The 72,089-nt window shown below is 39.9% G+C and overlaps 1 long non-coding RNA gene across 1 annotated transcript; it reads left to right on the top strand.

Moving 5' to 3' along the window:
* Positions 1 to 20,584: 20,584 nt before the first annotated feature.
* On the top strand, positions 20,585 to 62,254 carry LOC124595502. Its single transcript, XR_006978216.1, has 3 exons — positions 20,585 to 20,654; positions 41,827 to 42,014; positions 61,829 to 62,254. It is a non-coding gene; the product is annotated as an uncharacterized LOC124595502 (long non-coding RNA).
* Positions 62,255 to 72,089: the final 9,835 nt, after the last annotated feature.

The following is a 72,089-nucleotide window of genomic DNA, read 5'->3' as shown; positions in this document are numbered from 1 at the left end:
ATTTTCTGCACACTCTTGACACTGTGGAACTCGCAACCATTCCGCTTTCAAAGTCTGTTAATTACTGTCGTGCGGACACCTTTTCATATGAATCACCTGAGTACAAATGACAGCCCCGCCAATGCACTGCCGTTTTATATCTTGTGTACGCGATACTACTGCCATCTGTACAAGTACACATCGCTATCCCATGACTAAGAGGCAGGGTGACGCACGGAAAGTTAATGATTTGGCCACCCAGATCGCCCGAAATAAATCTCATTGAATATTTATGAAACATAATCGAGAGATTAGTTCGTGCACAAAATCCTTCACCGGCAACACTTCCGCAAATGAAACAGTTTTTCGTCAGTCACTTGTTTATTTTGCCACTAGGCTTTTCGATGGTTCATCTTCAGGTGGAGAACTGTGACTCTTCAAGCTTTTGCGGCAGATATGTTGTAAATAGTATTCACGGGTTTGCAGCCAGGTGACATTGTACAAATTCCACAGTATTTCCTCGGAGCAACTGTCCGACATCTTCAGGTGATTGAATCTTGCTGGTGGCTAGGCATGTGGAATTTGCACACTATCATCCGGCAGCAAACCTGTGAAGATTTTTTACAGGTAGATAATTGTTTGTTTACATGGCTGGTGATAGTGAAGAGTGCAGACGTCTGTTTACAGTCGCACACCAAGGGCAGTGTAGGTTATTTTGCGCCATATGCTAATGACAAAAGTTGTTTGTTTAGAAAAGGCCCTTTATAGGTTAAAAAAACATGAATTTCTGACAGTAAATTGTACTTAAAGGGACGTAGAGCTCTAAAAGATGTGCATACTGTTGCTTGATGAACAGTACATTTACATTGTCACTTGAAAGATGTTGTACATGTTAAAGACACGTTTCTTTACAGTAGAAACAAAGATAAAAGATTAAAAGCTTTCTACAAAATAAGTTTTTGTTTTTCAAAGATATGGATGGGCTGCACCAGAATATTAACATGTGCACAGGACAGTTGTTATAATTAAGTAGTTATATACAGTTTTTTTTTGTAAATGTGAGTGCACTGCAGAACTGGATTCAAAAATAACGATTAAATGGTTATGTACATAAATATGACTTTCTTTTCTTTTAAAAAATGTCGAATGGCTGCACTTGAATATAGATACGTGCACATTTCAATTGTTATGTTAATTTCTTATAAAAAGATTACAACAGATGGTGCTCAGGCATTGTAGGTTGAACTTATTGGGGGCTGAATGTTCAGTGGTTACATCAGTTGCTGTGCATTGAAACTGTAAATTATGAGAATGCTTTAAGTTCTTTGTCAAAGCTTTTGAAAAAGTTGGTTGAGACTGTTTGTCGTTGTGTAGAATTCTCTCAAGTTTCTTTCTGTGTATATAGATTTCTAGGTCTTCATATAGAGACATTCTGTGTCCTTGGTTCAGAGTATCTAGAATTTCATTATTGCTTTCTAAATTGTCATATGGATATCCTGGGAGAATATTGCATATTTGTGTGGTGTGTTGTATCGGACGACGTTGATGTGTTCTTTGCATCTGGTGTGGAAGTTACTGCCCGTTTGACTTACGTACTGAGCGGGACTTTTACTTCATATGATTTTATGTGTTCCAAAGGATGAAAATTTATCTTAACTTCTTTTTAAATCAAGAGGGAGTCTTTCGCAAATTTTATTGTTTGTTTGGAATGCAATTCTTATTTTGTGTCGCTTGAAGACATTGGCAATGTTTGGGGACATGTTACCGAGGAAGGGGATGCATGTTGTTAGTGTATTCTCTTGGTTCTTGGTGATTATTTTGCTCATTTTTTATTTTTTAACTAAACTGTCTATCTTTCCGCAGTTATCAACTGCTATAGAGGCAGCATGGCTCGATATTTCTACAGGGGACTCTAAACGACTTGTTAAGTCAATATCACCATTAGTTGTTGCACTACGTATGGCAAAAGGAAGTCCGGCACGATACTGAAAGGTATGCCACGGCTTTTGTCACCTCAATGCATTCGCATCACGTTTTGCAGTCGGTAGGGGTATACCGCTGAATGTAAGCGCAAAATTATGTACGCGCGAAGTTATATCACCATAATTCAGGCGGTTCAGCGTCTTATACCTGGTGGTTATAATTAAACTGTTTAACACGTTATAAAACGGAAACCACTGTGCGAGTAACAAACTTGGTAGCATTAATGACAAGGACATCAACTGAAGCAATTTTAATGTGCTGCTACTGTACATCATACCATTACAGACCGGTGTCATTACGGCTACAAGAAGGGCTCCACGGAGCCCATCAGTGTCCAGAAAAGTCTGAAAGTGCCGGATTGCATTCTGCACAGCAGAACGAAGCGTGTCCCTAGGTACGCTGGTTACCTCTCTTGTACGCTGCTCTTCAGATCTGCGCATGTGTGCATGTTTTCCTTGTAAACCCTGTCCTTCAGGTACTCCCACAACCAGAAATCACAGGGAGTGAGATCAGGTGATCGTGCCGGCCAAGCATTTGGAAACGATCGGCTGATAAATCGATCGTTTCCAAATGTGTTTCGGAGAAGCAGGTGAACTACACGACCTTTGTGCGATGGGGTCCCATCTTGTGTGAAAACTGTTGAGTTCAATGCGTCTCTCTCCTGTAGGGTGGGTATGATATGCTGGCGAAGCATATCGCAGTAACGCTGACCAGTCACACTGCATGTCTTTGGTCCTTGAGCGCCAAACTGTCCATGAAAGAATGGGTCAATGATGAACGTAGCCATGAAGCCTAATCATTCGGTGACACGTTCAGCATGCAGACAAACTTCATGCACAAAGACTGCAGGTGAGGATCCCCACACTCGGCAATTCTGTGTGTTCACCTCGCCCGTCTCTCTCGAGGACGGTCCAGGCCCAGCCCAGCCCTTAACTTCAGTCCTTGTGAGCAATTGGAGAGCGAAGTCAACATGTTGTTGTGCGTCCTGTGGTGCAAGCTGCTGTACGATACGGATCTTACACGGATACCATTTGAGAATGGATCGAAGCACCTTCCGTACAGTGGACCGCGGGATGTTCAACTGTCGTGACGCAGCACGCGCACTGCCTGACGATCGGGAATTGCGCGCAGCGCTTCTAGGCCCTACAGTCTGAAACCGCGCAACCGCTACGGTCGCAGGTTCGAATCCTGCCTCGGGCATGGATGTGTGTGATGTCCTTAGGTTAGTTAGGTTTAAGTAGTTCTAAGTTCTAGGGGACTGATGACCTGAGAAGTTAAGTCCCATAGTGCTCAGAGCCATTTGAACCATTTTTGAACCAACTGCTCGCGTTGGTCGAGATCCAATGACTGATAGCAGAATATGGAATCTGTGGGTTCAGGAGGGCAATACGGAACGCCGTGCTGGATCCCAACGGCTTCGTATCACTAGCAGTCGAGATGACAGCCATCTTATCCGCATGGCTGTAATGGATCGTTCAGCCACGTTTCGATCCCTGAGTCAACAGATGGGGACGTTTGCAAGACAACAACCATCTGCACGAACAGTTCGACGACGTTTGCAGCAGCATGGACTATCAGCTCGGAGACCATGGCTGCAGTTACCCTTGATGCTGCATCACAGACAGGAGCGCCTGCGATGGTGTACTCAACGACGAACCTGGGTGCACGAATCGCAAAACGCCATTTTTTCTGATGAATCCAGGTTCTGTTTACAGGATCATGATGGTCGCATCCGTGTTTGGCGACATCGTGGTGAACGCACATTGGAAGCGTGTATTCGTCATCGCCATACAGGCGTATCACCCGGCGTGATGCTATGGGATGACATTGGTTACACGTCTCGGTCACCTCTTGTTCGCATTGACGGCACTTTGAACAGTGGACGTTACATTTCAGATGTGTTACAACCCGTGGCTCTACCCTTCATTCGATCCCTGCGAAACCCTAAATTTCAGCAGGATAATGCACGCCCGCATGTTGCAGGTCTTGTACACGCCTTTCTGGATACAGAAAATGTTTGACTGCTGCCCCGGCCAGCACAGTCTCCAGATCTCTCACCAACTGAAAACGTCTGGTCAATGGTGGCCGAGCAACTGACTCGTCACCATACGCCAGTCCTACTCTTGATGAACTGTGGTATCGTGTTGAAGCTGCATGGGCAGCTGTACCTGTACACGCCATCCATGCTCTGTTTGACTCAATGCCCAGGCGTATCAAGGCCGTTGTTACGACCAGAGGTGGTTGTTCTGGGTACTGATTTCTCAGGATCTATGCACCCAAATTGTATGAAAATGTAACCACATGTCAGTTCTAGTATAATATATTTGTCCAATGAATACCCGTTTATCATCTGCATTTCTTCTTGGTATAGTGATTTTAATGGCCAGTAGTGTAGTTTCCGTGTTATAACGTGTTAAACAGGGAAAGTTTGTGCATAACGAGACAGTACATGGGAGTTCCGTTCTTTAAGGAATCTGGTTGCGCTGGTAGTGTGGTGGGGGTGGTGGTCACTGGGCGAATGGACACCGGACTGCCTCCTGCCGCCGCGTTGGACGTCCACTTCTTCTGCGTTGTTCTGGTGTGATTTACGCTGCTTGCCAGCAATCTGCGATACAAATTCGCTACAAACGGCGGCAGACAATGCAGCTGCCGGCGCGCGGGTGGTCCGCTGATCACGTCGGCTGCAGGCGATGCGTCGACCTCTGTCCTCCGCAGTTCCGTCCCTCCACGTCGGCATCAGCGGACAGCTTTGCTCCCCAGCCTGGGAGTCCACAGAAGTTTAACGGCGTAGGGCTGGCAGCAAGAGAGCTCACAAAATTGTCATTTCTCACAGAATCCTGTTGGTGAGTTTGGTTATTTGTCATGCCACAGGAACTAAATTTTGTAGGGGACAGACAAAGAGACAGACAGAGAAATGAGGTCTTTTTTTATTTGTTAGGTCTATTCTGTTGAGTTGGTACACAAGTTTGTAGCGTTCTTACATAAGTTTAATAAACACAACAGACACACATAGCAGGGACTTTAGTCATCAATATTTACAACAGTCTGCCAACGCTGGGGTAACTTTTCGATTCCGCGACTGTAGAAATCACGTGGTTTTGAAGCGAAGAACTCGTCGAGCCGCGTTCGGAGCGCATTTCATCAACAAAGAGAAAGTTGTTCGATAGAGAGTGGATTAGGTGAGAATGTGCCGGCGCAAGATCAATTGACTGAGGTGGGTACCGAATGATTCCCGACCCAACTCCTGTACAGTATTTCTTGTCAGTCTAGCAGAATCCTGGCGGGCGTTATCATGGAGTAGTGTCGCCGCACACATTCTACCTGGTACTTGTTCTTGGACTGCGTCTACAAGAGGGCTGAGTTGTTGATAATAAATGTCAGCAGTGGCGGTTACACCTCGGGGAAAACAATTAGTAGAGTACCAAACCGTCGCTTTCCACCAGATAGATAACATTATCTTTCGTGGATGCACGCAGGTCTTTTCACGGGGAGTTACTGCTTTTTTTTGGCTCAACCATTCCTTTCTTTTCCTTATGTTAGCGTAAGGACTCCATTTCTCACTCGTCACCAGTAACGATTCAGAGCAACATTTCTGTGATTTTGGCTTAGACAATGCGGTACCCATACACCCGATTTTTGAACCTTCCCCATTGCATGCAAATGTCGCACGATGGTGGAATGATCACAGTTTGTCACATTTCCCAGTTCTCGAGTTCACTGACGTGGATCATTGTGGATTAATGTATTTAAACGATCTTCATCAAACCCCGAATGTTTTCCTGAATTTGGAAAGTCACTAATATCAAAACTATCCTCCTTAAACGAGAAAACCATTTTCTTCCCGTGCTCTGGCCAGTGGTACTAGCCGCACACCCGGCGGAAATTTTTCTGGTTGCTTCCGCTGCTGTCACCCCACTGCCGAACTCAAAGAGGAGAATATGTCGCAAACTTCTCGCTTTCTCCACTTGGCACTCCACTTTCTAGCATCCATATCTCCATTCACAATCTCAAAATGATAATACGAAAAATCAGATAATAAGATGAACTACAAATAAAAACGACAACTGATAAATGCCGGCCGCGGTGGCGGAGCGGTTCTAGGAGCTTCAGTCCGGAACCGCGCGACTGGTACGGTCGCAGGTTCGAATCCTGCCTCGGGCATGGATGTCTGTGGTGTCCTTAGGTTAGTTAGGTTTAAGTCGTTCTAAGTTCTAGGGGACTGATGACCTCAGAAGTTAAGTCCCATAGTGCTCAGAGCCGTTTGAGCCAAATGAACTGATAAATAAACCACAGCAAGCGGAAACAAAACGAAACAAAAAGGCTATGAAACTATGCACTAACCCAATACATCTACATCTTTACTCTGCAAGCGACCTTGCGAAGTGTGGCGAAGGATGCTATTTATAACACTGTTGCTTCCCCTCTTTCCAGCTGCGAGTAGTTCGCAGGAAGAACGACTGCCGATAAGCCTCCGTGTGGGCCCGAACCTCTCTATCTTCAACGTGTTTTCAAGAGATATACATACGAGGAAGCAATACATTTGTTGACTCTTCTGGAAAGGTACGCTCTCGGAATTTTAACAATAAACCATAGCCTACCTCGATGAAATGTCTCTCTTGCAGCGTTGACACTGGAGCTGGTTGATCATCTCTGAGACGCTTTCGTGCTTCCTACACTACTGGCCATTAAAATTGCTACACCAAGAAGAAATGCAGCTGATAAACGGGTATTCATTGGACAAATATATTATACTAGAACTGACATGTGGTTACATTTTCATACAATTTGGGTGCATAGATCCTGAGAAATCAGTACCCAGAAAACCACCTCTGGCCGTAACAACGGCCTTGATACGCCTGGGCATTGAGTCAAACAGAGCTTGGATGGCGTGTACAGGTACAGCTGCCCATGCAGCTTCAACACGATACCACATTTCATCAAGAGTAGTGACTCGCGTATTGTGACGAGCCAGTTGCTCGGCCACCATTGACCAGACGTTTTCAATTGGTGAGAGATCTGGAGAATGTGCTGGCCAGGGCACCAGTCGAACACTTTCTGTATCCAGAAAGGCCCGTTCAGGACCTGCAACATGCGGTCGTGCATTATCCTGCTGAAATATAGGGTTTCGCAGGGATCGAATGAAGGGTAGAGCCACGGGTCGTAACACATCTGAAATGTAACATCCACTGTTCAAAGTGCCGTCAATGCGAACAAGAGGTGACCGAGACGTGTAACCAATGGCACCCCATAGCATCACGCCGGGTGATACGCCTGTATGGCGACGACGAATACACACTTCCAATGTGCGTTCACCGCGATGTCGCCAAACACGGATGCGACCATCACGATCCTGTAAACAGAACCTGGATTCATCAGAAAAAATGACGTTTTGCCATTCGTGCACCCAGGTTCGTCGTTGAGTACACCGTAGCAGGCGCTCCTGTCTGTGATGCAGCGTCAAGGGTAACCGCAGCCATGGTCTCCGAGCTGATAGTCCATGCTGCTGCAAACGTCGTCGAACTGTTCGTGCAGATGGTTGTTGTCTTGCAAACGTCCCGATCTGTTGACTCAGGGATCGAGACCTGGCTGCACGATCCGTTACAGCCATGCGGATAAGATGCCTGTCATCTCGACTACTAGTGATACGAGGCCGTTGGGATCCAGCACGGCGTTCCATATTACCCTCCTGAACCCACCGATTCCATATTCCGCTAACAGTCATTGGATCTCGACCAGCGCGAGCAGCAATGTCGCGATACGATAAACCGCAATCGCGATAGGCTACAATCCGACCTTTATCAAAGTCGGAAACATGATGGTACGCATTTCTGCTCCTTACACGAGGCATCACAAGAACGGTTCACCAGGCAACGCCGGTCAACTCCTGTTTGTGTATGAGAAATCGGTTGGAAACTTTCCTCATGTCAGCAACTTGTAGGTGTCGCGACCGGCGCCAACCTTGTGTGAATGCTCTGAAAAGCTAATCATTTGCATATCACAGAACCTTCTTCCTGTCGATTAAATTTCGCGTCTGTAGCACGTCATCTTCGTGGCGTAGCAATTTTAATGGCCAGTAGTGTAAATGAGCCTGTAGCCAAGCGCGTCGCTTTTCTTCGGATCTTCTCTATCTCCTCTGTCAATCCTATGTGCTACGTATCCAATACTGACGAGCAATATTCATGTATTACTAGAACGTTTGCTTTGTAAGCTACTTCCTTTGTTGATGAACTTCGTTTCCTGAGGAGTATTCTAATAAATCCCAGTCTGACATCTGCAGTACGTGCAATTAATTTATATGATCATTCCACTTCAAATTGTTCCGTATGCATGCTCCTATATTTTTTGTGGAAGTAACTGCTTCCGGTGAGCGTACTGCAATCGTGTAACCATACAATAATGAGTCTTTCGGCCTATGTACTGCCAACACTTACATTTGTTTACGTTGAGGGTCAATTGCCACTCGTTGCACCAAGCGTCAGATCTCAGTGCAGATCTTACTGCATGTACAACATAATCTACTAATAACCTCGTAGATGTTCCGACGTTATGTACTAGGTCTTTTATACGTGTACTGTGAAAAGTAATGGATCTATGACACTCCACTGGAGCATGCCCGAAGTTCATTTTGTGTCCGAAGACCTATCCGGTGAAAATGACATGCAGTGTTCTGTTTACTAGAAACTCTAGGATCCTGTCTCACCGCTGGTCTGATATTCTCTACGCTTGTATTTTGTTAATTAGGCGACGGTCTTTCTCTTCCCCTACAATGTTTACCCTCTACGGCTCCCTCTAGTACCATGAAAGTTACACGCTGATAACTGAACAGATGTGCTGTCACCCCGTCTCTTCTTGTCAGTTTCTTCCACACGTTCCTGTGTTCGTGAAATCTGCGGAGAATCTCCTCATTTCTTACCTTACCAGTCCACCTAATTTTCAACATTCTTCTGTAGCACCACATTTCAAACGCTTCGATTCTCTTAATTTCAGGTTATTCCACATTCCATACATTCGATGCTGTGCTCCATCTCTCATTAATCTCTTCCTCAAATTAATGTCTATGTTTGATGCCAGTAAACTTCTTTTGTACAGGCATGCCCTCTTTGTCTGTGCTAGTCTGCTTCGTCCACCATGTCTTATTTTGTTTTCAAGTAAGCGGAATTCCTTCACTTCGTCTGCTTCGTGGTCCCCGATTTCGAAGTTAAATTAAACGTTAATCTCTTTTCTGCTACTTCTCTTTAATTTCGGTTTTGTCTCAACCCATAGCGTGTGCTCATTAGCCTCTTCATCCATTCAACAAGTCCTGCAATTCTTCCTCACTTTAACTGAGGATCAGAATGACATCAGTGAATCTTATCATTGATATCCATTCAGCCTAAATTGTTATCTGACTCCTGAATCTTTCTTTTATTTCCGTCATTGCTTCTCCGGTCTATAGATTGAACAGTAGGAGCGAAGGACTGCACCCCCATATAATACCCTTTATAATCCGAGCGCATCGTTCTTGGTGTTCCATTCTTATCTTTCAGTCTCGGTTCTTGAACATATTTTGTATTGCCTGTCTTCCCTTATAGTTTTCAACTGTCTTCCTAAGAATTTCAGACATCTTGCACCATTTTAGTCTTAGAACGATTTCTCTAGGTCGACAAAACCCATGAATGTGTCTTCGTGTTCCTTATGTCTTGTTTGCAGAATTGCCTCCTTGGTGTCTTTATCTTTACTGAAGGCAGAATGACTATCATCTAGCAGACTCTCAATCTTATTTTCCATTTTTTGTCTCTTATTATTGTCAGCTATTTGGGTGCTGCAATAGTTGTCGCACTTGTCTGCCCTTTCTATCTTCGGAACTCTTCGATGATATTTTCCGAAAGTCTGAAGGCATGTCTCCGTATTCATATATCATTCAAACCAATCTGTACAGCAGTTTGGTTGGCATTTCCGTCAATGATTTTCTAAAGTCAGAATGAATGTTTCTATGCCTTCAGCCTTATTAATGGTTGGCCACTAAATACTTTGTTTATTCAATCAGTAAATTTTAAGATTGATATTCATCTTCTTTAACATGGGTGGTTAACTTCTGCTAAGACTTCACTCAAGACCTTTCTTTCTAGTCGCACTGTGAACATAGTAATTGAATCTCATACGTAGGGAATTTGTACACGAGACGGAAGAGAGAGGGGAAGCGGACGGTGGCGGGGTGAGGAGGAGGTGTTCTGCCTTCGAGACTCGCTCTGATCCGCGAGACCCGGACGTCTCGCATTTATTATTTTCTTTAGCGTAAATCTAAGGAAAATGAGTTTACGTAATAGAACTTTAATTTTATGATGCGAAAAATGTTAACTTCTCTTGTAGAATGTAGTGAGAAAAGATACAACTAGTAAAACAAGGCACTAGATTATGGCGCCCAAGTTTAGTTCCTTTGTGAGTCATTCTCCTTCCCATATTTCTAAAAGTTCGTTGCTATGCTGTGCAACAAAGGAAGGAAAAAAAAACACCCTCTTTTCTGTGTTATGTCGACTTTTGTTATTACCTTCTTCGTTTTATGAGGTCAAGTTGACTACGAGACATAGGCTTACTGTCACGGTTATCAAATAGCCAATACTGAACCTCACTAAATCATACTATAGAACATAGTATAGGCCCTTATCGTACCTACGTTTGTAAAGCGTATGAGTTGTTTGCAGTGCACGTATTATATGCGCACTCTAAGCACACTCTCGCAAGATGGCTCAAGATACGACTTGAATCAACAGAAATTAAACTACATCGAACGTTAGCAGATAGCTTTCGACCGCAGCTAACATGAACCGGCAGACAAGACTATTTAGCGCATCTACATGAACGAGCCTGGTAGCTGGATGAAAGCATATCCATACACAGTAGTAGCTGGTGCAAAAATTTACCATGTGCTACAATGTGGTGCCCTATAGCCTTTTGACTTATAAGGGTAGAAAACGTAACTAAATTGAATGTATTGTTTCTACACAAGCAAATTGAATTGTATAAATATATTTAAATTTTATAATCAGTCATTTAACATTGCGACGAATAAAATGAAAAGAGGTGATGGTAGCAGTGGGAATGGAACCCAAGTTGACGAATTGACAGTCCACACAGTTAATCAGTTTTTTCTCCAAATATGAGTCAGGTGTGATAACCACTGCACCACTTCGCTTTTATATTTTTGTCTTTTTTTAATGTTACGTTGTAGGAAAGAATGAACACATTCACCTTCAGGCAGGGTGGAGACAAGGTGAGCGGGAGTCAACTCCCAATCTCCACTGTTACCTTAAGTTCGGAAACACATTATAACGTAACTAATCAATACATTAAATTAAGTATTACCACTTCAAGACATCACATTTTTAACAGACGTAACCATACACGCAGAAGGAATAAAGGGACGAACTGTCACGTTATAGCTAAGTCAATTTCCATCTTGTTTCGTCCATTAAATACACTTTTAAATTTAAATTAAAATATGCCCACAACATGTATCTCATTACTATCATTAGCTAAGTTAGCAACAAGTTTAAACCAAATTGCTTATATATATATATATATATAAATTAATTTTATTTGTAAAATTCTCAACAAAAACGTGCTAGTAATAAACTGAATTTGCATGTCAGAACATGTAAAAATCACACAATGTACGACCTGCTATATAATAACAGGAAGCAGGTCTTTAGTCAAGTAATAAATAAGTGAATAAATAAAAGTGGAACGGCGAGGCCTCGCCAACCGTCGCATGGCACTGGCCTGTTTTTCATTTTATTTTTATTTATTTTTTTGTGAAAATAAAACTTGATACACATAAATTACACAATGCCAGAACGCAAAAGAAAATAAATTTTTCCTCTAGCAAGAAGATAATTAGAGAAGGCTACAGAACAAGGGGAAAACAAAACTATCCAGTACCTTGACGTTTAGAGACAAGATGCAAGATATTTGCAAATGCAGCATGATTACGTGGAAGCCTCTGCCACACCCAATGGGCGTTCATTATAAATTGGCGAAAAACGAGGAGTTCGGGATCGTAGTCACACCCGACTACATAGTGGGCGTAGTCTCCATGGGACCATATGATTGAATTAGTCTTCATCCGAGGGAAAACGGAAAATCCTGGTCAGAAAAGAATTCAATAAAGAAAGCTGCTTCAGCTGGTCGAGTAAGGTAAGCCAGTTGTCTGCAAAACCAGTGCCAGTGGTGTCTTCCGCAAGAGACAAATCTGTGTGGTGCTGTACCAGGTTGATGACGTGTGTCGCGAGGCTTCTTTGGTCGGCATCAGATTGTAAATGACCCTATACCACGATGAGACGACTTCCATAGGGCTGGACAGGAAGGCTAAGTGAAAGCACACTGGTTTCCAGGCTATCAATGGCACAGCCTTTTCAACCTGGAACAAGAAAGCAAAGATCTGATGGTAAAGTGTGTCACTGATAAAACGCCGCCTCCCTGAAAACTTGCCATAACATACGTAAGTAGGCTGTTTAGGTTTTTATGTTGGTAACGTCACGTAGCGCTCTGTACGAAAATCACTGGCTGTGCTGTGTGCAGTCTGTTGCTGGTTGGCATTGTTGGAACATTCGCTATTATAGTGTTGGGCAGTTGGATGTGAACGGCGCGTAGCGTTGTGAAGTTGGAGGTGAGCCGCCAGCAGTGGTGGATGTGGGGAGAGAGACGGCAGAATTTTGAGAGCGGACGATCTGGACGTGTGTCCATCAGAAAGATTAAATTTGGAATACTGTATATCATGAACTGATGCATATATGTGTGATGACTTTTGAATATTATTAAGGTAAATACATTGTTTGTTCTCTATCAAACTCTTTCATTTGCTAACTATGCCTATCAGTAGTCAGTGCCTTCAGTAGTTTGAATCTTTTATTTAGCTGGCAGTAGTGGCGCTCGCTGTGTTGCAGTAGTTCGAGTAACGAAGATTTTTGTGAGATAAGTGATTCATGAAAGGTATGGTTATTGTTAGTCAGGTCCATTCTTTTGTAGGGATTATTGAATGTCAGATTGCGTTGCGCTAAGAATATTGTGTGTCAGTTTAGTGTTGATCAGAATAAGTAAAGAGAGAAATGTCTGAATACGTTCAATTCTGCTCAGCTGTTTGAAAATCAAATAACGTAAGAGGTTTTCGAGCACTGTTATATTTAAATTTTTCTAAGGGGACGTTTCACATAAATTTCACGTATGTGCCGCAATTTAGATGTTGATCCGGCCAACATCGTCAAGGGAAGTCAGACTGGCCAGTCGAAGGTATGTAAATAAGCGAAATGTAATGGAATAAATTGCTCGAGTACATGTTAAAATGTTACGCCGTATAAAGAATATCGAAGCCTTCACTCTGATGTTGGGAAGTCCCTCCAAGTGTACTGGGCCTCGCTAATGCTTCATATCGGAGTCGAAAAATACGACGTTTCCATATGCGCGCCATCATCGCCGGGAGCGTGAATATTTGTGCAACATAGTACAAGTCACTGAAAACACAGGAATCCCTAAGATCGGTACTTTGTGAAGAAGGCTACGGGAGCGGCGTTGGTGTTCACGAATTGCCCCATGAATTTGATAAACCACCTCCTGCCAAGCGAGTACAGCCATTTTCGACGGGCAGCGATCCACGGTAATCGCCAACGATTTGTGGCGACCAATCACTGTTGCCCATGGAATGACAATTTGATGAAAACCCCCCAACGGTAATAGGGTACATTTCCGTTCATTAATGCGGGCCCCAGAGTACGTCCTTGAGCAAGGATATGTCGTCGACATGACGTAGCAATACCAAAACATCATTCACATTTGCTCGTACTGAGAAGGTTTCTCCCAATACCTTCCAGCCACGTAATTTATCAGCAATACGGCTAAGAGGAGGTTATAAGAATAAGACAAAGAACGACATGGAGAGGGAGCTCCCCTGCGTAAGCCCCATCGGGTTGTGATCTCAGGAGTAAGTTGTCCAATCACAATGACATATGCTTGAATACCAGTAAAAAGACTGGATAATACCAGACAAGCAGTATGATTGAGACAGGTCCTCTCGAGCACCTGCATCAAAAAACTGTGACTGACTCGGTCAAATGTCTTACTAAAATCAATAAAGAATAAGGCACCAGAAACAGAAGTAGCTGCTACCACGGGGACGACGTCCCAGCATTCGACTACAGAAGTCATGCTCATACGTCCAGGCACTCACCTTTGATGAAAAGAAAAAATTTTCACTGGCAATATCGACAAACGGCTATTAACCGCTCGGGCGAGAGTTTCTTAATAGAAATTAAGGAGTGCTCAAATGGTTCAAATGGCTCTGAGCACTATGGGACTCAACTGCTGAGGTCATTAGTCCCCTAGAACTTAGAACTAGTTAAACCTAACTAACCTAATGACATCACAAACATCCATGCCCGAGGCAGGATTCGAACCTGCGACCGTAGCGGTCTTGCGGTTCCAGACTGCAGCGCCTTTAACCGCACGGCCACTTCAGCCGGCTTAAGGAGTGCGATCGGTTGAAATTTTTCAGTGTTTGGACGTCCGGTTGTATTCGGAACCATAAGAGGTCAAAAATGAACATAAATCCCTTACGAATACTGTAAAATTCCGGCGATTTTTGCGATGGTGGACCAACAAAAATGCGATATATATCGTCTCGAGTAAAGTCACTTAGAAATTCATCACGTAATCCAGGAGAGAAGTAAATCCATCAGCGAAAATCATATCAGTAGTACGGACATCATAAAGATTGGTAAAGTAACTTTATGGGACGCGATACATCCTCTTTTTCGACGCGCCTGCAACCCTAATAGATGATACAAGGTGGTTAATTCATCCTGAAGGAATGAGCAGGATTTTGATCACACCCTGAGTCTTTCCATCTGTTATCCGAAACCTGGTGGCTATAGTACATAATACTTAAGGGAGCTTGTCTAGCCAGCCACGGTGGCCGAGCGGTTCTAGGCGCTTCAGTCTGGAACCACGCGACTGCTACGATCTCAGGTTCGAATCCTGCCTTGGGCATGGATGTGTGTGATGTCCTTAGGTTAGTTAGGTTTAAGTAATACTGAGTTCTAGGGGACTGATAACCTCAGATGTTAAGTCCCACAGTGCTCAGAGCCATTTGAGGAGCCTGTCTGACACCTTCATAAAGTGTCGCAAGGCGGAATAATAAAATTCCTGAGTCTGCCGGGGATCCCTCGCCCTCTCAACGACGTAATGCATTAACGCTCTCCGTGGCAACTGTTTCGCGTGCATAACCATCTTTCTATGAGAGAAGGATAACGATCCCGGGAACGCAAGCTACTGGACCAAACCTCTCGCGCGACAATCTCGAGAGAAGGGTCGTTTAGGAGAGACGTCTCCAACATCTAGAGGAGGCGGCACAGTTCTCCTGGTTGCGGCACACGGTTTAAGGTTACAGCTACGGCACAGTGATCAATGAAACAATTGAGTATCACGTCTATCGCTAACATTTGTCCACATAGGGAACCGGAAAGATAAAAACGATACCGTCTGCTGCTGGAAGTAGCTGTAAAACTCGTATACCTGACGAGAGCCATATAGTGATAGATCCCTGCATCGCGTATTTGCGAAGAACGCTCCAAATTGTTTGTACTGAAATTGAAATTGACGCTCTGGTTCACAGGATGGAAAACACAATTAAAATATTCAGTTAACAGAAGTTTATGCGGAGTCGCACGAAATAAATAAGCTGTATCCCTTTTGTAAAAACCCGCTCGATATGTGGAATGGCCAGATCGTGGAGAGGTATAAATAAAAATTAAAGTAAGGTCACGGAAAGTGGAACCTCTCTCTCAGCCGTTATCAAGAACTTCGAAATCAGTCAGTCCCTCTGCAAAATAACGCTGTACCAGTAAACAGTTCAGGAGCCACATTACAGAAAAAGAAAAAGCGAAAAACAAAAAATGATAACGCTTCTTCCAAAAATATCACGTCTTCACTTGAATCGCAAATAAACTGTCGCAGTGCCGCAAGTCTAATATCGGAACTAATTCTCTTCACATTCACGGTCAGAAAAGTATAGCCTTCCATCCAGTCATTACAAAACATTTCAGATGATCACTTGCAAGTGAACCTTAAGATCGTGTACCACAGGCATGGCAGCGTCAACGGATGGAGCTGAACGTAAAGTGCGGAGTCCCTCTCTTCCACTCTCTTCATGTCTTTTTTTTCCATTTTTCACGACGCCGCACGCTCAGGTTGAAAACGCTGTTCGTTGCGGCTGTGCGGGGAGGCGACCGCCGTATAGGGCAACGGGGTGAGGGGTGGGGGGGGGGCTGCAGATATTCAGTATCAGGCTCAGAGGACCCAATCCACTCTTCCACATGTGGGCGTTATGGCTGCTGAGAATCAGCAGAAAAGAAAATTGGCGGTATGTCTTTTGCCGTCTCCACGTATTCCACTGGCACACTCCTGCTCATCTGGGTATGATCAGCAACGGCCTGTGGCATGCTTTGCCCATTCGGGGCCGCAAAAGAAGGGTGGGAATACGTTACAGACTCACGGATGTCCGGCAAGTCCATCGATATAGCCGGCCAGAGTGGCCGAGTGGTTCTAGGCGCTTCAGTCTGGAACCGCGCGACCGCTACGGTCGCAGGTTCGAATCCTGCCTCGGGCATGGATGTGTGTGATGTCCTTAGGTTAGTTAGGTTTAAGTAGTGATAAGTTCTAGTGGACTGATGACCTCACATGTTAAGTCCCATAGTGCTCAGAGCCAATTGCACTCCTTCGATATAGTACTGAGTTCCGGAACAGGTCTATCCTTATGCGATCCCGAAGTGGCAATCTCGGTCTCGGAAGATACATGGGAGGGACTGTTTGTCGCTTTCGAATATTGAACAGCAACTGATATGTTATCATCCGATCTGAACACAGGGAGGGGAGAGGCCACCTACAACGCAATCTTTTCAGTAGAGAGAGATGGAAAGAGGAATCGTGACTCCTCACCATCTTGCGTCCGTCTACGATTATTTTGGAGTGGAGGTGGCGACGATGCACAAGGTAGAGCGCCAAAGTCGTTATGCGAGGTTAAAGCCGGAAATTCAGTAGGACCATCAAAAGCATTGGCTCGTGTCGCCCCTCAGGAACTGAATTAGGCGCAATGTCTGTCACTTGGGGAACGCGGTCTTTAAAGTTAGCCTTCTACGATGTTCATGACTAGATTTTAAGACCGTGACACGACGCGGGCAGTTTTTGCTGAAGTATCCACTCCCACTACATAGACACACATCAAAAAAGTTTTGCATCGCCTCGGTTCCGAGAGTCCGGAACCTGTACAGAAAATTGGAATAAATATCAACATAAACAGCATTTCCGCACTTTTTATTACTCATGAAAACCACACATTGCATGTTGTACCACCATGCAACGAGACCTTCAGAGGTGGTGGACGAGATTGCTGTACACACCAGTACCTCTAATACTCGGTAGCACGTCCTCTTGCACCGATGCATGCCTGTATTCGTCGTAGCATACTATCCACAAGTTCATCAGTGCACTGTTGGTCCAGATTGTGCCACTCCTCAACGATGATTCGGCGTAGATCCCTCAGAGTGGTTGGTGGGTCACGTCGTCCATAATCAGCCCTTTTCAATCTGTCACAGGCATGTTCGATAGGGTTCATGTCTGGAAAACATGCTGGCCACTCTAATCGAGCGATGTCGTCATCCTGAAGGAAGTAATTCACAAGATGTGCATGATGGGGGCGCGAATTGTCGTCCATGAAGACGAATGCCTAGCCAATATGCTGCCGATATGGTTGCACTATTGATCGGAGAATGGCATTCACGTAGCCGTTACGGTGCCTTCCATGACCACCAGCGGCGTACGTCGGCCCCATATAATGCCACTCCAAAACATCGGGGAACCTCCACCTTGCTGCACTCGCTGGACAGTGTGTCTAAGGCGTTCGGCCTGACCTGGTTGCCTTCAAACACGTCTCCGACGATTGTCTGTTTGAAGGCATATGCAACACTCATCGGTGAAGATATCGTGATGCCAATCCTGAGCAGTCCATTTGGCATGTAGTTGGGCCCATCTGTACAGCGCTGCATGGAGTTGTGGTTGCAAAAAAATCAAATGGCTTTGAACAATGTGGGACTTAACATCTGAGGTCGTCAGTCCAATAGAATTTAGAACTACTTAAACCTAACTAACCTAAGGACATCACACACATCCATGCCCAAGGCAGGATTCGACCCTGTGACCGTAGCGGTTGCGCGGTTCCAAACTGAAGCGCCTATAACCGCTCGGCCACAGCAGCCGGCCTCGTGGTTGCAAAGATGGACCTCAACGTGGACGTCCAAAGTGAAGCTGCGCATCATGCAGCCTATTGAGCACAGTTTGACTCGTAATACAACGTTCTGTGACTGCACGAAATGCATTATTCAACATGGTGGCGTTGCTGTCAGGGTTCATCCGAGCCATAATCTGTAGGTAGCGGTCATCCAATGCAGTAGTAGCCTCTGGGCGGCCTAAGCGAGGCATGTCATCCGGCAGTTCCTGTCTCTCTGTAACTCCTCCGTGTCCGAACAACATCGCTCTGGTTCACTCCGAGACGCCTGGACACTTCCCTTATTGGGAGCACTTCCTGGCACAAAGTAACAATGCGGATGGGATCGAACCGCAGTATTGACTGTCTAGGCATGGTTGAACTACAGACAACACGAGCTGTGTACCCCCTTCCTGGTGGCGTGACTGGAACTGATTGGCTGTCGGACTCCCTCTGTCTAATATGCGCTGCTCATGCATGGTTGTTTATATCTTTGGGCTGGTTTAGTGACATCTCTGTGTGATACAATATCCACAGTCAACGTCTTTCTTCAGGAGTTCTGGGAACCAGGGAGACGCAAAACCTTTCTTGATGCGTGTAAAACATATCCCTTCTTGTCCTCGAGATGAAAAGGGATTTCCGTTTTTATCGCCACGTCCATGAATCGAATACCACCATTAACTTGTGAGTGAGTGGACCAGCGTTCCTACTATAAATTCCATATGGTCCCAGACGGATGCAGGATGGTCATGAGAAAACTGTCATCAACTTCTTGTGGATGGTTAAACACCCTCACATTAGTATATCCCACTTCTGCATTCGTCAGAATAACCACACTATTAGAAGCATCACGATGAGCAAAAGGTTCAAATGGCTCTGAACACTATGGGACTTAACATCTATGGTCATCAGTCCCCTAGAACTTAGAACTACTTAAACCTAACTAACCTAAGGACATCACACAACACCCAGCCATTACGAGGCAGAGAAAATCCCTGACCCCGCTGGGAATCGAACCCGGGAACCTGGGCGTGGGAAGCGAGAACGCTACCGCACGACCACGAGATGCGGGCAATGAGCAAAAGGGAACTGTTTGCTGTCCATGCCGCAAAAGGAGCCTGTCATCTTGAAACGGATCTAACAATTTGACATGAAACACATAAGAATCAGAATCGAAGTAAGCTGTGTGACCCTGTTCGAAAGTTACCTTGATCGTGTGTACAAGCCAATCGCAAAATTTCTAACGAACCAGTCTGCACATGCCGCGTGGACTTGTCAAAACTAAAACTCATTGTACCTGTAAGTGGAATGTTCCTGGGAGCCATGGACAGTATCGTCGCGCAAGACAATGCAGCTTCAAAATTGAGCCAAAAGAGGAGACGCCGAAAGACAATGACACGACGCACACAAGAACTCACACGACTCCGTTGGGAAACAAGGAAGCTTTCGCAGCGCTACGATAGGGGTGGTAACAGACAGAACCTACTCGCCCGACTCGTGAAGTGATAGTAGCGTTCGTTGATTATTGCAGGCTGCAGATCTGATTTGTGAGCTGCTGCTCGAAAATCCCCCATTCTCTATGCTTAGAGAACATAATCGCTGGTGGCGTGTTTTCACGTCCGGCTCTCTGACTGCTGTGGACGAGTTATTTCAGTTTCTCGGCAAATAAAAAAGTTTCGAGTATTTATCAAAAAAACTTTCGAGTATTTATCATAAAGTATGGGAGATGAAGAAGCTTGCACAGGATAGAGTAGCATGGAGAGCTGCGTCAAACCAGTCTCAGGACTGAAGACCACAACAACAACATCATAAAATATACCTCTTTGCATGCTGTCATTTGCAAAATAGCTCGTATCGATAGTTTGAACCGTTTACGAAATATGATGGTTTTTAGACCACATGATTTCCAATGCACAGGGACAGAAATGGGTGCGTCGAGCATGACCACCAACGGATATAAAAACCAATAACTCGCAACCGAAATGAGACATCGTTCTTCTCTCAATTTTAAATAAAGTTTCAATATCTTATCTACATTTCATGCACAAGAATGTTTGGGCTAAAAATCATCAAACGAAAAGTTTATGCAATGTGTTTTTACCAGACCCTTTAAAATTTCATGCAATGCTTTACTTCATTTGACGCAGCACTATATGACGAATAACGAAAAGTAATTCAGACCCTTATCGAACGAAAATATGAAACGGTAAGGTTGCAAAAATCAAATTCTTTCACCTAAAAGTTTTCGTGAAACCGGATGTTAAGTATTTCATATTGCCCTCGCTCTCATCATGGAATGTAGAGAGCAAGTCTAGAAAGTGTCGACGCTAGAAGTTAACCATACGTAGAAAACGACGTAACTCATGGAAGTCCTGAGGCCGAGGTAGTTGCATAATGAGCTCAGGTTAGTGTGCCATAAGCCTACTGCCAGCAGTATTTCATTTTCATTTATTATCATCCGTTGCATCATTTATATGATACAGGAATTGTCATAATACTGTCCAGAATATGCACAGCAGAATATTACGAATTTCTATCAAACACATTAAATTAACATTATATAATATGTTGAAAATTAAAACATTGAATTAGTAGGTAGTTCTTTTATATGATCTTTTAACATGTACCATATGTGATGAATTTATATATATTATTGTAGATTTACAATCAGCATGCGAATTATTACAAATAAGAAATGCTATGACTGGTTAACTGATGGAGGAAGGCTGTACAAAAATGTTTAGGGAAAGACACGAATACAGCTATATTAATCACTTAGGAATGAAACAAATAGGAAGAGCAGGGAATCCAAGGTGAAACTGCTGCAAGGAAAATGTGAAGAAATAGAAAAAGAAGGGCTGACTCAGTTTATAGAAATGTCAAAAAAATCTTTGGTGACATTAAAAGCAAGGGTGGCAACACTAAGAGTGCAATGGAAAATTCACTGTTAAATGCAGAGGAGAGAGTGGATAGCTGGAAAACAGTACATTGAAGGCCTCTATGTGGGGGAGGAATTGCCAAATGACATGGCAGAAAAAGAAATTGGAGTAAATATGGAAGAGATATCAGCTACAGCATTAGAGTCAGAATTTAAAAGAGCTTTGGCAGACTAAAGATGAAATACAGCAGAAGGGATAGATAACAGTTCACCAGGATTTCTAAAAAAACATCATCCACACAATTCAAAAGGCAGCAAGACCTGATAAATGCAAGAATTATCACACAATCAGCTTAACAGCTCATGCATCCAAGTTAATGACAAGAATAATATACAGAATAATGGAAAACTGATGATCAGTTACATGATGATCAGTTTGGCTTTAGAAATGGTAAAGCCCCCAGAGAGGCAATCCCAACTTTGTGCTTCATAATAGAAGCAAAACTGAAGAAAACTTAAGACACGTTCACGGACTCTATTGATCTAGAAAAGCATTTGAAAATGTAAAATAAAACAAGATGTTCAAAATTCTGAAAAAATGGGAGTAATCCATAGGGAGAGATGGATATATATGCAGTATGTACAAGAATAACGAGGGAACAATAACAATGGAAGAGTGAAAATGAAGTTCTCAGATTAAAAATGGTGTAGGAAAGGGGTGCAGTCTTTCACCACTATTGTTCAGTCTGTACAACAAAGAAGCAGTGACGGAAACAGAAGGAAGGTTCAAGAGTGGAATTAAAATTCAGGATGAAAAGATATTGATGATAAGATTCACTGATGACATTGCTATCCTCAATGAAGATAATAATAATTTAATGTGGTTCAATGATCTGGTGCAAGTCTTTCAATTGGACACCATTTCAGCAATTTGCGTGTCCCCAACTTACACCACTTATCCAGTCAGGGAAAGGAGATCTATAGATTAATATGGCAACTGACCCACATGTCATTTCTGGTGGTTCCCCACATTGTTGGCAGGAGAAGGCTAGGTTGAAACAAAGATTGGAAAATCCATAGTCCGATTGAGATTTGATCCCCTGACTTCTCAGTTTCCAGGCAAGCATTTTACTGCCCCTAGTCTACCAAGTCCCACTCTCAATGAAGGTAAAGAATTACAAGATCTGTTGAATGGAATGAACAGTCTATGGGAGCAATGCAAGCAAGTTCCACCATTGCTGCAGAGGGACAGTTGGCTGAGAATCATAAGTCATCAGGGTGCGGACACAGACATGGCTTCTGGAAGGTTTGAAGGCTGACAAACGGGTACAAAATGTATCCTGAGCAAAAATATGATGTAACTTGCAGCAGAGACATATTTCCATTATGAGTGAGGTTCTGAACTATCCGGTCTAGGAAGTTTTCAGAGAAGGCGTAATGCAACATTTCACAAGATGTCTTGTCATGCCCACTACTAATAAAACTGTAATTATCCAAATTGATTGTTAGATGCTTAAAGTTTCCTAAAATGACTGCAGTATCATCAGGGGACTTATGTACATGTGGACTGAGGTTTTCTCTAAAGTTTTTGGTTACATCAGGAAAAGAATCTGGCGATCGATAGAAGAACCCTTTTATAATTATTTGATCACCCTTGACAATGAGTCTTACCCAAACAATCTAAGAGGCAGCTTTAATTTTTATCTCAGTAGGTTTGAGTTTCTTGTTTACTGTGACAAATACACCACCTCAATTACCTGTTCCCCTGTCCTTTTAGTACATGCTTAGATTTTCACAGAGATCTCACTATTGTCAACTTCATGTTTTAACCAGCTTTCTGTGTCTAATATTACATGATCATCAACATAATGAGGAAAAGATAGGTTACTACTCACCATTAAGATGACACACTGATTTGCAGACAGGCACAGTGACAGTTACACATTGGCATTCTGATTTGAGCTGCCAGAGATGGTGGTCATGTTTGCATGAGGGTGCTTGCTTGTGTGAATGAATATGTGGGTGTTTCTTTCTCTGAAGTAGACTTTGGCCGAAAGCTAATGTGTAACTGACTTCTCATTGTGTCTGTCTGCAACCCAATGGACTCTAAGGAGTCGCCAATCAATCTTCACGGTGAGTGGGAATCTATCTTTTCCTTATATTATTGATATCCCACCCTGGAATTTCCATTGTTTAATCATGTGAGCTTCAGTGCTTTTTAGGAACACTTCAAACTCTGGCACATCATTGTAAATGCTTGGCAGTTAACTACTAGGTTTTTGATATTCTTGTCTGTAGGAGGCATTTCTTTGCATCTTACACTGATACTTCTGGGTTACTTACAGCTATCATTATCTGGATATAGTTATTTTCTAATGATATTTGTGATTAATAATAAGAAATATTTTAGGATGAACCCTGAAAATCACAATCACATTACTACAACTAAAACTAATTTCCATATAGACTGTATACCTATCTAAGAATAGTTTTTTTTATATTCTGGTGTCCTTGTCTACAACAGGTTGCCAGTAAACATTAAGTAGGAAACTGGAAATCCTCAGACATTCAGAAACAGAGAAAAATACCTTGTTATCAACTACCTCTCTAATTAAATGGAATACTTTGACATGCAAATGTAAATTTTGATTAATATTAATGTCCATACTCTACAAAACAGATTTTAATTTTTTTTTAATTTATGGATAACTAATAACATACAAATCAAACAATGTAAAATCCAGGATGGAATGTACCAATAACGGAGAAGAAAAGTTGCTACTCACCATATAGAGGAGATACTGAGTCACGATAGGCACAACAAAAAGATTCACACAATTATAGCTTTCGGGCATTAAGGCCTTTGTCAGCAGTAGACACACATATCCACATGCACATACACACACTCATGCAAACACAACTTCCACACATGTCTGCAGTCTCAGAGAACAGAAACCACACTGTGGTTCTCAGTTGTCTGAGACTGCAGACGTGTGTGCAAGTTTTATTTGTGTGTGTGTGTGTGTGTGTGTGTGTGTGTGTGTGTGTGTGTGTGTGTGTGTGTGTATGTGTGTCTACTGCTGGCAAATGCCTTAATGGCCAAAAGCTATAATTGTGTGAATCTTTTTGTTGTGCCTATCGTGACTTAGCATCTCTGCTATATGGTGAGTAGCAACTTTCTCTGGTATTATAATAACGTACAAAGTGACAGAAATGTTTAGTATGACCTTGTACATAAAAACAGCACTTGGTTTTCAAAGTATCTATCTTCTTCCCTAATAGATATAAAGTGCTGCATTCTGGAAGTAATCCTCACAGTTATCAGTGTGAGCAGATTAGAAATAGTCATAATTTTTGACAGATGTTACCTGCAGAGATCTGTAGACCCTACTTGATCCACATTTCTGAAAGTTCGCCTTTATCATGATACTACAAAAATAAAATTAGATAACACAACTGCCTTTATGGTTGTAATGTTAGACATGCATCTGTCTCCTAAACTTAAACAACGGAAAATCCAAGATGGAATGTAACAATATTATGGGAAGGAAAGTTGCTACTCACCATATAGTGGAGATGCTGAGTTGCAGATAGGCACAACAAGAAGATTTTCACACTTAAAGCTTTTGGACAATGGCCTTTGTCAACAATACACACACACACACACACACACACACACACACACACACACACACAACTAGCACACATGACTGCAGTTTCAAGCAACTGAAACCACGCTCTTTTTGTTGTGCTTATCTACGACTCAGCATCTCTGCTATATGGTGAGTAGCAACTTTCCTTCTCATAATATTATCTCCTAAATTTAAGTACTACAAATACAGGAATCATGGAATTTAGTACCAACAAACACAGAGATGTTCATAATTCTCCTTAGGAAACAAAATTGTAAAAAAGAAAAACTGGGCAAAATTCTTTGGAATCACAATCTAGGACCATCTCAAGTGGGGCATGCATGGAGATTCCTAGTCTGTATACAATCCAAAAACATATTTGTCACAAATATGATTAACAAATATTGTAGAGATATGTGTATTCTAAAAACTGTACATCATTCACTGTTCTCATTGAATTTGAACTATTTGGTAGAAGTATGGGGTGCAACAACACTAACAAACCTAAATCCATTAGTAACACTATAGAAACAGTTGTCAGAATTATCTGTGGTGCCAAACGCAGACAATCATGTCATGAACTGTTTCCAAAATTGCATCTGTTAATGATTACAAGTGTATACTTCTTAAAATAATATTTCTTTTGAAAACAGTGAAATAAAACCTAATTTTTGATCTACACCAGCAAAATACAAGTCAAAAATCAAAATATAAACAGCCATAGAAGAGTGTTATATGAAAGAAATGAAGTTCGTGCCATGCTAAAGCAAGCCAGTACCCTTCCTCCTACAGAATTTAAGAATAAATCCACTTTATTTTCTTAATGAGTTCTTTGTCTACTTGAGAAATAAACAGAAATGTTCTGCTTTGTACATATTTAAGGTTTATAGTGTTAGGTAATTCACAAACAATCTAATGATGATAAAAGCTGTAACACTGTTTCTTATATAATAACAAATGTAAAATGTATTAAAAGGTACATTTATAGACATCAGAACTGTACTTCATAAACTGAAACCTTAATTATTCTTACCTGACATATTCAGATGAATAATCTGTGTGATGTGCTGAAACCATATTATTCTAGGGACTGCATTGATTACTTGACATTGAGTAAATTTTATTATTATTATTATTATCAACAATGTCATAAGTTCTGAATTTTGATCAAATGGAAATGGTGTATTTTTGCACTAGTGTGTCAATGTACTGAATTGAAGCATAGAGGTGTGCTGCAGCCAAGCAAGTAAACAGGGTATTCATCCTTTTGAAAAAGCAGTTAGGGTTCTGTTCAGTCTCAGATATAATGATCCATTTAAAAGGGCATTGAAGAGTGAGAAATTACTTACACTGTCATAAATATGTGTTTCTGAGGCTGTACAACTAATTTTAAAATGCAAGCAGTGCAAACGTTTAAACAAATATCAGCATATTTATAATATTTGCAGACACTTTATCACTGGCATGACATAACATAAAAGATGTTGACATCAGCACCCATTGCAAGGGATCAAATTGTTTGAGATATTCATAAATTATATATCTAAAATGTTTTTGAATGAGTATCATACAAACAAGCTTTTTTAATTGGATAGATAAAAAATCTACTCACCAAGCAGCAGCAGAACACACACATAAAAGACTGTTGTAATTGGTAAGCTCTCAGAGCGAGTGACTCCTCCTTCAGGCAGAAGGGTTTAAGGGGAAGGAAGGAAGGTGAAGGAAAAGGACTGGAGAGGTCTAGGAAAAGGGGTAGAGTTTGGGAAAGTAAGCAGCCCCTTACCGTATGGTAAGTCTCCCAAGATCCGTGGCTCTGGGTGACTTTCCCAAAATCTACCCCTTTTCCTAAACCTCTCCAGTCCTTTTCCTTCACCCTTCTTCCTTTCCCTTCAACCCTTCTGCTTGAAGAAGGAGCCTCTGGCTCCAAAAGCTTGCCAATTACAACAGTCTTTTGTGTGTGTGTTCTGCCGCCGCTTGGTGAGTAGATTTTTTATCAGTGCAATTAAATAACAAGCTTTTAGTAATATTAAAGAACTACTGTCACATGAACAGATTATATTAATTTTCTCCATATTATCTAAAGCAGCTGAGGATATATTGTGTTTCACATGCAATTCCATGATGTTATGACATGAATTTTAACATCCAAAACAAATTTTGTATTTGCCAATAGAGAAAAATAAATAAATGAGGGAATCAACAGAACATGGGGTGTGAATGAATGAATGAATGGTAAGGCTGAATGGTTTTGGCAGTTAGCCATTTAAGCATCCTCTTCAGATACAGACTTTGCCTTTTATGGTATGACATAACTAAGTGAGAGGCAATTGATTAGTCACATCCTGTGTGAACACTCTTTTCTTCTTAGTGATGTTTCCAGACTCTGGATTAACCAATTCTGGAGCTTATTTTTGCCTTTATATTACCTTTTGTTACTGCTTCTATCTGCTGCTGATAGCAAAGTAGAAGTTATCTTTATTAGGTTGCAGCTTGTAGTGTCATAGGCAGTTTTCAAGGAAATAGCATGTCACACTCAAGGTTAAATTTAGTCAACAAAGTATGTCATAAGATTTCTTAATTGTAAGTTAGGTAAAAAAACAGTGCAGTAAAAGTGAGGAATTCTGTGCAGAGATGGAACAATCCATGGATTCCGTACATCTGGAGAGTGGTACGGGTGTTAAAACATCACACCATCACACCAGAAATGAGCTCAGCCTGTGCCACAGATGAAACATGTGACTGGCCTCTTCTCTGTGCAGACATATCAAATGATGTTGATTCGAACCTTGGGTAATGGTCTGACACATATAGAACATTGTCTGCTCTGGAAATTGTAATATTAATCTGTTGTTCTGCAAGAAGTTAATGTGAAATATTGTTTACAATGTTGAAGAATATATAAGTTAGCTCCATGCATAACTGCCAAGTGACAAAAACAATTAGCACAGAAAACTGGAATGAAGTAGCATGTCTGGTCCATTATTGCAATTAGCAATTGAGTTATTTAAGAAAATTATGAGTGTTCAGAACACTAGATGAGATGGTGTACACACTTGCATGTACAAGCATCAATCAAGCCACTGTGACACCACAAGTTTCATTTTGTAATTAATTTTCTTTACAGGTAATTCAGGTTTTTTAAGATTAGCACTTAATTATTTGATATGTGCCATTATAAAACAGTTTGCATGTTGTCTTCACTTTGTCTGGTAAGGATGCCTTTAAACTTTTCAAGAATACACTCATGTAGTCATAAAATTCAGTTTCTGATTAGATCTTTAATATTGTTGATTGGATCACTCTATATTTCATTTACTTGTAATTGATGTTTTATGGCCCTTATTATGAAGAAGATCTTAATAGATACACAGCAGAATTAACTACGGTATGAATCAACAGAGGAATCCATTGTTGTAACACATAAATTTTACTGTGTTGCATAAACAATGTGATACACTAGTTTGTTTAAAAAAGAATGCAGCAGTATGTCACTTTTAGTATCTAAGCATGAGAACAAAGCAAATGAACCTACAATTTCAGTGGCATTTCAGGTGGTAGCAGTTAGGAAGAATAAGTGTGAGGAACCTGTGAAAATTTGCCTCTTGCAAAACTATGCTCATGGAGACTCAATGAGAGGCTATGTAAGTTAGAACTGTGCTGTTGCTGTTGTGGTCTTCAGTCTAAAGACTGGTTTGAAGCAGCTTTCCATGCTACTCCATCCTGTGCTAACCTCTTCCTCCCCAAATAACTACTGCAACCTACATCCTTCTTAATCGCTTACTGTATTCATCTCTTTGTCTCCCTCTACGATATTGTCATGTACGAGAAGGTGTAATTAGATGAATGACGAACACTAACTTCCTTAATGAAGGTTTATTCAGCACTTTCACATACAAGAGCGTGGAGTGAACTGCCTCCAGTCAGAACACATACAGTATATATACAGCTACAGAAAATTCCAGTACAACGATTCTTTACATTTGTGGATCCTTCTACAATGTACTCGAACTGAATATAGAAATTAAAATTGTATAGTCCAGGTGAGTTTTGAACTCACGACCCTCCATGCAACAGTTTAGTATCATCACCACTACACCACCGTGCTACTCAGCTTCTTCTGTGACATTGCTCCCTCCTTAAGAGAACGGCATGTTAGGTCATCCTAGTCTGAGAACGAGTCATTTGTCCTGCATACTCCGACTCCCCTGTGACTCTGGCGGTCATCTTCTTAGAACTTATTTTGCCACTACACTCTTCGTCACCTTTCCACTTGTTTCACTGGAGCTTCGAATTTACCCTGGGTTGCTGGATCGTTATAGGGCTTCATTCAAAGAACGTGGACCATATCTCTGATCTTGTGTTGGGGTCAAAACCTTCAACTTCACAAGTAGCATCAGACAACTGCCTTACAATCTTATAGGGTCCAAAGTAGGGCCTGAGAAGCTTCTCAGAGAGACCAACCTTCCGAAGGGGAGTGAAGATCCAGACAAGGTCATCAGGCTGGTAGACAACAGGCCAGTGGCTTGTGTCATACCTTCGGCGATCGTTTTCTTGAGCCTGCAGAGTGTTGAGTCGAGCTAGCTGCCAAGCTTCCTCAGTTCTGGTTAACACCTAGCCGATGTAGTCGTCATCCACATCATCAGGATGTGACCTGTCAAAGGCGTTTGACTGTGTGAATCACAGCATTCTTTTAAGTAAATTAAAATATTATGGCATCACTGATAGTGCAGCAAAGTGGTTTCAGACATATCTTACTAATAGAAAACAAAGGGTGTCATTATGTAATACTTCAGCAGTAGGCAATCAGACATCATCTGACTGGGAAGAAATTACATGTGGTGTTCCCCAAGGTTCCATACTAGGTCCACTACTGTTTCTTGTGTCTATTAATGACCTGTCATCTGTTACATTACCAGATGCCAAGTTTGTCTTATTTGCAGATGATACAAACATTGCAATAAATAGTAAATCAAATATAAATTTAGAAAGGGCATCTAATCAAACTTTTACTGACATTAATAAGTGGTTCATAGCCAATTCACGGTCATTAAACTTTGAAAAGACCCACTATTTGCAGTTCAGAACTTCCAAGAGATTTCCTTCAGGTGTGAGTATAAAATATGAAATATGATGACATGTAAATAGGAGAAGTTGAGAGTGTAAAATTCTTGGGATTACAACTTGATAATAAATTCAGTTGGGAGCAACATACTAACGAACTGCTAAAGCGCCTAAACAAGTCTGTGTTTGCAATGCGAATGATGTCAGACATAGGAGATGTAAATATTAAAAAAAAACTGGCATATTTTTCTTATTTTCACTCCATTATGTCATATGGTATCATATTTTGGGGTAACTCCACAAACAGAGAAAAAATTTTTAGAGTACAGAAGTGTATAATAAGAGTAATGAGTAGTGTAAATCCAAGAACATCAAGTCGAAACCTATTCAAAGAATTGGGCATATTAACCACAGCTTCTCAGTATATTCCTTAATGAAGTTTGTTGTAAATAATACATCTCTTTTTCCAACTAACATCTTAGTACACAGTATCAATACTAGGAATAAGAACAATACACATAAAGATTTAAAATCACTTACTCTTGCCCAGAAAGGAGCCCAGTATTCAGCAACACACATTTTCAATAAGTTACCAGTAACCATTACGAGTTAAGTTTCAGACAAGGCACAATTTAAACATAATTTAAAAGAATTTTTGGTGGCCAACTCCTCCTATTCCATTCATGAGTTTCTCAACAAGTGCAGTAAACCATTTTAATGAAAATTTATTAAACTTTAATTTTTGACAATACTTGGTTGTAACAGCCAAGTAATTACCTAATGTGTGAATGATGGATGTATGGAAAGCAGGTGTAAGTCTTAAGTCTGTAAATAGTGGAAGTTTAATTTTAAATCTTGTACATAATCTGACTGTTCTTAACTGAGGATCACTGAAATGAATAATTTACTTTAATTTTTGACAATACTTGGTTGTAATAGCCAATAAACTAGCAAATGTCTTAATGATGGATTTAATGAAAGCAGATGTAAGTATTAAACCTGTAAATATTAGAAGTTTAAATTTAATTCATGTACATAATTTTACTGTTTATTGATGGAGGATCATTAAAATTAATGAAACTAAAGTTTTTCTAATTACATTTTTGTAATGTGTTTATCTGACATGTTCCACACTCAGGAGGATTCCCTCCTTTATGGGTCTATGGAATGAATAATTAATCTCATCTAATCTAATCTAACGGAAACAGAGTGTCCATCATTGTAGTCACCTCACACCCATGCACCAGGAAAAATGGCATAAATCCTGTTGTGTCTTGTTTGGTGGTGTTGTAGGCCAACGTCACAAAAGGTAGCACCCCATTCCAGTTGCTTTGCTCAACACTGACAAACACTGATAGCATGTCAGCCAAGGTCTTATTAACGCATTCAGTAAGCCCGTTCGTTAGTTTGTGGATGGTAGGCAGTCGTCATGTGATGAGTAATGTTGCACTGACAGTTAATCTCTGTTACAAGATTCAATTGAAAAACTTTCCCTTGATCATTAATTAACGGCCTTGGGGCACTGTGTTTTAGTACAATGTCTCCCACGATGAATTTGGCTACCTCGGATGCTTTGGCTGTTTTCACAGCTTTTGTAATGGCATAGTGTGTCAGATAATCAGTGCAAACAATAATCCATTTATTGCCACTAGCAGAAATTGGAAATCATCCAAGGAGGTCAATCCCAACATGCTGGAAAGGTGTTTTGGCCGGTGGAATTGGTATGAGTGGGCCAGGTGGTTTCCGGGGAACTGACTTTCTCCTCTGGCACTCCTAAATAAACCTGGCCAGAAAAATCTCTTGCAGATTCTATCATATGTCTTAATAAATCCTCAGTCCGGCCTCAGGTGTGTCATGGAATTTCTGTAAAACATCTAAGCGCATGTGTTTAGGAATCACTGGTAGCCATCTCTTTCTAAACGGATCAAAGTTTTTCTTGCAAAGTAATCTATTAACTACCTTACATTGCCCTTTCACATCCTCTGACCGATTTAAGGAAAGCATCATTTGAGATATCTTGGTGTCCTTATTCTGCTCAGCGGACAGATCCTGGAGTGCAGCAAGACAGTCATTATCTTAATCAAAGTCTTAATGGTCTTGCACAGGGTTTCTTGAGAGACAGTCAGCATATTGGTGTTTTCTTCCACTTTTGTACACTATGGTAATGTCATACTCTTGAAGACGTAGTGCCCACCTGGCGAGTTGTCCTGTTGGATCCTTATGATCTGTCAACCAACAAAGTGAATGATGGTCTGTAACAATTGTGAATGGCTTTCCATAGAGATACTGTAGAAATTTGCACATGGCCCAGATCACAGCAAGACATTATCTTTCTGTAGTTGAGTAGTTTCTCTTGGATTTTGTAAGTGGCCTAGAAGCATTGGCTATAACATTCTCTTTCTGATATTTGCACCAGAACAGCACCGATCCCATACCCGCTGGGATCTGTGTGTAGTTCTGTAGGTGCTCTCTCATCATACAGAACAAGTACAGGGTCAGTCGTCAGAGCTTTTCGCAGCACATCGAAAGAATCTTGTTGAGCACCACCCCAGATAAATTTAGTATCAGCTTTTAACAACCCTTGTAGTGGTCTGGCTTTGATACAAAAGTCTTTGGTAAAACGACGGTAATAAGAACATAGTCCGAGGAAGCTTCTCACACCTCTAATACTTTTAGGAATAGGAAATTCCGTTATAGATCTCACCTTTTCTGGGTCTGGCCGCGCACCTTTGTTTGACTCAAGGTGTCCAAGTATTTTGATTTCTTTTGCTCCGAAGAGACACTTTCTTGGATTAAGTTTCAGTCTGCATTGTTGGAGACACTTAAGAATGGCCCTCAGTCTTTTTACGTGTTCATCAAATGTCTCTGAGAACACTATAATGTCATTTAAATAACAAAGACACATCGTCTACTTCAGGTGACTTAGAAGATTACCCATTATCTGTTCAAAAGTTGCTGGTGCATTACACATACCAAACGGCGTTACCTTAAACTCATACAGGCCCTCAGAGGTGATGAATGCAGTTTTCTCATTATCAGTGTCATCTATTTCGATTTGCCAGTATCCCGAGTACACGTCCGTAGTTGAGTAAAACTTAGCCCCCTTCAGATAATCTAGTGTATTGTCAATTTGTGGAAGAGGGTAAACGTCCTTTTTAGTTATATTATTAAGCTTCCTGTAATCAACACAAAAGTGCCAAATGCCATCCTTCTTCCTGAGAAGCACCACTAGTGACGACCATGGGCTCTGCGAAGGCTGAATGATGTCATTCTTCATCAGTTTCTCTACCTCGTCGCGAATTATTTGACGTTCCATTGCTCTCATGCAGTATGCTCTCTGGCTTATTGGTTGATGGTCTCCAGTGCTAATCCAGTGCTTCACCATCGATTTCTCTCATTTGCTCTTCACCTGTGGATTGAAGCATTCAGAGAACTCTTGAAGAATGGCAAGTAGCTTCTTCTGTTTTTCCTTAGTGAGATCTGGTGATAGTTGAGCTAGAAGATTTTGTCTCGTAGTGGTAGCACTAATTTCACCCATAGACTCGGCATGGGAGGTTTCTATGATGCTCAGCTGTTCTTCAATTAATGGCTCAGCATTTGCTACGCACATGCGTCTTGGAAGGATCTGCGATTCTTGGCAACAGATAACTACCCACAATTCACCAAATCCATTATTAAACAAAATGACAAAGGCTGGGATGACCAAGTTATTTTTCAGTGATATGCTTCTCTTACATTCCACTACAAGATCCATGGGTTGATGCTTGGCATGACACGTGACAGTTACCTTTCTAGTGCTGACTGCAGGAATGATCACTTCATCCAGCACACATAGTCTTCAGACAGTCAGATGCGCATCTTCCTGTCCACAGTATCTCATCTCGTCTAGCATAATCTTTGAGTGACTACAATCTATAATTGCCTGAGAAACTTTCAAAACGTCCCATTCGAGAATGACATCATGACTAGACTCTTGTAAGACGATGAATTCTAAGGCCTGTGTATGCCCACTTATACCCACACGAATGGTACATCTTCCTGTATGTTTTACATATTTCCCATCAGCCATCTCCAGCAGAGATGTTTTGTTGTTGACGAATACAGTTTTCTGCAACTGGAGATGGTACTTCTACAAAATGATTGAATATGATGCTCCAGAGACCACAAGAGCTTGGGCTGGTTGGCCATCAATGAGGATATCAACGTAGTTTCCTATCATTTTTGTGGTGATCGACGGCGGAGGACTTTTCTCTTCGACGGCCTCACCTCCAAGGAAGGTCGCACCCTTCAGTTTTCCAGGTTGGGGTGGTTAGGTGATCGGATGGAGCTTCTAAACGGCTATGGAGACCTTGATCGGCATGTTGGGGAGCATCCTCTCCAGCAGCTAGCTTGTGGCAATGGTAACCTATGTCGTCCTGCACCCACATCTTCTTGTTGATCTTCGTCATCCCACAGTTGGCATCAGCTAAGATCGGTCTGCTGTCTTCTGGCACAGGCGTCATCAAATATCCACCTCCTTTCTTGACAATAGCGCACCACATGTCCCAGTTGTCCACAGTGGAAACATACTGGTTGGTTATCCTATGTCCTCCAAACATCAGCCTTCTTTGGTGCCCAAACAGGTTCCTCATGCGGCATTGTAGGAATGTAACTCTGCCTGAGTTTCGGCTTTTTCACCACTTTAAAGGGGAATGAAGGACAAGAGAATGGGCTCAATGTCTGTTCCACTTCCTCCCTTATGACCTCTTGAAGTGTCTCAGTTTTTTGCTCACCATGCAATCCACGTGCCTTCTGAACTTCCTCTCTCACTATCTGACAAAGAACACTTGTGGAATCAGTTGCTTCCTCCATCACAGACATTGATACAACATTTGGAAGCCGATCAAACTTCTTGGGTGCAATTCTTTCTTGATGCATCGTCTCAATATACTGGCACCATTTTATGAAGTCACCTGCTGCCAAAACCTCCTTCAGGAGTAGGGCTTGATACATGTCCTCAACAACACCCTTCATGAGATGTGCAACCTTATCTTCCTCCTTCATTTTAGAATCCACTATTTTACACAGCCCCAAGACATCTTGAATGTAGGATGCAGTGGTTTCTTCTGGACACTGTACCCTGTAATTTAATTTATCTTCAGCCTTGCACTTTTGTTATTGTGTGTCACCAAAATACTTGTGCAGTTCCACCTGGAATACTTCCCAGCTTGTGAACTTCTCCTCGTTGATCTCATACCATTGTTTGGCAGTGCCCTCCAAGTAGAAAAATACATTAGCCAAACATTTGACTATATGCTCATATACCTTCAGCCACTTGTTTGGATCTTGGCCATCATCAGCAGAGAACCCGGAAGGATGTCTCATGTGGTGGCACACCATTGCTGTCATCGTAATTTCTCTTTTTCTTCTGTCTCCGATATATTGTAATCTGTTGAATATGGCTCGAACTCGGGTTTCTCGCCACATAAATGGTGGCTCTGTCACGGCCTGATGGGAGCCACTGTGTTGTCAATAATGTGCACTATCACAAGTTCCAATACCCAGTGTCTCCACCAGAGTAATGTCACATACAAGGAGGTATAATTAGATTAATGATGAACACTAACTTCACTTGATGAAGGTTTGTTCAGCACCTGCACATACAAGAGCGCGGAGCGAACTGCCTCTGGCCAGAACACATACAATACATATACAGCTACAGAACATTCCAGTACAATGATTCTTTACATTTGTGGATAATTCTAGAATGGACTCAAACCGAATATAGAAATTAAAATTGTATAGTCCAGGTGTGTTGTGAACTCATGACCCTCCATCCAACAGTTTGGTATCATAACCGCTACACCACGGTGCTACTCAGCTTCTTCTGTGACAATATTTACCTCCCACACTTCCCTCCAATAATAAACTGGTGATACCTTCATGTAGCAGAGTGTGTCCTATCAATTAATCTCTTGTTTTGTATAAGTTATGCCACAAATTTCTTGGCTCCCAAATTCTATTCAGTATCTCCTCATTAGTTATATGATCAGCCTATCTAATCTTCAACATTCTTCTGTAGCACCACATAACAAAAGCTGTTCTCTTTTTATCTAAACTGTTTATCATACATGTTTCACTTACATACATGGCCACATCCATACAAAAACCTTCAGAAAAGACTTCCTATCACTTAAATCTATATTCAATGTTAACAAATTTATCTTCTTCAGAAATACTTTTCTTGTCATTGCCAGTCTGTATTTTATATCCTCTCTACTTCTGCCATCATCAGTTATTTTGCAGTCCAAATAGCAAAACTCACCTACTACTTTAAGTGTGTTGCTTCCTAATCTAATTCCCTTAGCATCACCTGATTTAATTCAACTACATTCCATTATCCTTGTTTTGCTTTTGTTGATGGTCATCTTATACCCTCCTTTCAAGACACTGTCCTTTCCCTTCAACTGCTCTTCCAGGTCCTTTGCTGTCTCTGACAGAATTACAATGTCATCAGCAAACCTCAAAGTTTTTATTTCTTCTCCATGGATTTTAATTCCTACTCCAAATTTTTCTTTTGTTTCCTTTACTGCTTGCTCAATATATAGGTTGAATAAAATCAGGGATGGGCGACAACACAGATTCACTCCATTCCCAACTTCTTCTTCCCTTTCATGCCCCTGACCCTTGTAACTGCCATCTGGTTTCTGTAAAAATTGTAAATAGCTTTTCACTCCCTATATTTGACTCCTGCCACCTTCAGAATTTGAAAGAGAGTATTCCAGTCAATATTTTAAAAAGCTCTCTTTAAGTCTACAAATGCTAGGAACATAGGTTTGCCTTTCCTTAATCTATCTTATAAGATAAGCAATATTGCCTCTCATGCTCCAACATTTCTATGGAATCCAAACTGATCTTTCCCGAGGTTGGCTTCTACCAGTTTTTCCATTAGACTGTAAAGAATTCGTGTTAGTATTTTGTAGCTGTGACTTATTGAACTGATAGTTTGGTAATTTTCACACCTATCAACATCTGTTTTGTTTGGGATTGGAATTATTTTATTCTTCTTGAAGTCTGAGGGTATTTCGCCTGTCTCATACATCTTTCTGACCAGATGGTAGAGTTGTGTCATTGCTGGCTCTCCCAAGGCTTGGAATGTTGTCATCTCCTGGGGCCTTGTTTTGACTTAGGTCTTTCAGTGCTCCGTCAAACTCTTCACGCAGTATCATATCTCCCATTTCATCTTCATCTACGTCCTCTTTGATCTCCATAATATTGCCCTCAAGTACAACGCCCTTGTAGAAACCCTCTATATACTCCTTTCACCTTTCTATTCTTTCCTTATAACTAGTTTTCCATCTGAGCTCTTGATATTCATACAAGTGGTTCTCTTTTCTCCAAAGGTCTCTTCAATTTTCCTGTAGGCAGTATCTATCTTATTCCTAGTGAAATAAGCCTCTACATCCTTACATTAGTCCTCTAGCTGCCCCTGCTTACCCATTTTGCACTTCCTGTCAATCTCGTTTTTGAGAAGTTTGTATTCCTTTTTGATTGCTTCATTTACTGCATTTTTTTTCTCCTTTTATCAATTAAATTCAATATATCTTCTGTTACCCAAGGATTTCTGCTAGCCCTCGTCTTTTCACCTACTTGATTCTCTACTGCCTTCACTACTTCATCTCTTAAAACTACCCATTCTTCTTCTACTGTATTTCCTTCCCCCATTCTTGTCAATCATTCCCTAATGCTCTCTCTGAAACTCTCTACAACCTCTGGTTCTTTCAGTTTATCCAGGTCCCAACGCCGTAAATTCTCACCTTTTTGCTGTTTCTGCAGTTTTTATCTACAGTTCATACCCATAGATTGTAGTCAGACTCCACATCTGACCCTGTAAATGTCTTACAAATTAAAACCTGGTTCCTATATCTCTTTCTTACCATTATATAAACCTTCCAGTGTCTCCAGGCCTCTTCCACATATACAACCTTCTTTCATAGCGTTAGCTATGATTAAGTTATGCACTGTGCAAAATTCTACCAGGCAGCTGCCTCTTTCATTCCTTACCCCCATTCCAAATTCACCTACTACTCTTCCTTCTCTTCCTTTTCCTACTATCGAATTCCAGCTCCCCATGACTATTAAATTTTCTTCTCCCTTCACTACCTGAATAATTTCTTCTCATCATAATTTCTTCAATCCCTTCATCATCTGTCGAGCTAGTTGGCTTTTATACTTGTACTACTGTGGTAAGCATAGGCTTCGTGTCTATCTCGGTTACAATAATTTATTTATTTATTATCGGTCCTGTAGATCATACAATTTGTACAGCAAAGCACATCATGATATAGGACATGTCAATTTGAAAATTATGTTAAGGTGGTGTATGATGAGAGATGACGGTAGTGATACATTACTCACATAGCAGAATACATATCGGATATATAGACAAAATATAAGAAAGGTGGTGTGTGATGAGAGATGACAGTGGTGGTACATAGTACACATAGCAGAATACATATAAAAGATACAGACAGAATATGAATAATACACAATAATTAAATTATCTTACTAAGTAGAAATACCTACAAGTGAATAGACAGCTCATTACAAGTAATTAAAATCTTGTGGTACATACTTCACATAGCATGCATTCACCATACTGTTCATAGTAGCTTACCCAAACTCCTATTGTTTTATTCATTATTAAACCTACTCTTGCATTACCCCAATTTGATTTTGTATTTATAACCTTGTATTCACCTGACCAGAGATCTCTGCCCAAACTCTTTGCCTTAACATATGTCTGCTTGTGTCTGTATATGTGCGGATGGATATGTGTGTGTGTGCGAGTGTATACCTGTCCTTTTTTCCCCTTAAGGTAAGTCTTGCCGCTCCCGGGATTGGAATGACTCCTTACCCTCTCCCTTAAAACCCACATCCCTTTGTCTTTCCCTCTTTCCTGATGAAGCAACCATGGATTGCGAAAGCTTGATATTCGCGTGTGTGTTTGTGTTTTTTATTGTGTCTATCTACCAGCGCTTTCCCGTTTGGTAAGTCACAGCATCTTTTTTAATATAAATAAAATAATTAATATAATAGAGGGAAACATTCCACGTGGGAAAAATATAGCTAAAAACAAAGATGATGTGACTTACCAAACAAAAGGGCTGGCAGGTCGATAGACACACAAACACACACACAAAATTCAAGCTTTCGCAACCCAAGGTTGCTTCATCAGCAAAGAGGGAAGGAGAGGGAAAGACGAAAGGATGTGGGTTTTAAGGGAGAGGGTAAGGAGTCATTCCCGGGAACGGAAAGACTTACCTTAGGGGGAAAAAAGGACGGGTATACACTCGCACACACACACACACACACACACACACACATCCATCCACACATATACAGACACAAGCAGACATATTTAAAGACAAAGAGTTTGGGCAGAGATGTCAGTCGATGTGGAAGTGCAGAGGCAAAGATGTTGTTGAATGACAGGTGAGGTATGAGTGGCGGCAACTTGAAATTAGCGGAGATTGAGGCCTGGTGGGTAATGGGAAGAGAGGATATATTGAAGAGCAAGTTCCCATCTCCGGAGTTCGGATAGGTTGGTGTTGGTGGAAGTATCCAGATAACCCGGACGGTGTAACACTGTGCCAAGATGTGCTGGCCGTGCACCAAGGCGTGTGTGTGTGTGTGTGTGTGTCCTTGGGTTGCGAAAGCTTGAATTTTGTGTATATGTTTGTGTTTGTTTGTGTGTCTATCGACCTGCCAGCGCTTTTGTTTGGTAAATAAAATAATTAAATAGAGAAGAAATGTATTCTTAACAAAAAAAGTGGTGGAGTACATTTTCACTCCGCACGAGTATCTGTATCCCCAAAACCCACGTGAGTAGCGCAGGATTAATGTTACAAGGTCAGATCAGTCAACCATCCATACTGTTATCCCTGCAGCTATTGGAAAGGCTGCTGCCCCTCTTCAAGAACTACATATTTGTCTGGCCTCTCAACAGGTACCCCTCCATAGTGGGTGCACTTATGATATGGCTATCTGTATCGTCCAGGCACACAAGCCTCTCTCCCAACGGCAAGGTCCGTGGTTCATTGGTGGGCTTCACTAGTAAACAGAGTAATTCACAAGGAAGGATTGTGAATATGATTTATTGTCACTCTGGCAGATGAGTCATGTGGTTGTATGGAATTAGCGCTACCTGTATGAAGTTGAGGCAGTCGCTAGTTATATTATAGTTATAAGCGGAGCTGACTCAGTTGTAAATTCTGTGCCAACTTTGGTATGGAATTACGGATTACATTGGGACCTCATATCTTGTTCAATTCCTGCAATTCCAGTACTTCCATACATACCTTGTTAAAGAAATATTTCTTCTTTTACTTTGGTGCCCTTTGTTTCAGTTTCCTCTCATTCATGAGTGTCTGGACACTAGCTCTGGTATGACAGATAGCCTGTTCATGTGTCCAGAATTTCTTTTGGTTTTGGGAGAGATTTTTTGATAATATTCTGCAACGTTAGTTACTGAAGATTTCACTCATTGCCCTCTTGAAGGCCAAATGTGTTTCATTCAGCATCTCTCTAGCCATTCTCTCTGATCAAAATTGTCCAGTTATCTGCTAGTAGACATTAATAAAAAGTATGGCCACTGTGCCTTTGGGATGGTATGAACATTGCTGAGATGGTTGAATGTCTGGAGAAATGGCAGCCCATTCTTCCACTAGAGCAAAAACCAGAGAAGGTAGAGACGCTGGACACTGGAGTCTGGAGCAAAGTTTGATTCCTAACTCATCCTTTAGGTGTTCCACTGGTTTCAGGTTGGGAACCCTGTGCATGCCAGTCCATTTCAGGAATGTTATTGTCCACAGATCACTGCATCACAGATTCTGCTTCACGATAAGGTGCGCTGTCTTGTTGATACAAACCATCTTTGTCTCTGAACTGTTCCTCTACTGCACAGAGTACACAATGTTATAAAGTGTATTCCGATCATTTCACATTTAGCATTGTATAAAGAGCAGCAACAGATCACACCCTAACCATGAAAAACACCCCTATACTGTAAAACCACCTCCTCTTTACTTCACTGTTGGCACTACACAAGACTGACGGGTGTTGTTTTCAATCCAATCGCTGAAGTCAGATCCTTCCATTGGACTGCCATAGGGTATAGCATGAATCATCACTCCAAATCACTCATTTTGTCATCTACTATCCAGTGTCCTTTACCCAACCTCAAGTGTCACTTAACAGTGGCTTAGTAGGAGCTGCTGAACCATTGTACCCCATTATTTTTAACACAGTCATTGTGCTAGGTAGACTGCTAATAGCACTTTGGAACTCGAGCGATTTCTTCCACTGTTTTCATGGGATTTCTTACAACTGCCCTCTGTAACGCTCAAAGGCCCCTATCTGTCAGTACATGAGACCTGTCTGGTCTTGGTTTAGCTGTGGTTGTTTCTTTGCATCTCCACAATCACATCATCAACAGTCAACTTGTGCACCTGATGAATTTGTTACTCGGGTGATATCCAGTGAGTAGTCAAGTCACTAAACTCTTCAGGCTGACCAACTGCGATATTACTGCTTTTTTACTGACAACACAATACTCCCCACTTCCATTTATACTGGTGAGTTAGAGAGGCTATATAGAGGGAGACGGTGGCCAATGGTGATAGCGTTGCTGATTGGCTGAGGGCCGAGGACACCATGTTTTTACCAAACTGACACTGTCTTGGTACGAGTATAAATAGATACTGTGTGTGATTTTATACTATTGGTTCTCTTCAGTGCTTTGAACGCCAATTTCATTGTACAATTATGTACAGGTTGTAACACGGTAGGTATTGAAGGACTTTTGCACGTTCTCTGTCTGTTCTATTTACTTAAATTATCTTACAGTCACTCTGTTGGTCGGATCTATGACGATACTTTTAGAACTTCACAGAAATTTTACAGACATTTTTATTTAAAGTGATTTACTGAGTGTCACTAATAATATGAATTACAAAATCATCAAGGACAGTCAAGAGGAATGCCTGGTTGCTCCACTGTTGGGTGCAAAAACCAAAGTGAAGATGGATATATGATGCTTGTTTTCCCAAGAAATGAAGAAAGACGTAAACAGTGGGCAGTGAAAGTCAACCAAGAAGGCAGGAATCATAAAGGCGACTTATGGAAACCAACAAATTATTCCTTTCTGTGTGAAGTAAGTAATTTTCTCCTGTGATATACTGTTAGTGAGGCCCAAGCAATAACATTTTGTTTTACTTGGAAGGTTCACAGGCTGTTTACTTAAATTGTGCCTTTCTATACAAGCAATGAAATGCACTGGCCTGTAAATTGTTCAGTTTCTTTTTAATTGTAATAATAACTATAAGCATTTTGAAATGCAACATTATACAGTAAAATACATGCAAATATCCATAGTTGTGCATAGATATACTTGCTCATAAGAATAGTAAAGTTGCATAATTAGCCATATTGTTGTCCTCCTATTCTTTAGTTCCGCTTGCTTTTCATATTACTTTATGTGCTATATATTAAGCACTGGTTTTTTTCTTATCTAGTACAGCTTGATTTTTATTGATTCGTGTAAGTTGATTTTCATTTTATGCTTTAAAAGATATTGAGATTTGTAATATATTTGTGACCATACTTTTCAAGTGTGTTTGTCTCCTTTTCCTTTAGCAAACTGCACAAAATAATTTTTATGATTGTAAACAGATAACATTCACCCACTACATTTATCCTGGAAATGACACAGAAAGAGGCTGATGTTTAGACATTTTTCTTAAAAAAGCTGAAAGTGTTAATTTCTTGAACTGAAGGTAGTAATTCAGGGGAAAGTGAAGGTTAACATGTATTGGGTTGTAATAGCAATTAAGTTCTTAGATTGTGTTCATTAGCAGAGTAAACAATTTTTTATGGTATCATATCCATTTCAGTATAAGCAATACTGGGTTTAGCTTGTAATATGACTTAGTATTTCTGTTTTACATTACTGCTTCTAAACTTATCATACAAGTTCCGGTAACAGTTTTTTTTTTTTCTCCTAACAGGAACATTTTGCTGATGATCAGTGGGAGAAAGTCATAGTTGATGGAAAGAAGAAACTAAAGTGTAATTCTGTACCCACAGTTTCCACAGTTTTCTCCCACTCTATGCCAAAGACACCAAGAAAGAAACCCAAGGAGTACCACCTGCCATGACCTCTTTTGCATATCAAAGAGGCCAACATCTCTACTGTTGAGGTGGAGAATGCACCACAGTCGTCTACTTGAGCAGAAACAGACAGTAAATATAAATTGCAGATAAGTAGGTTAGAAGATGTCATTAAGAAACAGCAAACACAAATTTCATTTATGAAAAAGAAGATAAGCAATCTGACACTGCAGAATTCACACTTTAGAGTAAAGTTGAAAACTAAATGTAACTCTGTTGCAGATGTAGTTAAGGAAGTATTTAATGAAAATCAGATTCTAAAATTGAATCAAAAGGAAGTGAGGTGGTCTGAAGATACAGTGCAAAATGCACTGAAGTTGAAAGTTGCTTGTGGTAGCAAGGGTTATGACGTTTTAGTCAGTAATCATTTTCCTCTACCTTCTCAACAAACATTAAGAAGGTGACTTCAAAATATCAAGTTTGATTCTGTAATTTTACATCAAGTGTTTGATCTTATGATGAACAAAGTGAAAGCAATGAACGACAGTGAAAGTGACTGTGTGTTACTGCTTGACGAGATGACAATAATTCCAAATAGGGAATTTTATGTGTCAATAGGCTCTTTCTCTGGAAATGTAACTCTTCCCTCTCATGAAGGTACTGCAACGCATGCATGTGTTTTTATATTAGGGGGTATAGCTACATGGTGGAAACAAGTTGTGGCATAGTATTTCAACAGTGACAACTGTAATGGACAAGCCTTACATGATATAATAATAGAAATAATTAAATGCAGTGAATGTGCTGGGTTACATATATGTTGCATCACTTCAGATATGGGCCTAATGAATCAGAGTATATAGAAATCATTTGGAATCATATCTGGTAAAAATTCAGTGCTACAGAATTATGTTTTTAATCCTGAAAACCCAGCTAATAAAATATATTTTGTTGCAGATGAGCCACACTTATTGAAAAATATCAAAACATCTCTGCTGTCAAATGTGACTATAAAGATTCCAGAAATGATTAGACTGGAACATTACCTTCCCACAACAGTTGTAGATTGTACCCATATTGAAGACCTCCATTATCTTGAGCAGGGCTTCCCAACGTGTGGTCCGAAGACCCCTTAGGGGTCCGCCGGCTCTTCCTAGGGGGTCCGCGGCGACCCTTCGCCAAATCGTGTAAAATAATGAGTAAAATTATTGAATAAAAATGCAAAAATCAAATTCATCACAATTTTTTTTTTTTTTTTTTCGTGTGAAAAAAATGTGTAATTTTACTTCAGGTCGTATTCCCAAGCAGGCTTTGCGGTTCCTCTGATCGACTGTTTCACAACAATACGGGGCTCATTTGTGCACCGCCTCGTGGCGTGGAGCGAGCTTTGTCGACCAATCACAGTGCTCGCTGGCACGTATGCGGCCCCAGACATCATTAATTGTTAAACTTGCTTTGTGAGTGCACTACCTATTTCATAAGTCGATTTTTGACCTTCAAGTTGTTTTCATTCATCTCTAAACCAAAGACTATTTCAGTGGGAACATGGAACTTGCATTAAGAAGCTTTCAGTTCCCATTGGTTTTGCTCTGAAATTTTAAGTTACTGTGCTCTTGACTGACTAGGGTTCCACCATGGCTTTTCGACTGAAGAAGGGGTCCACCAACTGATAAGGTTGGGAAGCCCTGATCTTGAGAAAGAAAGTGATTCAAAGCTAGCTCCTAATCTTACAGAAGAAATCATAAAACGCAATAAATTCAATAAAATGAATGTGTCAGCAGCTCAAACATATCTGAGCCAAAACACTAGTTGTGGACTGAACTTTATGGCTAGTGACAAAGGTGACGAGAAGTACCAAACAACAGTATGGTTTTTTGAAATGATTAACAAATGGTTCACATTAATGACTTCTCAGAATCCTGTCACAGCTCTCAGTAACATAAAACCACGTATGTATCAGGATAGTGTGAATTTTCTGTGTGATGTAATGGGAGTGTTTCAGTATATACAGACTGGTACAGCAGGTCACTGGAAGCCAATTCAGAGTGGAGTGAGACTATCCAGTCAGAGTGTCCTTGACTTGATGAACTTCTTTTTGAATGAAAGGGACTATAAACTTCTTTTGACAGGATGACTTACTCAAGACTGCCTTGAAAATTAGTTTTCTTGCATTATGAGTCTTCAGAGGGTGCCTACTGCACTACAATTCAGAAACAATTTAAAGTTACTGTGTGTGGCACAGTACTTAACAGATGTATCAAAATCTAGTTATGACAAGAGTGAAGGATTTTACCTCACAGGATATCTGGAACATATAAGAATCAAAACACCAGCACCTTGCATGAATAAACCCACATTAAAACTTCCAAAATGTTGGGATGAGCAGGGAAATGTATCAGTAAGTGACTTACGCCGTATGAAGAGAAATGCATTTTTTAATATTGCTGGATACATCATAGGAAGAGTCATGAAGTATGACAAAACTTGTAAGAAACACTTTACAGATTTGGTTACTAAAGAAAGACAGAACTCTGATTACTGCACTTTTGTTAATCTGAAACAGTTTAAGCAGGACAAAGATAGTCTTCTGTATGTGTCCAACTAATGTTTTATGTTATGTCTAGATATGGAAATGCTATTTAGAAAATTGTCCCCTGTTATTGATTGTGAGAAACAGTTAACTGATTTAGTTTTGTAATCAACAGTATGACAAATAATGATCTCTTGAAGTAAGTTCAGTTTCAAAGTTGGCATAATGTGAAGAATGATGGACAGATTTGTAAGGTTCCGGCTTAAAATGTACAGTCTGAAGCTCCGGAAAAAATATGTATAGACTTCAAAATGTGGACACCTACTGGCAAGCAAAACTTCTGCTATGTATGCTCTATCAAAAAAGTTAAATAAATCTTGTTTATACAAATTTTGAATGTGTATATTGTGTTACTGAAATTATTTCAGTATCTAAAATAATAACAAGATTGTAGAAAGGTACCCATTATATATGTAAGTGAAAACTCAGTAGGTGTTGCTCAGTTATGGTCTCATCCCTTTCAGGTATCTTAAAATCAGTATAAATCTTGTTTCCCCCTTTATGTAAATAATAAATGTTGAAAAAGATTGAAATGAAGCCAGTGAGCATCAACTTCCAGAGCTGTGACGTACAATAAAACTGGTTATTTGATGAACTTTTACAATTTTGCTTTTCCTATAATGCTAAGTTATTTCCAATATGTTTCCTTAGTGATATGCATTTGAAAACTTGAGTTGTAAGGTCAGTTGGAGCCCATGGTACAATACACTGTATTATATGGATACAGCATGAATGAAGACTTCATCTTGTACCTATCAATAGATACAATATGACAAGCTGGTTCAACAAGTAAGCCTCCTCCATCATTTAGTTACTAATTGTAAGGTATGTCAGTTGTTGTACATCCAATTTGCAGAGATCAGAATGGTTGGGTATAGTTTGCAATTGGTATTAATTTTTTTTTTTTTTAGTTCTGTGGTAAGTACAAGGTACTCTTGCAGTCATGAGATGCCCTTATGTTACATGTGTTTTACTCACCTGCTGTCACTGTTAGAAAGCTCGTTTGGTTTCTTTGTGTATTGAACAATCAATTTCTTTCTGTAAGCTTATATTACCTTCAAAACAAAATTTAAAAATTAAAGAATAACCTTTTTACTGATACATCCCCTCCATGAAAGAAAAAGTAAATGAACACCACAGTATTACTGATGTAGCCTTGTAGCAGAGGTCTAGAGTTTTAACTATGTAATCCGAAGGTCGTGAGTTTGAATCCTGCTCAATCCATGTTTTTTTTAAAATGTTATTTTCTAGACTTTTAATGGTTCTTGAGTGACAATTCATGCTACATGATGTGTTTTAACATGTATATGGAACCCTAAGTCTATGTACTTCCAACTGGTGACTCGCACTTGGCTCTATAGTCTTGGCTATTCACATTCCTGTAAATTATAATTTAGCGTGTGGATATTCAGTTACCTATTTTGAATTACTTTCTGCTGTTTCAGTAGAGTACCTAAGTATTGATATTTTTATGATTTTCTGTGATATAGAGTTCCTAAAAGTGTGTACAGAATTGATGTGTTTTGCCAGCATAAGAAAATGTTATAAGATTGACACACACGTAAAATGCATTATGTGGGGATGGAAAGAGACAATAATTTACCAATTTCAGCTATGAATATCCATATGGAAAAATCTGAAATAGCATCATGTGCTCTGAGATACATTAAATGAAACTTCTTTTTCTTATTAATCAGTTGTCAATGTTTATACAGAATCATAAAATATAGCTGTTGAAATTCAGCAGACATACACACTGCTTCATGATACTTCCCTTTGCTCACAAATTTATTAAGCCTATATAAACATAGACGAATGGCATTTGTTTTAATCATGTATCGAGTATTAAGCTAGAAGATCTGCTTTGGTCTCATGCATCAAACACATGCTTTATTTTACTCATGAAGTGGCTAGCTTTCTGCTTGTGTCACTACCTAATTGTATGTCCCATGCACAATCTGGTGAAAACATGGCAGCCAAGGGCTGATTGGCCACTCTCTCCCTATATAGGCTCTCTATGGTGAGTCCGCCTGTTATGACATCTTCTACATTACATAGGGTGTCCAGATACTTTTGATCAGATACTGTAGTGTATATCCATATTTTTTGCTTTACACATATCATGCAGTAATTGCCACTTCTTTAGAAATTTCTTTACAGTGACTGTATATCACAGAGGGGTTCCTCACATCATGAAGTGTTCTACTAGGTACATACCTTTCCGGTGCTTGGTCAAGTATTCTTTTCAACTTGATCTGCAGTACCCTACATTGTCATGCCCATAGCTTAATATTTTTTCTTCTTTGAAATAACACAACTTCCTCTATATCTGCTTCTATTTGTCTTAGCTACACTTCCTATTTTGGTAATTGTTTTTTGCCATAATCATGACACAAATGAAGAAGTTATCAATTTGATGACTTCATGTATGAGGGCCAATGTGTCAGCCAGGCTGCATGTGGTTTTTAGGCAGTTTCCCACATCGAATTAGGTGAATACTGAGCTGATATCTATGTCCCACCTCAGTTACATGATTTTTTAACATTTATAACTTTCACACACTTTTACATAGGATAATGCAAGAGGCAGACAGACAGGCTACACAAATTTTGTCCCAAAGGAGGAGTGGGCGAAGAGCAAAAGTAGTGGCAACAGGAAGCCACTAATATCACCAATTCCAAGAATTAAAATGCCGACCCTATGAAGATATGGGATAAAAGCCTGGTAAAACAAGAAGGCAATATTGTAATAAATACTGAAAGGCAGTTCATTTCACAGTGAGATAACCAGGAGAATTAAACTGTTTCTTTAGAAAATTTCATAAAGAAATATTAGGAGCAGTAAATTAAAATCAGGAACATCTACTGTCAGGTGAAGTAAGTGAAAGATCAAATTTTAACACCATGGAAGTGTTATGCTTATCAGATCACTAATGAAACAGAGAATCGGAGTTGGTATACTTTGATGGTTTCCCACATCCAATTAGGTGAATACTGAGCTGATACCTATGTCCCACCTCAGTTACATGATTTGTTAACATTTATAAAACTTTCACACACTTTTACATAAGATAACACTAGACGGGGAGACAGATAGGCTACACAAATAAGACTGCTTCAGCTGTATGATAGATCTTTATTTTTGATCCAACTAGTTTTGGGGTGTCATCATCAATTATACAAATTTACTTCAAATGGTGACCAAAAGATGACCGAAAATTGTTTTTCCTTATTTGTGGTACACATGTTTAACCATGAAGATGTCACTAATTTTTTTTTTTATGACAACAAGTGCGTAACTGTCAAGAGGTTGGTAAAACATTTTTATTGCAACTGGACAAGGCGGAACAGCTCTTAGATTCTCTTCATATGGGGCTGCTCCTGTTGTGGTGTCGTCCTAGTCAGTGTACTATTGGCTGACGTTGTCTTACAGCCCTCTCTGCTGCTATAACGTTCCAGTCCAATGTACTGGCACTTCATGTTACACCGGGACATCCCTCCCCCCCCCCCCCCCCCCCCCCTCCCAAAGTGATGGACAGCTGTCATGTAGGGAGCGCGACAACGGCGGGGCAGGTTGGAGAGCTGACACTGGAGTGGACCGGAACCTGTGGCTGCAGGAGACGTCAAGCTTCCGGTCGTACCCCACCATCCGGCCTTCGCTGTGGTGGAAACATCCCCCAGAAAACAACCAGGAGTGTATACATCCACCACCGGAGGCCAATAACCAGATGTCAAAGGCATCAGCTGCTGCGTTATGGCAGGTTCAGCTCCCTCGGTATGATGAGAGGAGGCGGAGGCTCTGTCTCCATGGTGTCATCACGCTGTATCGTGATCACACGTTCTGGCAGTTGCTGTGGCCATGCTGTCCTTGGGATTGGGATCCATGAATCTGGGGGAAGAGACACAGAAGGATAACTGTTCACATGACATATTTGATTGCGATGGCAGTGCAAGCCATCTGGATCTGAAAGGAGAATGTAGGAATTGGTAAGCACAAAAATGAGCAGCAGAAACTCTTTCCATGTATGAGCAGGTAATATCTTCCTGAAATGTAAGCTCAGCATGGCTTGCCATCAAGGCCAACAAAATGGGCAACATAATATTGTCAATGTACATATGGATGCCGTGGATTCTGCTAAGAAAAGAAATAGTACCCCTGACCATCACTTGTGGATGTCAGGCCTTATGGTGTGTGACAGCCAGGTTGGTATGCCACTGCTGTCCACTGCGTCTCCAGACACATCTTCAGTGATCGCTGTCACTCAGATCAAAGTGAGACTCATCAATGAAGAAAATTCTACTCAGGCGAACTAGATTCCAGGCTGAAGACAAGTCTGGAGATGCCACAGACAGCTGTGGAACACCAGCATGACTGTCACCCACCATATGGCCCGACATCCAGAAGTTATGGTCTGCGGTTCCATTTCTTTTCATACATAACCCCTTTGGTTGTCATCCATGGCACCCTTACAGCACAGCAGTACACCGGTGATATTCTATGCCCCATTTTGTTGCCCTTCATGGCAAGCCACCCTGGGCTTACATTTCAGCAACATGTTGCCTGCCGAAACACGGTAAGAGTTTTTACTCTTTGTCTTCATGCTGGCCAAACTATACCTTGGCCAGCAAGGTTGCCAGATCTCTCCACAACTGAGAACAGTTCAGTGGCAGCTATTGTGTACATGCATAAGAGCATGTGAACATCCTAACTTTTGACACCATGTAGATGTATTGGTTACTTTTCTTTGAGTCCTGTTGAACATAATATAGATATAGTAATCTGAAATGCACAGTTCTAATCTACCATGCTATGCTACATTGCTAGATTCTGTGAAACTTGACATCAGGTTCATGAGTACACCTTCAGTTGCGCACATTTCAGGGGGAGTTGGAATGCCATATCCCGACAATGTTAAATTCAGTGACTTGGCTTACCTGTATTTCAGGAACCACTTGACATGAAACTTTTACAGGACATTAAACTGTATGTTCTGAGTCTACTGAACTACAATAATTGCATTTCAGCCACTGCTTTCGGAAATACATTTTTTTAATTACACAGTTAAAATTTTGTGTACTTTTTGTGCATCATCCTAAATAATTTTAATTATACATAACATTATGTTTTTCTTTTAGTTCAGTAGACTCAGGATATGTATGTTATAACTCCCTGAAAATTTGATTACTCTACTCGAAAGAGTTTCTAAGATTTAGAGAAAAATGCAACAGGAAATGTAAATTTTCAGGAATGGCTTTTAACGTTTCAATAGACTGTAACTCACTTAATATATGCTTATTTTTTTTTATTTTTAGTCACTCAGAAGCACCCTGCACCATACTGTATATCATCATCTTGATCTTTTTCCAAGTGTTTTCTTCTTTTCTTCTTTCTGGACTCCTTAGCGGCTAATTGTGAACCTTGTCCATCTGTTCAATTTCTCTGATGCAGTTTGCTCCAGGATTAATTCCCATATGCTGTAGCACTCTCACCCTACCAATGTTGCCATAATTAAAAGCAATAACAGCCTCACTGACCCCTCACTTTAGTCTCTTCATTCCAACAAAAACATTTTTTGGTAAGCAAGTCCACATAAGATTATTGAACGACTCATTGGGATCTTCAGTAATTCAGGATTTGCCAGGTCTCTGTAAATTGGTTTTATGATATCCATGACTGCTGCTGGGATGGAATGTTTATGGCTGTATGAACTGTTTGAGTACTGGGCATTGTGGCAATCGCACAACGAATCAGGTCCATGAGGGCAAAGGTGGTGTACTGGTTTCTCATCAGTTGACAGTCTGTGGAAGAAGGTAGCCCATACTGCCTGCTTAATTTTAAACAACTCCTCAGTATTATTTCTAATGGCCATCCCATAATACTGTTGTAGTCCATCAATCATTTTGTTTGTCAGCCTGCCTCTTATGATTTTACCATCAGAAAGTTTCTTGTTTCTCAAACTTTGTTTAACTTCCTCAAACTGGTGCCCATCCTCTTCTGGACATGACCAACTGGTTTCAGTTTTGTGATAATCTTCTCTCCATAAGGCTGATCAGCTACTACACTTTTATATGCTTTTGAGTCTCCATCACCTAAGAACTTAGTGTAACACACTCCCCTTTCATTCACAGATTGACTAAAAATTTCCTCTGCAGGAGCCTCCATACCACTTGTTCCTTCATAATTTCTGTCACAGATATGCCCTTCTTCATTCCCTGATTTACACTTATAACAATGTTTGGTTAAAATCTGGAAATATATTACCTTTCCAGTATCTACACTGGTCACCACAGCAACAGAATTCTCAGGACTGTAGCCATACTTCTGCCAAGTGCCATCAAATGCTACTGGTATGTCAGGCATACTATCATTTATTTCAACAGCTTCATTTGCAGCACACTTCATTGACCCACATTCGACAGATTCCACAGCAGCTCCAATAAATCCTGCATACTTGTCGATTTCACAAGGTGGGTGTGGCATATTCATCACAGCACACATTGTTTCTGTTGCAGTGTGTCCTTTGGCAATAGCTCTCAATCCATAAAACCACATAACATTTCCTTCAAAATAATTATCTTTACACTTATCAGAATTCCAGATTGAAAGAGTGTACTTGCAACTGGCACATTTAATGATAAGTTTCCTGGCTAGTCCATTTGATGCCTCACTGTCTTCATGTAAACTAACTGGCCCTCCACATTCACCTAACACCCTTGTTAGGATGTGTAAATATATCAGAATATAACCTAACCTAATGCTTACATCACTTTCGTTTTGAGAAAACTGTGTATCACAACGTTTTATTTTAATCTTCGAAGCATTAATGGGTGTTTCTCTAGATACTGATGAGTTTGCATGTATTTCATTGTCTGTAACTTCATACGCCACATGTTGAATGCAAGGTTTCCCTTCATTCAAAAATCTATTACCATGAAAACCAAGTTTCTTAAAAACACTTAAGTTTTCGTGTCATACTTTACTTTTTGAGAGATTTACCAATCTATTTGTCACTTTTCCTTGGAAAACCGTTAGCAATTGAACATACAACGCGTGTTTATACTATGAAAAGATACGATACTGTTTTTGACAGTGCTACCAATACAAACACGTAATTTAATTACTTCTTTTGTAAATAAATAATTGTTTTGTAAATAAAACTTCCTTTTCCTGTTGCTAGTTACTTTATTTATCCCATGCGCGTTTCGCCTTCTCCTGTTCTAAGGCATCATCAATGGGATCTATAATGATACAGTTTTGTTAGTTATAGATTATCAAACAGTTCACTTCGCGAGTTTTTGTAAAAAAAGGTAATTACTTACGATTTGCTGCTCTGCGTTTCCTTGCATCTGGTCTGAACCTCGCACTATCACTTTTATCACTGCCATATAATCACATCTTTGTGTTCTCGCCTTCCACACACCGTTCACCATGTTTCTCACTATTTTTTGTGGTGGACTATTGTTCTTGTGTCACTCAATACAACTATTTCTTCGTACACAGCTTTCACAGCGTAAGCATTGCGACTCCATTACACAGTGATCTCTATACTACTATTATACAGTACATTAGTCTATTAGTACTAGTACTAGTAGTATGGAGATCACTCCCATTCTTCGACCTAGAAGCTCCCATTACGTGTTTCATCTTCTTTGGTATGTATACCAGTTTGTTGTCAACCTAACGAAGTATATGTTCATTACTAACTTCTATTTATGATGAAACTTCCTGGCGGACAAAAATTGTGTGCCGGACCGAGACTAGAACTCGGTACCTTTGCCTTTCGCAGGCAAGTGCTCTATCAATGGGATCTATTTATGATGTTTATACCGTGTGTGAGTGTATGAGAGAGAGAGAGAGGGAGGGGGGGTGGGGGGATAGAGCCGACCCCACCTTTTTTTTAGGGGGGGGGGGTGTACTAGGTGTTAGCTAGTGGCTGAAAACTTTAGACAACTGTTTTGACTTGACTTCGATATTCTGTGGAGGAGTTCACGGTTGAGTGACTGTAAAGATGTTGGGTTTTATTACTATTACATTGGATAGTATTATTATATTTTTTTGCGAACGTTATTCTGTTATTTTATCTATTAGTGTAAATAATGAATTACTTGGCATTTGCACTTGGTCATTCAACAATATTTTCCCCCCTGCTTTGGTTTTATGTATGCGGTAATTTTCTTGCATGGTCAACAGGTGTCTTTTATTGTTGATTTTAATTATTTTCATGTCATCTTCTCTAGTCGTTGGTTTGTGGTCATTTTCTCTTAGGCGTTCTGCAAATGTGGAGTGGTTTGTCCCATATTTCCAGGCTCTCATGTGTTCCTTGTATCTGACATCAAATATTCTCCCTGTTTGCCCTATGTATGTGCCTTCACAGGTGTTACAGTGTAGCTGATATATACCTGCTTCCTGGTATATGTCTCTGTTTTTTGTCCATTTTCGGGTTTATTTTTGTATAGGATTGTCTGTTGTGTATGATATGTTTATTCTCTGTCTTTTGAAACTGTTGGTGATTTTACAGGTGAGTTTGTGTTTGTATGTCATTGTGTACAATCTTGTGTTTTCTTTCATCTTTTTCTGGTTATCCTGTGTAGTTGTTATGGGACTGCGTGTTTGTGTTTGGTTCTGTTGTGTTGTTGTCTGTGGTATGGAGCTTTCTGCTTTTATTTTACTTTTAATTTTGTTGTAACTCTTCAGGCTTTCTCGGCAATCTAATGACATCTTGGATTGTCGGGTGTTTTGCCGGATTTCAGCGTCGTACTTGCACGATATTTCGGTCACGTAGCTCGTAACCTTCATCAGGTGCGACCTGAGACTGCTCCTCGAGTGGACCTGGTCCAGTATTTATGCCTATGACCTTCCCCCTCCACCAACGGCTGCAGGCGCTTCCTCTGTGGTCCGCGCCCATTCCCTGCGACCTGCTGGAGCGTCGGTCTGGTGCGCCTGGCAGTCCGTCAGGGGCTCGTTTTCCATCTCCATGTCTCTGGTTCTTCTGTTTGTGTAGTGTTGCAGCTGGCCCCGTTGCTCCTTTAACAATTCCAGAGCCGGATCCCAGGCTCTGCTTAGCTGGTACCCTGTGTCACGATTCATAAGATCGTCAGCACCAACGGCTGCAGGCGCTTCCTCTGTGGTCCGCGCCCATTCCCTGCGACCTGCTGGAGCGTCGGTCTGGTGCGCCTGGCAGTCCGTCAGGGGCTCGTTTTCCATCTCCATGTCTCTGGTTCTTCTGTTTGTGTAGTGTTGCAGCTGGCCCCGTTGCTCCTTTAACAATTCCAGAGCCGGATCCCAGGCTCTGCTTAGCTGGTACCCTGTGTCACGATTCATAAGATCGTCAGCCATTTTAATTTCTATCGATTCTCTTATAACACTGTCCCAAAATCTGGGTGTTCGTGCTAGAATCTGTGACGAATCTGAGTGGCATACAGTTTGATGATACAACCTTAAAGGTACTCAGCAAGGGTCTCAACTTTGCTATGACCCCTAGAAACGTACCCATTTCAGGTTTCGTCAGTGCAGTAGAGCAAGTTGCAGCCACACTTTCACCTAATGTGGCAGAGGAAGTCCGCCGAGAGACCTGCAGGGCCCTCACCAAGGCCAGGCCGCCGAAATGGAACATCACAACCGAGGAGAGGCTCGCACTCAAGAAACTCTGGGAAGACAGCAGCATTGTGATACTGCCAGCAGACAAAGGGAACTCCACCGTCATCTTGCAGTGGGTGGATTATGATGAGAAAGTACGCCAACTTCTGGAGGACCCTGCATACAGAATTCTGGAGTGTGACCCCACGGACAAGGTGGCCAAGAAGACTAGTGCTCTCTTGAAGGAAACAGGGATGCCCGATAAGATCATCAGACAACTACGGGAAAAAGCGCCAGTGCCACCTAGACTGTATGGTCTGCCTAAAATACACAAGGAGGGCGTGCCCCTACGTCCAATTGTCAGTAATATTGGGGCACCTACGTACACAACAGCCAAGTACTTGGAAGGTCTCCTGTCTCCATATGTGGGCAAATGTATTCACCACATCCACAACTCAGAAGATTTCCTGCAACACCTCAAGCAACTGCACATCACAGATTCGGACATCATGGTTAGTTTTGATGTGGTATCGCTGTTCACCAGGGTCCCACTGAGGGACTCACTAGAACTGATTGCAGAGAAATTTGACGGTGCTCTGTTGGACCTGTTCAGTCATACACTGACATCCACATATTTCCTGTACAGAAACCAATATTACGAGCGAACCGAAGGTGTAGCTATGGGCAGCCCACTGTCCCCTGTGGTTGCCAACATGTTTATGGAGAGTTTTGAGGAGAGGACATTGGAGACAGCCACATTTAAACCCACATGCTTCTTTAGGTATGTGGATGACACCTTCGTGATCTGGCCACATGGGATGGACAGGCTCAATGAGTTTCTTGAACATCTTAACTCATGCCACCCTAATATCAGGTTCACCATGGAACTGGAGAAGAATGGCCAGCTGCCATTTTTGGATGTACCGAAAACCAACACACACTGATTTATATCTGCAGGTCAGCAGCTGTCACCACCCTGCACAGAAGAATGGGGTTCTGAAGACTTTGGTCCACAGAGCACGTGCCCTGTCAGACCAAGAGAATCTACCTATAGAGACAGAACGTCTCAAAACAGTTTTCTCCAAGAATGGGTACACGGACAGACAAATTGAGAGGGCACTCCAACCAGCCACTATACGACAGGTTCCTGAAGAAGACCAAGATGAAACAAAGAAGGTGGCATATCTGCCCTATGCTGGCTCTATTTCTGCCAGAATCAGTAGGATCCTCCGTAAACACAATATCAAGTGTGTTTTCTGGCCATCCAACAAGATCGTGGGACTGCTGGGGAGTGTCAAAGACGACCTGGGGTTACGAAAACCGGGGATTTACAATATACCTTGTCAATGTGGCATGTTCTACATTGGCCAGACGACAAGAACTGTAGAGATCAGGTGCAAAGAACATCAGAGGCACACTAGATTAAGACAGGTGACTAAGTCAGCCATTGCTGAACACTGTCTAGAACTAGATCATGCCATGAAGTATGAGGATACCAAGATTCTAACACAAACACCCAGATTTTGGGACAGTGTTATAAGAGAATCGATAGAAATTAAAATGGCTGACGATCTTATGAACCGTGACACAGGGTACCAGCTAAGCAGAGCCTGGGATCCGGCTCTGGAATTGTTAAAGGAGCAACGGGGCCAGCTGCAACACTACACAAACAGAAGAACCAGAGACATGGAGATGGAAAACGAGCCCCTGACGGACTGCCAGGCGCACCAGACCGAAGAGGGAACACCCAGAAGTGGGACTGGTGGGCGTGGACCGCAGAGGGAACATCCAGAGCCACAGCTGACGAAAAACGGAGCGGCAACGCTCCAACAGGTCGTGGTGAGCGGGCGCGGACCGCAGGGGGAACGCTTGGTACCCCAGACCGTAGATGAAACCACCAGGAGCGGGTTTGGTGGGCGCGGACCGCAGAGGGAACACCTAGAAACGCAGCGGACGGAAAACGGAGCAGCAACGCTCCAGCAGGTCGCAGGGAATGGGCGCGGACCACAGAGGAAGCGCCTGTAGCCGTTGGTGGAGGGGGAAGGCCATAGGCATAAATACTGGACAAGGTCCACTCGAGAAGCAGTCTCAGGTCGCACCTGATGAAGGTTACGAGCTATGTGACCGAAATATCGTGCAAGTACGACGCTGATATCCGGCAGAACACCCGAAAACCCAAGATGTCTTTAATTTTGTTGTTTAACTTTGTGACTGTGTTATTATTGTAACCATTATTTTGTGCTATCTGCATTATTATGTTCAGTTCTTTTTGGTAGCTTTCTTTGGTGAGTGGTACTGTGCTGAGTATATAGAACATGTTTCCAGAATGAGATTTTCACTCTGCAGTGGAGTGTGCGCTGATATGAAACTTCCTGGCAGATTAAAACTGTGTGCCCGACCGAGACTCGAACTCGGGACCTTTGCCTTTCGTGGGCAAGTGCTCTGCCAACTGAGCTACCGAAGCACGACTCACGACCGGTACTCACAGCTTTACTTCTGCATTTAATCTGCCAGGAAGTTTCATATCAGCGCACACTCTGCTGCAGAGTGAAAATCTCATTCTGGAAACATCCCCCAGGCTGTGGCTAAGCCATGTCTCCGCAGTATCCTTTCTTTCAGGAGTGCTAGTTCTGCAAGGTTCGCAGGAGAGCTTCTGTAAAGTTTGGAAGGTAGGAGACGAGGTACTGGCAGAAGTAAAGCTGTGAGTACCGGTTGTGAGTCGTGCTTCGGTAGCTCAGTTGGTAGAGCACTTGCCCGCAAAAGGCAAAGGTCCCGAGTTCGAGTCTCGGTTGGGCACACAGTTTTAATCTGCCAGGAAGTTTCATATAGAACATGTGTTGAAGTGCTGCTTGCTTTTGTGCGTGTGGGTGGTTCGATGATTGGGGAATGATAATATCCGTTGCTGTGGGTTTATGGTAAATTTCAAACATATGCTTATTGTTTTGTTTTTAGATTGTTATATCCAGAAAGTTAATTTGGTTGTTCTGTTCTCTTTCAAGTGTGAATTTTATATTTTTATGTATCTTGTTGATGTCAGATTGTAGTTTTTCAATTTTTGTTTGTGGTTCATCTATTGAGCAAAGGATGTCATCCATATACCTGAACCAATATAATATTTTGTATTCTTTTGCTATTATTTTTGTGAAAATGATCTGTTCAGTGTGGTTTACAAAAATATTTGCTAAGGCTCCTGAAACTGGGGACCCCATTGATAATCCATCTTCTTGTAAATAAAATTCATTATTGAACTGGAAGTAATTTTGTTCTGTTATGAGCTTTATTAGTGTGCATATTTGCTTAATCTGTTCATCAGGGAGTTGACTATAAGTTTTCATATTCTTATCTATAATTTCTATTGTTTCTGGTACTGGTATGTTGGAATACATGTTTTCTATATCAAATGAGAGGAGTGTTGCTGTGTCTGGGATTTTTATATCTTGTATTTGTTGTATTAGCTGTGTAGTGTTTTTAATGGTCCTGTCTTCTTGTACTCTGAAATTTTCAGACAGTACTTTTAACTTGTACCCTGCAAGCTTGTAAGTGGGGTATTTTCTGAAATCCAGTATTGGCCTCACAAGAAGGTTCGGTTTGTGGATTTTTGGTTGGCTTCAGAGGACCGGTGCTGTGGGACTGATCTGTGTCAACTTTCTTTTCTCTGTGTTATCCAGTATGATGGCAATATTTTTCAGAGTGATTTTTACTTTTGTCTGGAATCTGTTTGTTGGGTCTGATTTTAATTTTTTAATGTTATTTTGTGAGATGAATTCTTGTGATTTTCAATGTATTGCTCTTTGTCTATCAGTACTACTGTGTTCCCCTTGTCTGCTTTTGAAATGATAACATTTTAATTTTGAAGTTTTCTCCTACGTTTTCTGAGTGTTGCAGATTCGATGTTTTTGTTGTTAATGTGTTGTTGTGATTTTATACTGGTTATGATATTCTGGATTTCTTTTTTTACTAGTTCTCTAGTTAATGCATTGTTGACACTGCTACTTTCATTCCTATCTTCCCTTGTCAAAACACTTTCTTATTCTATAATTAGATTTTCTAAGTAATCTTCACCTATTTCTGAATTTACATTGTATTTTAATCCTTTCTCCAACAGCTGCCTTTCTTTATTGTTTAACTGTGTATGTGTAAGGTTCACTAATCTTGGGTAGAATTTGTGTGTGTGTTTTCCTTGGCTGTGTGTAAAGGTATTATGTTGTGACTGGAGTTTTTTGAATTGGTTTATTTTTCTTCTATGAACTGTTTCCATTCTTTGTACAGCAGTTTTTGTGTGCTTTTCGATCTTGTTGATGATAGTCAACTACTTTCAACTGATAATGTTAGCTGTCTTTGTAAGAACAATTCCTGCAGTAAAACTTTCAGAGTAATTAACACACAGTCTATCAATAGCTTCTGTAATTCCCTACAAGAAATAGACTGGAACCAGATTGAGCCCTTTGACAATGTTAATGACAAGTACAATGCTTTTCTAAAGAATTTATCTGCCTGTTCAAAGCGGCCTTTCCTAAAACGACTGTCAAGTCCAAATGTGAGACCTACTAATAAAAACTGGCTAACTCTGGGCATTAAAAGTCTTGCAGAAGGAGAAGAAATCTATATGCCTCACTCAAATCCAGTTATAGTGTAGAAAAGGAAAAACATTACAAACTATACTGCTCTATCCTTAAAAAAGTTCTAACAAGGGCAAAGAGTATTTCTATAAAATCAGAAATTGATGTATCTAATAACAAAATCAAAACCATATGAGGCATAATAAAAAGGGAAACAGGTAAAATAACTGCTGCAGAAAACACAATATAAATTAAAACAAATGATACCATTCATGAAAATGTTGAAATAATCACTGACTTTTTAACAACCACTTTCTGGCATCAGCAATACAAACTGGAAAAACATGTTCTGTTAATGAAGCCATGTTAACCCTTCAAAAAGCTATTAATAAAAAAACCAAGCAGATTAATGTGTGTCCTGTCACAGTACATGAAATTGGGAATATAATTAAAGAGATGAAGAGCAAGAATTCTGTTGGCATACATGGTATCTCTTCAAGATTACTGAAGGAGTGCTATAAGCCGATAAGCAAAATACAGTGCCACATATTCAATGAATCCATCCAAAACGGGATTGTTCCTGAGAGACTAAAGTATGCTATTGTCAAACCTCTCTTTAAAAAAGGCGATAAAGCCGATGTTACCAACTATTGGCCTATCTCCCTTTTTACAACCTTTTCCAAAATTCTTGAGAAATTGGTTCACAAGAGACTTATTGAACACCTCATGCATTATAAGGTATTAAACAGTAGACAGTTCAGATTTCAACAGGGTGTACCAACAGAACAAGCTATTTTTTCCTTCACCCATCATATCTTACGAGTCTTTTAATAATAAATTATCTCCTGTTCGTTTCTTCTGTGACCTTTCTAAGGCCTTTGATAGTGTTAATAATGAAAACCTCTTAGCAAAGGCTGAATATTATGGTATAAGTGGCTCAGTTGGCTCATGGATTAAATCCTACCTAGCTGGAAGAAAGCAGAAGGTCATGTTGAACGACTCTAAGGGGTACTCTGTGTCATCTAGCTGGGGCTCTACTGTCTGTGGTGTTCCTCTCGGCTCTGTACTTGGCCCCCTTCTCTTCCTCATCTTTATCAATGGCCTTCCCTTGCATACTAGCTTTCAAACTCACTTTACTCTTTTTGCTGATAACACCTCTATCCTCATCAACAAAACTCCCAACCTCAATCTTGAAGAATCGGCCAATATTGTCTTTAGTGAAGTATGTAATTGGTTTGTCAATAATGGGTTATCACTAAATATTAATAAGACCCAGTTTGTGCATTTCCAAGTAAGGAAAAAAGTTGAGGATCAATTAAGTATTACATTGAAAGGTAGTGAGTTACTACAAGTTGAGTCAACCAAGTTTCTGGGTGTACACATTGACAACAGTCTAAAATGGTCTGAACATATTTTGCACCTCCACAAAAAACTCAGATAGCAACATTCGCTGTTCATATTATTTCCACTGTATGTGACCAACACACCACAAAAACTGCTTATTTTAGTTATTTCCATGCATTATTGCTGTATGGCATTGTTTTCTAAGGGTAAACAGCCACTATGCAAAAAAATATTCATTGCCCAAAAGAGAGTTATTAGGACAATGAACGGAGTCCAGCCTAGACATTCTTGTAGGAACCTTTTCATAAAATTACGGATATTGACAACTCCATGCCAATATATCTCCTCCCTATTATGTTTAATTGGTAAAAATGGACAATCGTACAAAACCAATAATTCATAGCATACCCACAATACCAGGAGGAAGATGGACCGCCATTATGAATCAAAAAACCTTACTATTGTACAAAAAGGAGTCCATTACATGAGCTGCAAGGTGTTCAATGCTCTCCCACCATCACTGAAATTACTTATGCACGAGGTTCCCAAATTTAAACAACAGCTCAAACAGTATTTATTAGATAATTCCTTCTATTCGGTAGAAGAAAATTTCAGTGGAGTTAACTGTAATTGATTTTTTTCATTTACTAATTTGATGTCCTGTTGTGCATTACAATACTCACAATCACTGTTAACATTACTGTGTCTTTCATTTAGCTATTAAGGTCTACCATATTTTTCAATGTAATTTTTTCTATACCTATTAATGTGTATTTTGTCTTATACCAGATATCCTCCACGTCCTACATCCATGCGAATGCCTCACAGTATTGGATTTATTGGATATAAATAAATAAATACTGTGCAGGAATTGGGTTTCCTGTGCAATGTCAACATGAACAGTCTCAAATCTGTTTTAAGTGCTAACAGAAAAGGAAATAACCAGGAAAAGGTACCCACAATGGAACTAAGGCCTCACAGACAAGATCCATTGACTTAGAAAGTGACAAAATCAAAAAACATGACTACAAGTGAATATTTAACAAATAATTGAATATTAAGTGTATGTTGTTCGTGAGTGCAATGTGAGGATGTCTGATTGTTAGCCCAGAAGTCCATTTGTCAATTGATGTATGTCTTAGGGATCATGTTCATTTGACCAAAAAAATAAAGAAAGCTCAAAAACTCTCACTTACACAAAAATGCAGACCAGTGAGTAGCAAAAGCTTAAACATTATTGACTTGTATGTAATTATGTACAAAACAGCAAAATTCCACAAAACAATTCTTCCTTTTTTCAGACAGATTATGTTTATTATTATTATTACTATTTTGTTATTACTACTATTATTATTATTGTTATTACTGTTAACATTATAAATTATTGGTATTGACTGTAGTTGTATGAATATGTTGATAAGCATAACTACTATATAGCAGGTGCTATCAGTTTCCACTGTCATATTTATCTGAATCTAAAAATTTGGTAACACACAGAATGAACACTCACAAGCTGCCACTGGAACAGTTGTAGCATTATGGACAGGGCTCTCCAACCAGCTTGGGATTTTGATGATCTAACATGCCAGTTGGACAAAATTTGGTATGATATCGCTCAGCAGGATATCCAACAATTCTATCAATGAATGGCAAGCTGAATAACTGCTTGCATAAGGGCCAGAGGTGGGTCAGTGTACTATTGACTTGCTCAATTTGTGAAGATATATCTCTTAGTCATTTGTTTGTCTGTATACATGCATTCTTTTAAATAAAACCTGACTGGTGGCAGCCAGCCCTGGCAGTCCTGACAAGAGACAAATAACATGGTCATGTAGATAATTTGCACAATCTGGCAACACTGTGGGCTGTGTCAATTCCTGGAGGAAGTCTTGTCTTCTGTTAGAGCAGTTGTGCTATGTCTAGATATGTGCTCTTGTGGTAAACTGAATGTCTTCTGAATAGAGCATACTATGGTCGAAATCACTTGTTGCCTAGATTTTTATAGTTCGTGATCCAGTCAGCATACATTTATATCTCGTTTCTTTTCCTTTTACAAGCAATTCTTCTTGATTTTTTTTTTGTTAAGACCTCGTACGTGTGAGTAAGTGTGATGTAATGTGTTTTGCTGTCTTGTGGTAGTCATGAAATTCTGTTTGTATTTGCCACAACACTGCACATAGATGTATTTCACTTTGAGGTGCAAAGTGTTTGATATTTTACTGTTCTGTGATGTTTTATTCCACTGAAATAAGTTTTCAATACAAACAATCAGAGTAAGTGTTTTATTCATTTGTAATTTGGGGAAATTATAATTGTGACAGAAAATTAAGTATATCAATATTTCACAAGCCATATGCTACACAAGAGAAAACTAATATCACTAGCTTTGTTGTTCCTGAACTGAAACTATAGATCACAAGCATTAATAGGATCCTTACACACCAGAAACCACTGAAAGTGAGGAATTTTAGATTCAATCTCCCTGTATGCCTTAAATGTAAATAGCCTGAAAGGTGACATTAGAAAGTGTCAGGAGATAATGCAGCCTAAAAATCAAAAATGTCCACTCCTCCCAGCTGAAAGCTTATATAAGATGAGCATGATGTACGTTCCACTACACAGCTGCTCCTAGTGCAGGTAAGAACTAGGAACATTGTTATTAATATTTGGGAATCCTGTGATAGTGCATTTACTTCCACATGTGGTTCTGAGTTTTTATGCTAAATTCACTTGGCATTCCCCTTACACCTCAATGCCTTATGCTACATAATCCTCATGTAAGATGAGACTCTGAAACAGAAAATTTAATTTTTGAACTCCAGGAAAGACGTAGTTGACATAAGTAACAAACTGTTTTCATCTTTAATGACGCGTTATGAGGCTCAGCGTCCAACATTGCAATGAGAGAGATGTGCTCCATGCACCATCTCATTAGCTCAGTGGTTTCACATATGCTTTGTGAAACTGAGGTGATAGACTTATCAGTTCTAATAGCAGTGCAGACCAGCGCACTCTAGGTTCTTATTTCTCATTTTATTTAATGGAGCTGCAAATTACTAGAAGAATTTTTTTAACAAAATCTGAAGAAAACCTCTACACATTAATTCTTATCACAAACTCAACTGAATAAGCTCTTTTAATGGTCATAGATGTCTGTTTCTTCGTATACAAACGTCTCTGAAGAGCTTCAACTTGACTGTCAATGATTTGAATTAAAGTTTTTATTGTCATGGAGCAGGCACAGAGCTGGGGAGGGCAAACCGAGGTATATGTGCCCATTTCATGGGGCACCAAACTGATATCCTTGAAGAAACCTTGTTTTCAGGTGCCTAGCATCCGGCGCACAATGGTCTATAGATTATTCATATGATTTTGAAAGGCATCTCAGTTGATTTTTGAACATTTTTGAACACATTCTATGTTGATTTCTGAACAAATCATAAGTTGGTTTTTGAACGAGTGCATAGTGAAAGTGATGTCTCTGCCAGGGGAACCCCCATCACAGCTAGAAATAAACTTTGCCGCAGACAAAAGGGAATAGGGCTATATGAGCTTAGCAGAATAAACCCAAATGAGTGAATGCCAATTGCTGTTTGTTGATGTGGTAGACTGGGTGTGCGAGTGATAAGCATTGTTATAATTATTAGCAAATACATAGATTCAGACTACCAGAGTAGAAATTAACGACTAATAGGAATAACAGGTAAGAAGGATTACATATTATCTTCTCGCTGCACCCAAAAAATGAAATGTTTCCCAAATTACTACACTACTAAGGATCAGTTGTACAGTCCCAATTTGCAGCCGCCTTAAGTTCTGTTGTCAGAATAGCATGTAAAATGCTTTGTACAAACACGTATTAATGCCTAGCCGGAGAATACATGTAGGATAACTGAACTGGTGAGTCTGGCAGTTTGGTGAAGTTAACCAGAGAATAGTTTTTAACAATGGCAGGAATACTTCCAGAATTAGTGATGACAAGATTGTTTGTTAGAACGAGGAACGAAAAGAAATGGGGACATCACGCAAAGTATATGGAAGAATATAACGATTCCGAATTTAGATAAAAATTTCGTGCAACCGCTTTTCGATCTCACACTTGAGAAACTAGCGTGTATGAATGAAATGTGAAACTATTTCCTAACATAAAACTTTTTGCTTGTTGTAGGCTTAATAGCCATTTGATATGGGTACTTCATGCATTATATTCTATCATGTTATTTATGTAAATGAGGTACATAAAAATAACCATTTGTGCCAAAACAGTCTCATTTATTTCGCATGTGTTACAGTTGCTGCAATATTAAAAAATTTTGTTTTATTTAACAGGCAGTGACAAAAGACATGTAATCAAATCAAGAAATCACACCAGTCTTTGGTACTATTCATAGCTTTTTCAATATTAGACAATGACATTTAGATTTTTCATGTGACAAAACAATTGACAAACTTTGATGAGGTAATAGATTCTTTTGCAGAAGGGAAAGCATGTCATGTACAGCTGTAGCAATATTAGAGAGAAAAAACTGCTGAGACCTAAAGATTGAAGAAATGTGTACTGCCTTGCTTGTCTCTTGTCTTTATTGGTTTTATGTTCCCTACATTTAGCTTTATGTCACACCAAAGAGAAAGTTATTAGCTAACAGTGACATGGGACTAACGTCCCATCCCTATCTAAAATTTCTTCCTTATGTCAACATCCTCTGAAGAGGTCATCTTGTTTCGAAGTTTTAACTTTCTGGACTTCTTATCGCTATGTCTATACCAAGGTCCAGTAGTAAATTACCCTTTAATAACTCAGTACAAATAAGTTTAGTATCTCAGACTAAATTTCACATTCATATACTACCTGATTTACATTATCAACTAAGGGGAATAAGCTGTTTGATAATGATCCAACATTGAAATTTCGTGATATGAACTACACAGTCATGTTGCACCACATATTCTTGAAAATTTACCTCTCCCCTATTTCTGAAAAGCTGTGATATTTATTCTTTTTATTTATTTGTCCATATAAATCTCTTATTCAGTACATATATTGTACACAGGATACTGGACAGAAAACCTTTTTAGCTACTGGTTTTTCAAATGTCAAACCAACATTATTAAAATTTTTCTGACAAATTGGATCTATACAGTTAATAATTACAAAATTTTGAAATATTGTATATTTATAACATATTTCTACAGTTAAAGATACAAATTACATTTTTTCTTGCATAAGATACTGCAGTTTTTCAGAAGGAAGGATGTCACAGACTTTTTAAAGCTTTGTAGTTCATGAAGAGATTGTATATGTCTTGGTAATCTGTTAAAGTTTTGTTCCTACATGATATACACCTTTTTGGCATAATGTGGTGTTACAATGATAAACATGTATGTCGCTGTCTGACCTGGTACTGTAATCATGGACTCTTTTGCTTTGAGGAAAAAGGTTTTCTTTTCTCAGTATGCTTTTTTTGACGTTCATGACTACTTCCAGTGTATAAATGCAGGGAAGGAGTCTGCTCACTTGTTTCATCATTCTTATAATTGCCTTTTGTTTCCTGAAAACTGTTATGGCCTGGTGTACATTTCCCCAGAAAATGATACCGTACTTCAGTATTGAATGTATACGAGCAAAGTATACAGCTCTAGCTGTTTCTGTACTAGTATTGTTGCAGAAATTTCTTACTACATAGCTCATTTTTGCTTGTTTTAATTTAGGTCTGTGATATGAGCATTCCATTTAATATTTTCCTGGATATGAATCCCAAGAAATTTAGTTTCATTGACAGCACTAATGTTTTGGTTATCTATACATATTACTGGTTGTGCCAGATTTTATTTTGATCAATGTGGAAATTCATGAGTACCGTTTTTTGGGGATTAACTATTAGCCTGTTTCTGGTAAACCATTCAGACACTCCTTTTGTAATATCTTTTGCAGATGCAGTAAGATTTTCTTCTTTATTCCCTTCAATCAATAGACTGATGTCATGTGCAAACAGTATTGGTTCAGAATCCCTAACGTGTGTTCGGAAATCATTAATGTAGACCAAAAAAGAAAGGGACCTAAAATGGAGCCCTGTGGAACATCATGACTTAGTCCACATGGTTATGAAGGGTGTACCTGGAGTTCATTTCATTCCATGTACTTAATTTCAGTTACCTGAGAGCGATATTCCAAATATGATTCAATCCACTGATTTGGCACACCTCTTACACCATACCATTCAAGCTACCCCAAGAGTATAGAATGATCAATCACATCAAAAGTTTTGTTTGGTCCAAGAATAAACCTGAGATATTTCTGTGGTTGTTCACTGCATTTAAGACATGGTTCATCAGATTGAAAGTGGCTGTTTCGATTGATCCCTGGGGTCTGAAGCCATGTTGACATCCAGAAACAATATTATTCTTGTCGATGAATGTAATTAGTTTTGAAAGGAACACTTATCCAATAATTTTCAAAAACCCTGACAATAGAGACATAGGCCTATAGTTACCCATACATTGATGATCACATTTTGTTAAATAGGGGTATTACTTTTGCCATTATCAGTTGCTGAGGGAAAACACCACATGATAAGGATGAAGTGCATATGTCCAATAAAGGCGAAAGCATTTGTCTTCCTCTTTTTTTATAATATAATCTAGAATATCATCAATACCAGTTGAATACTTACTCTTCAGTGAATTAATGGTATTTAGGAACTCTGTTGGGCATATGGGACTGAGGAACGTGGATATATTATTAATTTCAATAGATGAAAGTTCTATCCATGTTGTATTAGGTGGATTTCCAAATTTTTCCTTGACTAATTTTCGAGCAACAATTGCATAATGAGGATTGAAACTGTTTGCAACTGCCCTAGCGTCAGTGACATTCTTACCATCATGTGATATCACAATATTTTTGTGAGTTGTCTTCTTCCCTGTAAGATGCTGCACAGCTTTCCACATGGACTGCGGTTTATGGGATGACTTCATAATATATTTCTCATTTTCCTTAATTTTTGCCTCTTTTATGGCACGTTTCAAAACTAGCTTGTATTTTTTGAAATAATTAGTAAATTCTGGACTGCTGTGAGGTTTTGACTGCAGAAAAAGTTCCCGCTTCCCTTTACAAGACATTCTAATACCTGGTGTAATCCAGTTTTTCAATCTATCTGTGCTTTTGGAAACTTTCCTTTGTGGAAAAGCTATGTCAAAGTTATGCTTGAAAATGTTCAAGAAATGTTCCATCTTTTCGTTGGTAATAGACGTATCATATAATTCTCTCCAAGATTGTTTGCTGATTAGGTACTGGAAGTATTCAATGTTTTTCCTACTATAAATCCTTTTATATATAACATTTTCTATACTGGTCGAAATGTGATTTACAGGTATGGTCAGTAATTGCGAAAGGTGGTCACTATAGCTGGTATCAAAGTTTTCTGACGTACACTTGTCCATGTTTATATATACCTGATCAAGGACAGTGACACTAGTTTTAGTTACATGAGTTAGAGAGCTAACAGTCAGACAAAGATTGTAGGCATTTATAATATTTAAAAATGTTTTCCTGTGAAGGCTGTGGCTCAGAAAGTCAATATTAAAATCACCACACAGTAACACTGTTTTCCCAAATGTCTTAAGTTTGCCTAACGCAAGGTCCAATTCTTTGAAAAAAAAACACTTATGTTGCTAACAGGAGATCTATACACACATAAAATAATAGTTTTTTCAGTCATTAACTCAACAGATAAGTCTCTTTCACAACCAAGTTTGCAAACAGATGCTATACTCTCATAATCTACATTTTCTTTTACATATATACAAGTTCCCCCATGTTTTGATTCCATTCTACAAAAGCAGTTTGCAAGGTTAAAATGCCATATTTTTAAGTACTGAAAATACTCATTTTGTAACCAGTGCTTATTTATTTATTTATTCATCTGTAAACAAATTTCTTTGTATGGATGTCATCATTATACATACATACATATATTATTTTGTCACATAAGATAATGAAATACAAGCTATATATATATATATATTACACACACAATTTATCATTGGATTACATAATGTAGAATAACCTGCTTCAATCAAAAGAAATAGATAACAAGACTCCTCTAATACTTGTATGGGTAAATTACAATCTAGAATGTCCACTTTATAATTGATTAACCTGATTATTCACTTATGCCAATTTTATGGTGCATGAATTCTCTAATCGAGTAAAAACTATTTTTAATAAATATTCTCTAAGGAATGCTTTAAATTTACAGAGTTCCTTTATGTTTTTGATTTCTTTTCGCAGTTTATTGTATATCTTGACACCTTGGTAAAACATAGTGGTTTGGGTTTTAGTTTTATTCATTCTGTCTAGGTACAAGCAATTACTGTTTCTCGTTTGCTGCTCATGAATGCAGCTGTTTGCTAAATATTGCTCAATATTTTTGTGAATAAAAACTGTAGTTCGCAAGATATATTCACTTGGGACTGTCAGAATACCCCTTTTTTAGATAACTCACTGCAATGTGCTCTTTTGTGACTCTTGCTCATTATTCTGATAGCTCGTTTTTGCAATCTGAACACATATTACACATTTTGGGCATTTGCACTCCAGAATGTTATGCCGTAACTTATTATAAAATGTATGTGTGCAAAGTGTAACATTGTCTGGCATGAACTATTGCACACAGTGACTAATATTTGTAAGGCATAGCCTGCTGTGCTAATTTTTTCCCAAGCATCCTAATAAGTCCATCCCATGTTAATTGTTTATCAACATACATACCCAAAAATTTTGTGCTGGCTACACACTCTATGATTTCATTTTGAACTTTAAGTTTTGTCATATCCGGTATTTTCTTTATATAGAAGTTTATGTTATTAGTCTTTTTCACATTAAGAGTTACTTTGTCGTTATTTGACCAGTTGTGAAGTGCCGTTTCAGCTTTTACATTTAACATTTCTGGTGTCCTGTCTGTAATTATTATGTTGCTGTCATCAGCAAATAACACTGTTTCACCTTGTGTTACCCACTGAGGTAAGTCATTAATATAAATAAGAAATAGTACTGGGCCTAACACACTCCCCTGAGGTACTCCAATATTCAAATATTCTTCATCTGAAAGATGTTTCACTAAATAATTTGAGCTACTTGAAATCTTAGATATCTCCACTCTCTGCACTCTGTCTGCAAGGTAAGATCTAAACCATTTATTTATAACCCCCCTGATTCCTAGTGCTTCAAGTTCACCTAGTAGTATTTCATGATCAACTGTATCAAATGCTTTACTGAGATCTAGGAGAATGCCTGTTACTTGTTCTCCATTATCTAGGGCTTCTAGAACTACTCTTGTAAATTTTTCTATAGCTGCTTCTGTTCCCTTTCCAGTCCTGAAACCAAACTGTTCTTTGCAAATGAGCTGGTATTTATTTAAGTAGCCCATAAGTCTGTTTTTCATAATAGTTTCCATTATTTTTGAAAAAGAAGACAGCAATGAAACTGGTCTGCAGTTCTTTATATTATCTGTATCACCTTTTTTGTGCATGGGATGAATTTTTTCATGTTTTAGATAATTAGGGACGCAACCTGATGAGAATGAATCATTTATAATGTCTGCTAAGGGTTCTTTTATGCTGCTGATACAGTCTTTTAGGATACACATTGGAACTTCATCTAGCCCTGTGGATGATTTACTCTTGAATTTATGTACAATGCTTCTGATTTCCTCTCTATTGGTGGGTGGCAGTACATTGTGTGAGATACATAGTTCTTTGCCATTGTGTGTTGTGTTTTAGGAAGCTTTTCTTGCAGTTTTGTTGCTATATTATTAAAGTAGTAGTTTATAAAGTTTGCCAGGCCCTAAGGATTATCTATTAAAGTACCTTTATTTCTAATTTTAGTGTTCATCTGCTTTGATTTTGAGTTACCAGTTTATTGTTTTACTACATTCCAAATAGCTCTGCTTTTATTGTTTGATTTCTGCACAGTCTTTTCATTTTGGACTCTCTTTGCTTCCTGCAACATTTTTCTGTATGTCCTCTTGTACCTGAGAAAAAACTGTAATAAGGTTGGGTCACTCTTATCATTTTTGATAGATCTCAGATATTTGAGTGTTTCAGAGGATTTTCTGATACCTTTTGTTACCCAAGTCTTCCTACTAGACCCCCAACAGAATGTACTAGTTTAGTATATGTTTTTCAAATTTTAGCTTGAATATATTCATGAATTTGTTGAATTTTTCATTTACATGTGTTCCTGAATATACTTCTGACCATGTCTGGCCAGTCATCTGTGTTGCAAATTCACACCTTTTTGATTTAGAAAAAACCCTTCTGTAGCTAAGCACTTTTGCTTGTAACTTTGTTGATATTTTATGTTTTGCACTTTGACCAAAGTGGTCTGATATCCCAAGGTTTTTAACAGTTACTTCACAGCATTTACGGTTAATATCTGTTAGGATATGGACAATTATTGAAGATGAGTGTTTGGTTACTCTTGTGGCATTTGTTACCTGTTGTGAGATACCATAACTATACAAGATATTCAAGAACCTTGTGCTGAATTCATCTATTTTTCAGCATATTGATATTTAAATCTCCACAAATAATAATATGTACTTTAGGATTACATATTTTGTCCAACACTTGTATTAATTTAGTGAAAAAGGTTTTGACGCCACCATTAGGAGACCTATATAAACATAGTATATACAATTTTTAAGGGTATTTCGTTCTTTTAACTCTACTACTGAAAGTTCAAAATGTTAGTATACACTCAAATAAATCATATCCCTCCTAACTATGAACTGTAGTCATTGTTTCACATAAATACATGAGCCCCCACCCCTATTTAATGTTCAGATATGATAACATGCTAATTCATAACAAGGTAAAACTATGTATTCAATTTCAGATCCTTTGCACCAGTATTCAGTAATGCAGACTATCAAGCTATCTATGACTTCTGCAACTGTTCCACTTTGTTCCTTATTGACTGAACATTCTGGTGAAATATTGTTAAATAATTATAGTTACTTATCTTGGGCGCTTATTCTTCCTTCCTTAT

This window comes from Schistocerca americana, chromosome 2, assembly GCF_021461395.2.
Source record: "Schistocerca americana isolate TAMUIC-IGC-003095 chromosome 2, iqSchAmer2.1, whole genome shotgun sequence".
Lineage (NCBI taxonomy): Eukaryota > Metazoa > Arthropoda > Insecta > Orthoptera > Acrididae > Schistocerca > Schistocerca americana.
Note: the sequence above shows the minus strand (reverse complement) of the source record. Positions and strands in the feature narration are given on the sequence as shown.